The 72089-nt window shown below is 41.7% G+C and overlaps 3 protein-coding genes across 3 annotated transcripts in view; 1 reads left to right on the top strand and 2 right to left on the bottom strand.

The window, feature by feature from the left end:
* Nucleotides 1–23668: 23668 nt before the first annotated feature.
* si:dkey-8e10.3 (serine/threonine-protein kinase SBK1) lies at nucleotides 23669–25703 on the top strand. Its single transcript, XM_034537423.1, has 3 exons — nucleotides 23669–23831; nucleotides 24531–24733; nucleotides 25038–25703. The coding sequence occupies exons 1-3, from the start codon at nucleotides 23669–23671 to the stop codon at nucleotides 25701–25703; spliced, it is 1032 nt and encodes a 343-aa protein (XP_034393314.1).
* A 6620-nt stretch (nucleotides 25704–32323) lies between these two features.
* LOC117733642 (scavenger receptor cysteine-rich type 1 protein M130) lies at nucleotides 32324–55175 on the bottom strand. The gene is made up of 19 exons (XM_034537428.1): nucleotides 54728–55175; nucleotides 45623–45934; nucleotides 45394–45498; nucleotides 42537–42752; nucleotides 42240–42443; nucleotides 41925–42082; nucleotides 40644–40797; nucleotides 40154–40459; nucleotides 39391–39702; nucleotides 38983–39282; nucleotides 37718–38020; nucleotides 36584–36886; nucleotides 35880–36155; nucleotides 35135–35316; nucleotides 34834–34942; nucleotides 34463–34621; nucleotides 33946–34038; nucleotides 32869–33024; nucleotides 32324–32769 (listed from the first exon to the last, which is right to left on the bottom strand). The coding sequence occupies exons 1-19, from the start codon at nucleotides 55173–55175 to the stop codon at nucleotides 32666–32668; spliced, it is 4200 nt and encodes a 1399-aa protein (XP_034393319.1). The 3' UTR covers nucleotides 32324–32665.
* Nucleotides 55176–69467: 14292 nt separating this feature from the next.
* Nucleotides 69468–72089, bottom strand: part of LOC117733746 (kelch domain-containing protein 8B-like) — a 96877-nt gene continuing 94255 nt past the window's right edge. Inside the window, exon 5 of the mRNA XM_034537604.1 lies at nucleotides 69468–69664. Within this exon, the coding sequence (XP_034393495.1) occupies nucleotides 69468–69664 (197 nt within the window). The remainder of the gene's footprint in view (nucleotides 69665–72089) is intronic.

Consider the following 72089-nt stretch of genomic DNA (forward strand, 5'->3'; position numbering starts at 1 on the left):
GGACTAAGTGGTTCACTACCTTGGTTGTCTCAGAAGGGTGTAAGACTACAACTCTGCTTCTGCTTCCTGATCTCAGGACAGCTACGAGATCCAAAGTGAAATGATGGTGTCTGTCTTGAAGCAGGTGGGAACTCTCTCCTGTGACAGAGATATGTTGAACATATCAGTGATGACAGTCGGGCAGTGTGATCTAGAGACCTTAGCAGTGAAAAGTTATCAAAGGATTTTAAAAATATAAAACTATGTGCGTAGGCCGCAACGGCAAATAACACCATTCAAAAATGGAAGTTTTTTTAACTCGGCCATACATTATGAAATCTGCTCCATATTTCTCATATGTCATGACATACTGACCCTGAAGACAGCCATATGATAATTTTGCATTCTAGTCATAGCGCCACCTAGTGGCAACAGTAGGTTACATGTTTTCTACTTTTATACCCTTCTCCTCACAGATTAATCAGATCCCTCTCAGAATGTGTCAGAATAGACTTAAGACCTTGATAATGCTTCGCTGTGAAGATTGTATGGACTCGTTCACGGGCGGCGAGTTGGAGCATCGGCGAAGTTTGATCGTCGACGTTTGATCCTTCGCCGTGACCGAATAAACCAATGTAACATGCTCGAAACGTAACTAAACTTAGCACACACATTTAAAGTCAAAGATGTAGTTACCTGATACGATTTTAATGCTTCAGAATGGCAATATGGCTCGATAGCGCCCCCTACAAATATTAATTTACGCAGCCCCAGCGCTACGTTTCACCTACATTTATAAAACTTGGTAGGCATATGTAAAAGATGTAAACTGAAAAGAAAGTCTCTTGGGACCATGCTCTAAATGGTCCCGGAAGTTTCGGGTGATTTTTTTCCGTTCATTTCTTCGGCCTTAGTCTATCGAACTCCTCCTAGGTAAATCATCGGACAGACTTTAAAATAAATCAGTAAAATCTAAATACCTTACTAAGTTATCAAAATCTTGCAAATCAAAACATTCAAGGTTTCGACTCGTCTATTTTCACTCAGTCATAGAGTCAGTATTATGTGACAAACACCATCTGATTTACATGACATTTACATGATGTTGTCTACACTCGTTAAAGAGCAGTATGAAGCATGATTTGAGGCATGTTGTCTAGTGCCAAAGAGCGGATACAGGAAGTGGTGGACTGTTTGCAAAGCATAATTTGCAGGCTTTGCAAACACACTTTATGTATTTGAACCTTGTGACACAACTCCTTTACTAACACATTTCGGCCAGACAGTAGTTCCTGTTGTACAAGAAAATAAAAGCCCAAATAGAGAATCAAATATCCAAAGCACACGCTGTTGCTACACAGAGCTACTTGACTCTAATGGCACATTACCACTGAGTTGGAGATAAAGAGCTATGTTCTTCAGACACACCTCCTTGAGTCTTCATAACATTGGATGCTTTGCCAATGTCATGAATCTAGCGTCTCAGAAAGCAACAGCAGCGCAGCTGATCTGTCGCCTCCCAGCTAAGATCAGATTGCGACCTTCTTTCACAGAAGCACAACAGCAGCCCACGTGTTAAAGAAAAAACAGGAAATGCTGCAGCTTCCTGTACACATGGGCCGACTGTGGCTCAGTGGTGAACAGGGTCGTCCTTCAATCAGAGGATCCACGGTTCCATCCGCAGATCTATAGCCCATGTCGATGTATCCTTGCGCAAGACACTTAACCCCAAAATTGCTCCCGTAGCTATGCCAACGGTGTATGAAATGTGTGTGATTAGATAGTCCTGATGTGCAGGTGGAACCGTAGCTCCTCCCATCAGGGTATGAATGTGTGAATGATGTCATGTCGTGTTAAAGCGCTTAATAAATACAAATATATTTAAAATCAAGGATATTTTTTATTTGAATTTGATTTGAAAACGTATCAAAACGATGTACCCCTGCGTGTATTGAACTGAACTGTGGACTTTGTGAACCATACAACTACTTCTAGACTGGATTACTGCAACTCCTTAATATCAGGCTGCTCTAATAAGTCTCTTAAGTCCCTCCAGTTGATCCAGAATGCTGCAGCTCGTGTACTCACAAAAACTAAGAAAAGAGATCACATTACTCCTGTATTAGCTGCTCTGCACTGGCTCCCTGTAAAATCAAGAATCACATTTAAAATTCTTCTCCTCACCTACAAAGCCTTGATTGGTGATGCACCATCATATCTTAAGGATCTTGTAGTACCATATTGCCCCACTAGAGAGCTGCGCTCACTAAATGTGTGGCTACTTGTGGTTCCTAGAGTCCTAAAAAGTAGGATGGGAGCCAGAGCCTTCAGTTATCAAGCTCCTCTTTTATGGAACCAGCTTCCACTTTCAGTCCGGGAGGCAGACACAGTCACCTCATTTAAGAATAGACTTAAGACTTTCCTGTTTGATAGTGCTTATAGTTAGGGCTGAATCAGGTTTGCCCTGGTCCAGCCCCTTGATATGCTGCTATAGGCTTATAGGCTGCTGGGGGATGTTTTAGGATACACTGAGCACCTATCTCCTCTTCTCTCTCTCCTTATGAATGAATTTACATCTCTCCATTGCACCTTATTAACTCTGCTTCCTCCCCGGAGTCGTTGTGACTTCACGTCTCATAGGGTCCATTGGACCTGGAGGTGTCTGATGCTGGTGAGCCGGCCTCCCACCTTGGCCCTGCTGATGCGCCCGCCCCCCCTCCTCTCTACCTCCTTCTGTTTCATGGATTGGAGTTTCATTCATACATTGTCATATTCATGTCAATGTGTTTATGTAACTTTGCAACTCTGTTCATTCTGTACACATGACATCTATTGCTTCTGTCCATCTGGGGAGAGGGATCCTCCTCTGTTGCTCTCCTGAAGGTTTCTTCACTTTTTTCCCTGTGAAAGGTTATTTTTGGGGAGTTTTTCCTGATTCGATGTGAGGTCAAAGGTCAGGGATGTCGTATGTGTACAGATTGTAAAGCCCTCTGAGGCTAAATTTGTAATTTGTGATATTGGGCTATACAAATATACTGAATTGAATTGAATTGAAAATACAAGCATTATATAATTCAATATATTTGTGATTTACTGTGCTAGAGTGTTGACCATATCAATGATAAAATTGATGAGGCAAGTGTTGCACACTTGGACACACAGGACATCCAGGCGTGCATGGGTTTAACACACATGCCAGGTGAATAAAGGAAACAATTAACAATCAATAAAAATAATAAATAAATGAGAATATTAAAGGGGTCAATGTCCAGTTCCTGTTATTGTGTCCATTGTTAATAAGGGCCCCACACAAGGCCTAAACACATATGCAAGCCAATATTTACTCACAAACTTCAAATAACTCTCTGAAGCATACTTTTAAAGTTATATTCAACATTTCACCCGTTCTAGGATCATTTGTCATTATGCAACAAGGAAAGCAGATTGTTGCGCATTTGCAACGATAAAAACATGACAAACACACAGTGCAATTGTGTATTTATTTTGATTTGCATCAAAAGGAATGTAAACTGCAGCAACAAAAACAGTTCTCTGGGCAGATAATAATTTATTTCAATTCAATTCAGTTTATTTTATATAGCCCAATATCACATCTTTCATGTCAATGCCAATACAGTTGCAGGACACTGCAGGGATTCGAACCCCATCCCAGTAAACCAGGAGTACCATTACCAGTGCCTTTTGCTTTTTGAGGGTAAAGCAAAAAACTGAGTGGGAGCTTTCTCAATGAGGGCATAATAATAGATTTTCTTTAAAAATTTGATGACTATTTAATCAGTGTCGTATTTATTAAGTGCTAAATATATATATATATATATACATTGACAGTACACGTTTTGCTATAATGCTGTTGTGATGCAGGGAACGAAACCCGATGTTTGTTGGATTCTATTCACCGACTTCTCGTTTTTTAGACAGAACACGATACTCTGATGCAAATGTTGCCATGCACATGTCATTAAAAGTATCATCTTTGGGCCTACTTTCATATCTCTCAACAGAACTAGTCATCCACATTTCTTCTGTGGTGAGATCATGTGATGCTCCCTTTTGTTTTAACACACTTAAAGGCAAACTCACTTTAACAACATTATCCCCGACCGGCACATAAACTACTTTTCTTGAACATTCCTTCAGATGTTGGTTGACCTATACACACCCTCTTGAGCGCACACAATCTCTGTTGTGTAAATACACACTCCAAAATTGAATCCTCTTTTTCTAACCCCAAAAAGCTCTTCTTTATTTTTTCCAACCTCCTTGACCCCCCCCCCCCCCCCCCCCCACCCTTCCCCCCCTCCACCCCCCCCACCTCCCTCCACCCTTCTACCAAGCCACTTTGGTGACTACTTTACAAAAAAGATAGATGACATACGCTCCTTCTTTAGTAATCCACCTCCATTAACTTCATCTTCTTCCCCTTCGCTTCCCTCTTTCACCCCCCTGTCTCCCAATCAAGTTCTTACCTTGGTAACCTCGGCCCGCCCGACCACCTGCCCCCTTGACCCCATCCCGTCTCACATTCTCCAGTCTATTGCTCCTGACCTTCTTCCCTTTCTCACTCATCTTATTAACACCTCCATCTCAACTGGCTGTTTCCATAACTCTCTGAAGGAGGCAAGAGTCAACCCTCTCCTGAAGAAGCCCACTCTCGACCCATCTGAAGTCAACAACTACAGACCTGTCTCTCTCCTCCCCTTCCTCTCCAAAACTCTAGAGCGAGCTGTAAGAATCTTTGATAGCCTCTCTTTTTTCTCACTCTCAGTTTTTTCCCACCCCTCTTTCTGGCATTCACAATGTGCCGTAGTAAACGTTTCATCTACTTTACACCTGCAAAAACAAATCTGAGTTAGGTGACAAACGGTTAAAACGTTCCCGACCGCCTGGGCCTGCGTTCTCAGCCGAGCGAACCGGCGTCTCGCCGGCGCCCCCGACTGGCTCAGATGATAATTTGTGGCCGGTCTCAGCTTCAGTGACCGTTTTTAATGCTAGTTGTGCATTAGCCTTCTTCTCTTCCTGCTTGTTGGCCTCCTCTATAACGTTGGGCCCGAGCTGCTGAAGCCCTACCTGCCGTTCAGCTGTCTGCTCTCTTATTTGTTGTAGAGTGCAGTAGCGTGGCAGTATTTTCCACGGTGAAGTTGTAGGCAAAAGAGCATCTTTAGGTTTTCGCCACGTACTGTCAAAAATAAATCAGCGTTAGGTGACAAACGGTAAAACGTCCGACCGCCTGGGCCTGCGTTCTCAGCCGAGCGAACCGGCATCTCGCCGGCGCCTCCGACTGGCTCAGATGAGCAAGAACCCGTTCATCGCTGCTCGCAGCTTTAATTTGATCTGATTTTGATTTTACATTTTTAAATTTAAATTATGTTGGGAGAACCGGATCACCCGGAGAAAAAACCCAACTGAAGCATGGAATATGCAAACTCCACACCTCACAGGAAAGCTATAGAGAAAGGTCGTGGCCGGGACTTTTCTCTAGCGTGTTTATTGTCTAGCTCGCCTGAAGAATTGAAGGAATCTTTTCCTAAAAGACAGTCTTTCAGGCCTTTGGACCACTCTTATCTCGTCCAGGGTGCGTTTAATTTCGCTCATGGCCTGGAGGAGATGGCTCTTTTCTTCTTGCCACTGGAGCCGTTGACTGTTGGATTCAGTCAGTGTCTCGGTCAGTGCAGCCTGTAGTTGATTGCTCAACTCTCTTTGGTGAACCAGGTTACTTTCTGTGTCTTCCTGGCTCTTCTTTAGCAATTGAAGGCTCTGGGCCAGGTTCATTTCGACCTCCCTCTGGCCCTCCTTTTGCACCTGAAGGGCCTCCTCCAACTGCTTTAATTTGTGGCCGGTCACAGCTTCAGTGACTTTTTCTGATGATAGTTGAAGCTCTAGGTCACTGATCTCTTTAATGTTCTGGAGACGAGACTCCTCCTGGAGAGTCTCATTTAGTTTGGCCTTCTTTTCTAAAACCTCCATTTCACTTCTTAGAGTTGCATTATCTTGTTCGAAGACGAGCTGGCTGGTGTCCTCGTCTACCTTCTCTTCAAGGTCCTTTATCGGTTCTGGGTCCTTCAATTGAACCTGCTCAGGTGCAGCAGCCTCTTCCTCTTCCTCTTCCTGAATGTTGGTGTGCATTCCTGTCCAATGGCGAGGTTCTTGGGCCTTCAATTGAACCTTCTCAGGTGCAGCTGTCTCCTTCTCTTCCTGCTTGTTGACCTCCTCTATAACGTTGGGCCCGAGCTGCTGCCGTTCTCTCTGCTCTCTTAGTTGTTGTAGGGTGCAGTAGCGTGGCAGTATTTTCCACTGTGATGTTACCTGCAAAGGAGCATCTTTTGGTTTACTGGGCTCAATTCTCTGCTGGTTAGCCCGTCTACTTACTTGTTCACCCCCAGAAGCTCTCTGAGCCACTTGTTGGGGGTGCACTCCATGTGCCGGGCACTGTTTCCTCAGATAGGTGTTGTTATTTTCTGTCTGGGGAGATACCTTCTCCTTAAGGTCCTTTATGGGTTCTTGGGCCTTCAATTGAACCTTCTCAGGTGCAGCTGCCTCCTTCTCTTCCTGCTTGTTGACCTCCTCTATAACGTTGGGCCCGAGCTGCTGCCGTTCTCTCTGCTCTCTTAGTTGTTGTAGGGTGCAGTAGCGTGGCAGTATTTTCCACTGTGATGTTACCTGCAAAGGAGCATCTTTTGGTTTACTGGGCTCAATTCTCTGCTGGTTAGCCCGTCTACTTACTTGTTCACCCCCAGAAGCTCTCTGAGCCACTTGTTGGGGGTGCACTCCATGTACCGGGCACTGTTTCCTCAGATAGGTGTTGTTATTTTCTGTCTGGGGAGATACCTTCTCCTTAAGGTCCTTTATGGGTTCTTGGGCCTTCAATTGAACCTTCTCAGGTGCAGCTGCCTCCTTCTCTTCCTGCTTGTTGACCTCCTCTATAACGTTGGGCCCGAGCTGCTGCCGTTCTCTCTGCTCTCTTAGTTGTTGTAGGGTGCAGTAGCGTGGCAGTATTTTCCACTGTGATGTTACCTGCAAAGGAGCATCTTTTGGTTTACTGGGCTCAATTCTCTGCTGGGTAGCCCGTCTACTAGCTTGTTCACCCCCAGAAGCTCTCTGAGCCACTTGTTGGGGGCGCACTCCATGTGCCGGGCACTGTTTCCTCAGATAGGTGTTGTTATTTTCTGTCTGGGGAGAATTGACCTCTGCAGGCTGATAAATCCACGTCTTCCTGCGAAGATGGAAATCCTGTTGTCCCAGGCAGTGAAAGGGATCGGTAACTCCTTTGTCTTCTTCACCTTATTCCTGCCTTTCTTGCTGTGGTCGTTATTTACTTTCTCCATTTGAAAACGTATAACTTTCTGTGTTCTCTGTGTTTTCCACGTGTCTTTTGTAAGGACAGTGTTCTCTGTGATGCAGGAAAGTATTCTGGAAAGTAGTTGTAAGGTTTAAAAAATGATACCTCCTGTTATAGTTTCAGTAAAGAGGAATGAGATGTCACATAGAAGCCACAGAATGTGACGTCACATCGAAGCCACAGAATGTGACGTCACATCGAAGCCACAGAATGTGACGTCACATACTTGAATCAAAGCATTCTATTAGCTTGCTCTCTCCCGCGGTCTCTCTCGCTCTCTCTCTCTCTCTCTCGCGCGCGCGCTCTCGTGCTCGCGCTCTCTTACACTTTGCACATAAAAAACAAGCATTTTGAAACTGTCTTCATGAGATCGTAAAACAACTGGCAGTGATAAAATCATTACATCTACAGGAGTTCAGTCATAATTCCAGAGGCGGTCACGCACCACGTCTCCCTCTCTACTGCGCATGCTCTAAGAGGCCACCGCTCACGCAGGTGTTTGGTGAGAGGCAGGTTGCTGGGTTAACCCACCGTAATGTTTTGGAGCACCATTTGTTCAGCGTTCAAAACAGGTGCAATAATAATTAAAAATCAAATGAACTGAATTTTAGATTTTCTAATATTACTTTCAGTGTGAATACAAACCCTCAAATATAAATTATATTATACTAATAAAGCAATAATGCACATTGACTACTTTAGCCGCCGTTTATCACCATGTCGACCTTGCTGCTGCAGAAATAGTTCATCACTCGAGCTGTTAAAAAGTACACACTTTTGGAAAAGAACACACAGGAAGTCCTCTCTGACGCGGAGCCGTTTGGGCACCCTGCGGCGCTGCCGTGCTTAAAGGTGCACTCAGCCTCCAGGTAGACAGGAGGTGGGTGAAAGGTTTTCCTCGGACTGATTCATCTATGATTGATTTGATAAGTGTCCGCTGGAAATGACTTTGAGCCTATGAATTGATTTAATGTGTTGGTTTTTCATCGTAAATAACAAACACTTGGAGGATGCGTCGGGGCGACAGGTGGTCGTTGCTGACCCTGCAGACCTGCATCCCTCCCCGGCTGCTGGTGGTGCCTCGCATACAGTCTCCGCGCTGAGGTAAGATGAATACTGCTTTGAGTGCTTATGGCATCAACAAAAAGTTCACACGTACTACTATTCTTTGTGTTGTGTGTTCATGCCAGGAGAACGCGATATATTTGCCGTGCCATGAAAACGTTTTTGTTTGACTGCATTTGTATTACTCTCCTCAGTTAGACCTGTCAATCCCTTCGTCTAGACTCCCGAGGAGACTTCCGGCTTTCTAACGACGTGTTGCATATGCAAATTGAGTTTTGAAGAATGCTTCAGAATTCCCAAATACTTGGTCGTGCGCACAGCAAGTCTTCTTCTCCTTACAGAATAAATATATATATATATATATATATATATATATATATATATATATATATATATATATCTCAATAAATCTATATTATTTATCACCTTTAAGCATCTGTTCAAATATTGCGAAATTATCAACATCATATTTTCTTATAAGATGATTTTGTCTTTAATCTAGAAAAAAAACTGTTCAGCAAATACTCATGAGAACAATCATGGACATAGCAGAGGTCAATCCAGTAGAAATAGAATTTAAAGACAAAATCATCTTATAAGAAAATATGATATTGATAATTTTAACATTTTTTTCAAGCAGATGCTTAAAAGTGTATATACAAATGACACTGGCATATTGTTTTTAACTGCCATAAATACTATTTATGTCATTATTTAATAGGCTTGTTTACATAATATTTGTACAACTTGTTTCTTGAATATTGATTCTGTTTGTATTTACACTTGATAGGAACTATTTGTATGTCCTATGTTGTGCCGGGAGGCATTTAGTTGCGACAACCTCCTGAAGACACGTGCAGCGGTAGAAGTTAAAGTTAAAGATTTAAGTTAAAGTGACAACGAAGTGGAACCATTCCCCTCTCGGTTGTGTGCAGCCAGAGGTCCGTTCTTTATGTTCATGTTTCGTTACGCATGTTCACGTGCAAACTGTTTTTGTGTAATGTGAACGCCAATGTATGTTGACGGGTATTTATACAGATGACGGTGGTGTTGACTGAGGTGCACGTGAGACGAATACATATTTAATAATAAATCCATCAGGAACCGAAGAACTAAGGTGTTGTGTGTTTCCTGGAGGGAGTGGTATTGTTCATGAGGACGCCTGCTATCTCCATGTCTATTTACATGATATTTTACTGTACAGTCTGAGAAAACTAAAGACAAAGTCAGCTAAAAAGAGAAATGATATCATCATTTCCCAATATTTAAAACATTTTTTAAGCGGATCCTTAAAGGTGTATATACAAATGCCACTGGTATGTTGTTCATGAGGACCTCTGTTATGTCCATGGTTATTTCCATGAGATTTTACTGTTCAGTTGTTGAGAAAATCTAAGGCAAAGTCAGCTAATATTTCCTAATATTCAAACTTTTTATGAAACCTGGCCAAATAGCGCACCACACATTGACAATTCAATGTCTTGCAATATATATAATAATAAGTCTCTTAAATCCCTCCAGTTGATCCAGAATGCTGCAGCTCGTGTACTTACAAAAACTAAGAAAAGAGATCACATGACTCCTGTATTAGCTGCTCTGCACTGGCTCCCTGTAAAATCAAGAATCACATTTCAAATTCTTCTCCTCACCTACAAAGCCTTGATTGGTGATGCACCATCTTATCTTAAGGAGCTTGTCCCATATTGCCCCACTTGCTACTTGTGTGTGGGGCTACTCATTTGTAATGTGTGATTTTTGGGGAATACAAAATAAATTGAATTGAATTAAATAAAGGCTAATAAGCTTTTCTAAACAATTCAAATCCATGCATAATGATTTTGAGGACTGTAAACCACTCGCAAAATGCGACCGCTTCTCTATTCTGATGTATTTAGATTTTATTCAGAAGCGCATTAAGAAAAAAATCATTATTTAAATCAGTATGTTTTTGTGAGCAAGAAAAAAATGTTTACATCAAAAGTTATGTTATGTACAATTGTGGGTATTTATTTCATATTTTTTACTCCTTGATTTGAACGTCTCCCAGGCTCAAGAGTTATTTGTCAAATAATCTATTTACTCAGCTTCAATGACAAAATGAAAAACAAAATTGTTTGATGAATAAAGTTATGTGATAAAATGTAGTTCATGCGTTTTCGTGTCCCATCTTTAATCCCAAAGGTCTTTGTGTAATTGGCCAGGCTCTACGTCCATGTGCTGTCTTCTTTGTTTACCTTTTTTTCTTTTCTTTTCCACTGGTTACCACATGTTTGATTGCTATGAATTGGAGCAATTCCTCCGGCAAAAGTCTACAAAGGGCTCAAAATGTCTGCGACTGAGCCCTCAACCATGATCGATGATTTGACCACGGGACAGAATTAAACCCTCACGGACAAAGTCTGAGAGTTCGTGAGTGAGAAGATTGGGACCGGGCCTTGAATCGACAGCAGTCTAATCATATTTGACTCCTGAAGTCTTCACAGCGATGGAAGTCAGTGTCTCCTCCATGTCTCTTGTCCTCTGCTTCTTGGCTGACAGACAGATCCACAGGAAAATAAGAAACCTTGGACAACGAGACGCATTAACACCATGAGTAGAGGTACAAGAGAAGATATCTGGCAAAGACACACCTGTCAACACGGTATCAGGTGGAAGAACCTTTGAACAGAGGAGCAGAACGGGCAGCAGACCTTGTGTGGAGTTGAGGATGCAGAAGAGGATGGTGTAGTTGACGTATCCTGAGCCCAGGAATGCCAGGCCCCAGGTGATCCCCATCAGGCAGGTGAGACCCATCACGGTGAGGCTGCTCCTGCAGGTCTCACCGAACCTCATGGGGTCCCCCACCGGGTCGCTCCCTCCCATGGCTGCTCCTGAACACCTGCTTCATCTTGCAGATGTTCGAGGCCACCGCTGTCAGTATGTCAGTGTTGAAGATGAATATGAGGATGAAATACACCAGGTACTTTATTCATATTATTAATATTGTTTCGCTTACTGTAAACAAGAAACTACAACCTACCATTGTCATCAAAATAGTGACACCGTAACCAGGAGCCATTCTGTGAAAATACAAAAGAATACAGAGCTCTTGAAATACAAAAGTATGACAACATGGCTTCCCACGTGCAATCATCAAAATAGCACCAAACCAATATTATAGACGTCCAGCCCAACGTTTGTCCACTCCTTATATCCGTACAATCTGAGCAGCGTCCAGCACTGACTATCAATGGAAACAGATCGATGCTAAAAACATGGAAGCAGGCGCCGACAGACTTACATCCAAATCTGTGGGTCGAACTTCTCGGAAAGTCATCTTGATGGTCCTCAGATCATGAAAGGATCGTTTGTCCAGTAGCTCTATCCTGAGAACCAATGATGTCATTTCCTCCTGTCTAAACTAAATGACAATTTAAATAACAATAATAATTAAAATAGTGTATATATATATATATATATATATAAAATGTGTGTGGACAATGCAGGAGTAAATAGGAAGAAGGACATACTTGGAACTGATTGTGTGTGTGTAGCTGACCAAACCAACAACCCTTCTCTCCTGAGGGATGCTCTTCAGGGCATCGACAGGCAGCCAAACATCAGGGATGAACGGCTCCTGCTCAGGCAGCAGCTGCCCGTGGAGAGAAGGAGGTGAGGTAACAGAGGGCGGCTCGTGGTCATCAAGGTTAATCTTGGTCGACAAGGTGAGTTCTAGCTGGGCTCTGCCCAAACTCCTGACATAACCAAGTATGTAACGCCAGTGCTAGTGCATGGCCAGCAGGTGTCAGTGTTGCTACATGAATGTGTACCTAAAGTCCCATTTTGGTATTTTGCAGAACACGTTGGATAAATGTGGAGCTGGAGCACCATTCTGTGCACCGCGACACCACCGCGCCTCGCGTACCTGCGGGGCTTTCATCGGGATCCTGGGGCCGGCGGAGGCGTTTTGAGATCAGAGTTATGGTTTTCTGTGGCATTCCACATTTTGACAGGTTCTTTTTCATGAAGTATACCCAGCTTAGTCAGGGACACACAGCTGCTTCAAATTAGCTAATTAGGGCAGCTTTACCAACACATGCCCTCTCACCATGGCAACCAGCGATACACATAGAGGCAGTGTGTGTCATACACACACACACACACACACACACACAGGCAGGTAGGAGCAAACTGAACGAAGGAAGCCAGTCAAGGAGACAAGGAAGGAAGGAAGGCAGATATCCCATTGCTATTAAGCAAAACGTCACTGAAAATAACAGGTTATGTTTTAGATATTGGAAATGACAAAGCCAACATCTTCAGGACATTGTAAAAAACTGTGAGACGTGCATCAGATATAGCAAACCAAAGCCAATGGGTTTGCCCATGGCCTCAACCTACAATGAAACTGTAGCTGCAGATTTGCATGAGCTCGAGCCGGGAGTGTGGTATCTGCATGCAATGGACCACTTCACACAGTGCAGGGAGCATCGTCACCACCATGGAACCCAGGGAGGTTGTGAAGCACTTGATACATTGCTGGATACGTGTTCATGGTCCTCCACACGCAGACTGTTCGGGGACAATGGGGGTGAATTCAACAACGAAGATATGAGGGGCATTTCGTTTGTGAAAACTGCAATAGGCTTTTGGAAAGGCATAATCAAACCTTCACTGAAATCCCTGAAAATAAAGAGGGACAGTGGATGTGACTGGAGGATGGCCCTAGACTGGGTCCTGATGCCAAAGAACTTAATGCACAACATGCATGCTACAGTCCCTACCGGCTGGTAATTGGACAAAACCCAAATCTGCCTTCAGTTCTCACTAATGAGCCACCAGCTCTGGAAGGTACTAATATGAGTACTTGGATCGCATAGCATATCACAACATTACACGCTGCAAGGAGAGCATTTACAGAAGATGAGTGCTACGAAGGGATCCAAAGAGCCCTTCGTAAACAACTGCGGCCCATTGATGATGCAACAAACGGGTGGATTGTACAGAATGGAACGGTCCTGGTGTGGTCATCAGCCAAGGTGGTGCGTAATATTTGTGAGGCACGGAGGCACTTAGGTTCACTTACATCACTCCAGGCTTCGAAAAGTAGATCGCCCACAAGCTGTGCTGTCAGAAAGGACAGCTGGAAGGGACTGAACAGCATACAACATTACCAGAACCTGCTTTAATGAGAATAACTGACACTGAAAATGAAAATGAATAAGAGACGCCTGCACATGGTGAGGATAACAGTGAACCCCCTCACACACCAAGACAGCCAGAAGGAGGTAGCCACTGGAACATATAAACATATAAATATTGGTATAATTTGGAGCAAATTGAGCCTGAGGACATTTCTGGCACTAATGGTTCTGTTGACCTAGGACGAGTACACAATCTGTGTGACAATATGTCGAGTTATGTGCCAGCTGTGGTGGAAATTAATGTTCCGTTACCTTGTGAGAAATCAAAAGTACTTTTAAACACGTTTGCCTTTGAATACTGTATTACAGGATAAAATGGAGAAAGATTATAACGAGTTGGTCAAAAGCTCAATTTGAAATTGTTTTGTTCATTCTTTTTTTTTTTCATGACCCAAAACATTGACTGACCCACATCAGTAAGACAAATACATTTGGGTGAACTTTTTACTGCATCACATATTTGATCCAAAATCATTCAGCCATTCACCAGTGATTCACTACGTGGTACGCAGTGATGCAGCGTATCCTGTATGTCTAGGGCTTTTATTGTGAAAGGTAAGAGCGGAAAGAGTTACGCTGTGTGCATTGCTTTGATGTGGCGGTAATAAGCGCTTACTCTCAAATGAATAAATACAATGTATTTTGTGTTGTGCTGCTCTGCTCTCATTAAGTATATTATACACTGTATATAGTACAGTAAGTAGTACATAGTAAATTAAGTGAGTTTGCCATTTTGTAGGGCTGTTCTAATGATATAAATATATATATATATATATATATATATATATTATATATATAAATATATATATAGGCATGTTAGTTAGTCGTGAATGTTTCTTTTAATGGGACACTATAAACAAAGATTCAGTGACTGAGACCTTTCTCTGATATTGCCACCTCCCTCTGAGTATTGCCACACTCCCACCAGCCAAGTTCACAGAATATCAGCTACCATCGATCTATTCTTGGAGCTTCACCCCACCACACACAGCTCCACTATAACAGTAGTTGTTGATACAACACAACACCCCGTATCCAGCAGCTTGGAAGACCTCCGGGGGGTTTTGCGGCGTACGTGCTGTGCCGGGATAAATTTCCAATTCCTCGCTCGCTGTAAAAATCTCTACGGAATCCGCGTGCCAGCATGTTAACCCGTGATAGGAATAACTGGACTGGCATAGCGATGGCTCAGCCTCATGCCACACAATTATCTCAATTAGCGCCGCTGTAGGCTTGAGGGAAACAGCATTGTGTGATGCTGTTTTGGATCAGATGGGGGAGGGGGGGGGGGGGGGTTGTTATGGGGTCGGATCAGTCTCAATAATTGCAAATGCACACGGAGAGACTTACAAATGCAAACACAAAGATTTACAAATGCAAACACAAAGATTTACAAATGCGCACAGAACAATTTACAAATATGTTCGATTTACAAATGCACACAGAAGGATTTACAAATAAATTAGACTCACAAAGCCACGGCAGGGGAGTCTCATAAATCCACACACACATGTGAAGAATCCACAAACAAATGCAGTGCGATTGACAAATAAATAAACACAGACACGTCGTTCTGCGTGCATTTGTGAGTCTAATTTATTATTAAATCCTTCTGTGTGCATTTGTGAGTCTAATTTATTATTAAATCCTTCTGTGTGCATTTGTAAATCAAACATATTTGTAAATTGTTCTGTGCGCATTTGTAAATCTTTGTGTTTGCATTTGTAAGTCTGTCTGTGTGCATTTGCAATTATTGAGACTGATCTGTCCCCATAATATATAGGGAGAGGAGAAAAAAGAGAAGAGAGTTCATGTTGTAACTTGACCGCCCTGGTCGATGTTTCTCATTCCATAGTTTGATATTTTCCTTGGCAGAACCCAGGAGGCATCAAACATGCATCCTGAACATAACTTCTGTAAACCAACCAGGACGTAGGCCACCAGCCATCGTGTATCTTTCTCCCTCCAGCCACCTGTGCTGCTATCACAGCTCAATTTGTCACTCGTCCCAGTCAGGTGTTTGGAGCGGTTTGGCTCCAGAAATACTCAGATAAGAAGGGTCATACAGCACCATAGAGCCATTAAGTAGCAGACATCATCGACATTTAACGAGAGTGAGGCTGGAGTTGTACTCCTGAATGAATACATACAGCGGCTACATGTGTAGGCTCTCCAGGTACGCCATAAGCAACCGTAGCCGACCCGTTTTTCATACAAATGCGACCAACCATAGCCTGTACATAAGAAGTGGACGTGGTGACATCACCCATTTGTTTGTGTACTGATGAAGCCTCAAGTCCGGCGATTTTGTTGTTTTTGCAACCAATGAACACCATATTTGGAATGATGAGTGACGTAGAGACGCCGTATATGGCTCTGGAGGCGGCAGCAAACTGTCAATCAAAGTAAGCCCGCCCTAAAGCATCCCCTGCTTTATGGTCTATTTGACTCTAAATGGACCATCATTTACTAAATGAACATCATGCTGTATTGAAGAAGAATTGAAACTATAGATTGAGACCATAAACTAATGTTTACAATGTTTATGAGGGAATAAATCAAGAGAGAAGTAGTCATTTTCTCATAGACTTCTATACAACCAGAGGAGTCGCCCCCTGCTGGTCAGTAGAGAGAATGCACATTTAAAGACACTACTGCATTGGCTACACTTGGCAGAACTGGAGGTTGATACCTGGCTGTGAACTATGAACTTCATTATTAAGAGGAGCTAATCATCTTTTCTCTGTTTATTTTAAGCCTCTTCACCGCTGCATTCATCCCCCCCCTCCAGCCATCGCTCTCGCCCCGACCCCCCAACCAGTGCACAAAGACACACGCAGAAACGTAATGAGCTGAGACCTATTAAAAATCAATTTTATCGCTGCTCTCTCTGCGCTCTTTATGTTACACTCTAACAGCAAAGCCATTGCCAAAGATTGCCCCACAGCGTGAGCAGGGAACAAAACAATATCCGGTCAACACTTGAACCCACATGCATAACCATCCAAATGATTTGTGTCCACGAGCAAGTGACTTGCTGCCTCTCTGCACATCATCAAAGAGAACACAGGTCCCAAAGGTCCCGAGGAGAGTGAGGCCCGCATCACGAGGAGCCCTTTATGTAAAGGGTGGCAACCACACAAGGGTCTACAAGGTTTTATTATTCCATCATTCATTGTTAAGATACAATGGAATGTGCCACTAGGGCTAACCGTTTAGTCTTAAATAATAGCTTAACAAATTGTCCTGAAAAATATATTTTTTAATCCCATTGCCAGTTGCCAGAGCAACACATAGTAATACATTTTTAATGACATGAGAAAGCATAACACGTCACATATGTTTGGTACTTATAGTCAACGACGAATAAGTGCACATCTACCTGCATCTGAGGAATATGATTGTAAAAACTATACATTTGTTGTCACATTCAGGTCCAGAAAGCTCAACCCGTGTAGTCTGTAACCGTATCTGAGCAGCCTGTCTTCTCCCCCTCCATCAACACCAGCACTGTTGTAAACCCCATCCCTTCACTCCATCCACTCACTAGCCTTTCTATATTAAGGCCCACTGACCGCCTCCCCTTGTTTGACCATCAGACTGTATCTACACATTGTATCGGAGGGATTCTGTAGTACATTACACATGCACCTCTTTAGTTGGTATGTATTAAATAAACATTTGTTAGGATTTGTTCTTCATGTTTATATAATTTGTATGCATATTTATTGTCAAATAAGATCGCTGGTATTCACCAGTGACGAATACGTTACGGGAGAAGTAAATGAATGGTGCACAGATGAATAGATTAATAACCTTTTGAAATGTCCAAACAGCTGCATACGGTAACTTTATACTGTGTCACCAACCGCATTCTAAGTGTCTATAAACTGCTTATGAAGGCTAATCATTTTGGAATCATGGATACTAAATCAACCGTCAGGGATCACCGCGACATGAGGACAACGATACAAACAACGGTTATACGGATAATCCTTCTGGAGGGTGCAATAATCAGGAACCTTCAGATCTTAAAAGCAGCAGCTGAAGAATGTAATTATGTAATGTTGAAGCTGTGTACAAATGTGTGTGTGTGTGTGTGTGTGTGTGTGATTGATGTAGAAGATAAAGCATCTGTCAGCACGGGTTGGACGGCGAAGATGCAGTTACTCACGCCCAAGAACCCAACACCCCGAATCATTACTAGTGATTAATGAATCTTTTCTCCCACAGCAGAGTGCGGCCCCGACTACAGTTCCCTGTGTCGGGGTCCAGCTTCACTCCCTCAAGATGCACCGACACACACATGCCACATGAAAAGAAAGTGCCCGTGAACGAGCCGAGTGACTTAAACGTTGTGTTCTGTGTTTGTGCGCGTACAAAAGAGTGAAGTCACGGGTTCCCATTAAAGGCCTGGGCAGCTGTCAGATATGGGGCGGGTCGGCCCTTTTGGAAATGATGACATCTTAATGGGATTTCACGCAGGGCTACATTTCTCCGTCTTAACGTTCAAGCCTTGAACTCCTGTTGATTTGGCTCTTGTTCGGAACAGCTGTGTGAGATGTGCCGTTTGTGAGGGATTCCCCGTTCTGCTCACAGTTGGGGATAAATGGTTCAGATCCTCAAGTAAAAGTAAATCGCTTTTGAGGGAAATGTCCATAATTTAAAGTATTTTTTAAGATGAACTATATTCTGTACCAGTCGCAATGTTAAATATTTGATGCATTTAACCTGCTTCATCAATATTTCATAAGAATGGATGAATTGTGAATGATTTGATAGTGACAAAGATAACTACCACCCGACAAACCCGTTCCAACGACCCCGAGATTATCATAGACCTTTATAGACCTTAGGGCCCAAGGTCTATCAAGGTCTATAAAGGTCTATAAAGGTCTATAAAGGTCTTTGATAATCAACCATCAACGTTGGAGCTTCTCATTATATACCCTAAGGCTTATCTGCTGTTTTTTTTGCAGTTTTCATGTCATTTATTATCATGCTTCATTTGTATTTCAGTCAGCATTGTGATGTCAGGAGTATTATTCATTTTCATTAACATGTTTGTTTTGTTTCTCAGATATAATAAAGTTTATAGAGTGACGTTGTGGCGTAAACATTAGTACTGTTTTACACCAAGTCTGCTGGATTTGTAGCCTAAACAGGTAACTGCTGTATCATCTTCATAAGGTGATTGGTGTGTCAATGTTGTGCTAACAGTTTGTTTTCCCCATGACTACAACTTCACTTAATGTATTGTAGTGACACCACAGCTTAAAACACAACGCCTCATTTATTTCTTTATTGTGTATTTATCATGGAAATAATTGATTACTGAACTATTATTAGTAACTACTGCCATTCAATGCATTAGAGTGCCAAGGGCCAAAGTGTCCCTCTCCAATTCAAGGACTTTAGTCAGTCTGAACTTGTTGCATCATCATGACAAGGTCTCCAAAAGTATGTCAGCTGAAAAGACATCATCTTTAAAAAAGATTGGCCCTGTTTCTCCTGATGGAGCAATCATAAGTTGGCTTTGATATTTCCTCCCGCTAGTTTTGGAATTGATAGTAGTGTCTTCATTTTCCCTGCACGTCAAAAACAAGAACATATTGAATGCCTCCCCAATATTAATGGTGGAAAATAGCAAAGCTCTTCTGCACTGACAGCTGAAACTACACTCCATCTTTTTAAAATGTAAGATGTTAGCCAAAGGAACTGCAAGAACTCCTGGTTTGTCACATCTCTGTGATTCCATTCCTGTGAAGCTCTGAGGACAGCAGTGGTACAATGATGGGATGGGAAGTTGGGATATGCACCGAGATATGGACGTCTGGCGCCTCGAAGACTCTGCACCATCCTGGGATGTAAAAGATCCCAAATATGACATGGCCCGATGCGGTGACAGCGTAACATGATAATCACAAACTTCTAAACACGCTCCACGACATACCTTTAATCACGGCGGCCCCACACGGCCTGGCCGAGCACTGGAGAGGGTTGATGTTGGTGCACCGCCACAGAGCCAAAGCTTTCAGAATCCATGTCGGAGAAAAAAAACATACATAAAGGTGCATCTAAACTTTGTCTCAGACTATACTGAGCCCATTTGAAAATTAAGAACGAGCAATCTGTGTTAATGTCCGACTACTTTCCTTGAATGGGTCACCCAAAGGAACCTACGTTTTATACCAGTTTTTTCCAACAAAATGACCAGAGGAAGCCAACATCCCTAGACTGCAGTGACTGACCCCTCATTAACCAAAAGATCCGATTCTTAGTATCGTTAGTCCTGCTCCCGTGGGCGCTTGGTGCCCCCCGGAAATAACTCGCAAGAGGTCACATTGTTGCAAGTCCAACACACACGCACTCCCAGACAACGACACACTCACAGGTGCAGACAACACCCCATTAGGCCTGCCCGGGTTGCGGGCGACACCTTGGGGGATTTGTCCGTGTGAGTGCCGCAGCTTGAGTGCATTCATGGCTTCCAGTCCAGTGCCATGTGTTGAAGTGGAACGTTCTAATCAACAAGCATTCGATGTTACTCTCACGTCCACATTCATCCGACACTGTAAACACATTGTGAGAGAATCGGCGTTACATTTTACCGACGTGTCATTTTCGGCCACAGTGTAGATGAGCAACATTAAGAATAGGTTGGCATACAATTTTAAAAAACTTTGAAAGAAATCTGGGTCACTCTCAAAAACCAGCCTGAGCTTTTGATTCCGTCTCACAGTCCTTCTTTATTTGAATTTGTTTGCCGATGAGACAAAAAAACAAGACAGGAAGTCTCATCCGTGCAAACAGCTGTGTGATGCTCACTTCACACTTCACAACTTTAGCCTGGATTTTTCCCTTGCCGAGACCGTTATTTGAGCTCCATTACAAAAGCCAGAGGTCACAGGCAAATAGGCATTGGCTCGGTACATGGACATTGGTACACAAGTGCTATTTATGTAAAATTATTCCCAGACACATCCCAGTTATCTAGCAGGTTACAATATTTGGGGTTGACTGTAATATTAGTAACTTTACTGTATGTGTTGCATTTGCAACAACGACCAAAGACGTGTGGAAACCATGGGTGTAGTTTGTGAACATATGTGCCAACGACAACATCAATAAGCATAATTACAAAGAGAGTTACACAGATTGCTTGATGAAAGATCTTGTATTGTGTGACCCTGTTACGCCCCCTTTTTTAGTCTCGGTTGGAAGTTGCAGGAGGAGCAACCATGTTCAACCATGTCAACCGTTTCCCCCGGAGGTGGGCAGGTGCAACCTTTTCCTCTGGAGCAGAGTAAGATCCTGGTCAGGAATATTGTTAACCTCAGCAGCCTTAGATTGGGCAGAATTAACAGGGACCACAAGGACCTTTAGCGATTAGGTTTTCCATCACCTTATTTTTGATTTCTGATTCGACACCATAGTTTTGTACCGAAATGTCAAAGTGGGCTGCATTATACAATAAATCATCACTGCGTCATTAATCAACCTTTTGCTAGGATTGCTCATAAAGTCCTGCCAGTCAAAACTCATTGTTACCCACTATGCTACAACTACAATGACTCAGCACTTTTGACTGTCTTTCTGCTCAGGGAATATCCCGGATGAGTCCCCTATTGTGTCCCGTGACCCCTTTTTAGTCAAGGGGAAAAGTTGAGACCATAACACACAACAACCAAAGAATGTGAAAGAGTCAAGAGTAGAAGTAACAAGTAATGTGATTTATTTTAAACTCAATATAACAGAACTGGGCCTGGCTACCTCTGAAAACAAAGAAAACTAAATGGCTTAACATGCTTATTGAAAAAGAGCTTATGCAGGGGTAATAATCCTAAAGTATTTAGACAGTAAACTACATGTGTGTACACATGTAAACAGTACCCCAGCTCCTCTACTGGATAGGATGTTTCATTTCAATTCAATTCAGTTTATTTTATACAGCCCAATATCACAAATTACAAATTTGCCTCAGAGGGCTTTACAATCTGTACACATACGACATCCCTGACCTTTGACCTCACATCGGATTTCCTTCTCCAGCAACTTGTATTTGCTGTTCTTCGGGAACTGTAAAAGTGTAGTGCTCTACAGAAATGCTCATATTCCATTATCTCCTACACAAGATCAGAAAATCATAAAGCCACAGCGTACACAACTGTAGGACATGATTCAACCAATTAAGGGATGGCACCAGTGTCAGTGTTTAAGATTCATTATGGTGAATTATACGAATACTGATCACTCACAAGTGTTTCCTAATACTGACTATACCACAGAGTGGCAGGAGCCTTGCAAGATGTCCATGTTGATCTGTTAACCCAAAATTGCAAGAATTCCCAGCAAAGGTGGAAAGATTGAGGAAAATTGAGATCATTTACTGAAGTAAAAGTAGCATTATCACACTGTGAACAGATCAACAATAATAATAATAATAAAAAGTACTGTATTGAAGATGTTAATTAGTAAAAGAACTATCAGAAGCCGTTAGGCGCTAAAGGATCCCGTCGTCACGCAAGAGAGCCAATTGAAAAGAAATGGACCTGTCAAAGTTGTCATATTGAAGTTGAGTTGATTGATTCACAACGTCAACTCACGCACTGAGTAACGTGCACAACATATTTCACTTTAAAAGTTGCCGGCAGCCTTTGAACAATGCCGCAGCATAATATTGTCAATATGATGAAAGTGGAATATGTTCTCGTTGACTGATGTATGTCCACTGGCCACTAGAGGAACAGCTGGTACATGACCAACAAATAACACCCCTGATTGTACTGCTTTATTTCTGGATCAATGTGGAGCTAATTTTGACATATTTAAACAACTTTTAGCTAGCTTCTTCTTCAACAATTCATGAGATCATATGTTGTTCATAGTCTGTAAAGTATCGTGTATAACTGTCAAAGTGCATGCGATGATACATTTGAGTGAAGTACAAGCACCTAAAGTTTGTACCCAGCATTCGATCACATTGTGTGCACGTGAGCTTATTACATCACGGTGGCAGTTAAGTGACAGTTGTTATCAAAGGTTATGCCAATGTTTTTCATATGCATTACTTACATCTGCATTTGTGCAGCTGATTATACTGTATGTAGGCCAGTGTGTGTGTGTGTGTGTGTGTGTAGGTTTGTGTGTGTGTGTGTGTGTGTCTGCCCTATACAGAGGCAGTTTGTAATCAGCTGTCAAAGTGGGCTATGTGCCTATCTGAGAGCAGAGCTGTGTGTTGGCCAGGGAAACGCTACCGGGTCCACACTGACCCATGAAGCAGCAGCAGCACGAGGACCGACAGGACAGACATTCAACCCACACTTCTGCTTCATATTGATAAACTGATTTTTGACACCTGTTAGCATGGTGGTGTGAGTCATCGTGTGCGTTTGTGTGTTTAGTTTTGTCTGGTTTCAGACTCCAGTGACTTAATTGGGAACCAATTGAAAAGAGGTAAGAAGTGGCACTGATCAATATCTAATCATGGTGACGTATTGTCCAATATTTCTACTAGTGAATGCTATTAATAGTTGGTTTTATTAACAGGATAACACAATATGTATGTCGTAATATATAATACAAAATGTAATACATTATACTGTTTTTCTTTAATTAATTATGGACAAATTACCACTGGCTAAATGTGTACTAAAAATCAAACTCAATGTCTTTATACATCTTAAGGACACTTTGCTGTTAATATTATTCAATAATTTAAGGATTCAATGTTATATTTGCCATGTGCACTTGTGATATGTGTAGTTGTGATATACTCATTAAGTCTTCACTAAAAGACTAGTGCTACAATTAAGCATTTGGGGTAAAAGAGAAAGATTGGATGTTAAGAATCCCCCACATTTTTTTTATCAAAACTGTAGGAGAAGTCAATTATTGACCAGGATATACAGAGATCATCATCTTAATGCTCTGAGGAAAGAAGACGTAGATTATGAAATCAAAAATCATTGACCGGAGCTCGCACTGGCCAACATTCTGTATTTGCAGTCTAAAATATGTGTGCGTTCATAGCCCTAAGATGTGTGTAAAAGTGTTGGTTTGTCCTGTCCGTGTACGGGTGGAGATGATCGAGCTGGGCCTCGCTGACGGCAGCCTGATTGACGAGCTGATAGAGCTGACGGCACAGAGCCTCGGTCAGCTGGAGATCCAGGAGCACTTCAACATCATCAAGGAGATCGGCCGAGGGAAATACGGCAAAGTGCTCCTGGTCACACATCGCTTCAGGGGTACGATTTCTAATGTCTTCCAGGAGAGAATAACCTTGTAGTGATGCATTTATTTCCATCACCAATTACAGTGATATAATCATTTGAACACAATATTTTATTATTTGCTCACCCGAAGTCCTCTTTTTCCCCGGAAGAAAACAAGGATTTGATGTGTTTTATGACTCAAGCATATAGTAACGTAAAAAAAATAAAAAAGTCGAACCGATCTAAAAGAAAACAGTGAGCGACCACATGTTTTAACCATTTGTTTTTTAGACGACAAACGTCAGAAACCAAACAAATCTTTGTTTACAATGTTGCGTAAATGTACTGAAAATCCCCAAAATGATCGAGCACTCCAATCTACAAATTCATAAAACATAAAGTTGAACTGGAGAGAGAGCTAAGGAGAGAGAAAGATGGACATGTAGGGAGCAATCACACTGAGGTGTAGACAAAGCCGGTGTAGACAAAGGAGAGAGCAGAATGCGGAGCGCGGGCTGGCAGGAGGCCGGCTGGCTTTGGATTTGAAAAGCATTTAAATGGGGGATTCTGGGGGGGGGTGGGGGGGGGGGACCTGGTTTGAGTTTAAGGTTGTAGAAGAGATATCCAATGATACACTAGATAATCGTTAGGGCATGGATAAGGTCACATTACTGACTCTGTATGAAGATAAAAAAGATGTGCATGGACAGTGATGATAAGTCTGATCTGCAGGGACTCCCATGGCCTTGAAGGTGATGCCCAAGGCCTCGACGAAGCTGCAGGGCTTTCTGCGCGAGTACTGCATCTCCTTACACCTGTCCTGCCACCCCTGCATCGTGGGCCTCTTTGGCATCGCCTTCCAGTCAAACGAGCACTACTGCTTCGCCCAGGAGCTCGTCATCGGGAGGGACCTGTTCGCTGTCATCCAGCCCAAGGTGAGTCAAACATTGGCAAAAACAAGACTGAGAGACGACCGGGGGAAATCACAAAGAATGGGTTGTGGCAGCTGATCGCGGCATGAAATGTGCATCACTTGCAATCGCTATCCCCCCCGTCTGAAGGTCTGATTCTGAAATGTTGTGTCACTAATGATATTACGGCCCAAACCCGCCCATACAGTCCGGAGGCTGAACATTTGGATCCTTTCTTTCTTTCTTTAAGATGTGCTTTGTGATGAGCGCTCACTTTTTCATTCTGGCTCCTTTAACTAAATGAGCCTCCTTTGTCTGATTGTTCTAGGTGGGTATCCCAGAATCTTCTGTAAAACGCTGTGTCCTCCAGATCGCTAGCGCTCTGGAGTTCATCCACAGCCACGGCCTGGTCCATCGCGACATCAAGCCTGAAAACATCCTCCTGTTGGACAATCGCTGCTGCCAGGTCAAGCTGGCGGACTTCGGACTGGCTCAGAAGAGAGGCACTCTGATACGCTTCATCACGGGAACCCTGCCCTACATGTCTCCGGAGCTCTGTACCGTGGCCCTGACGGAGGGCCAGAAAGAAGTGACCGCTCCTCCAATCAGCGTGGAGCCCAGCCTGGACACCTGGGCCTTCGGGGTGGTTATCTTCTGCATCCTCACGGGTTACTTCCCCTGGGAGCGCTGCCTGGACTCAGACGACTTCTACCAGGAGTTTGCGGACTGGTGCCGAATGGAGGAGAGACCCAACACTGAGGAGGACGTTCCTCCCTTGTGGAGAAGGTTCACTCCGGAGGCCATGGAGATGTTCGGAAAGCTCCTGGCCCTGGATGTAGAGCAGAGGTGTACAGTGGGGGAAGTGAGAGCGTATGTGGAGAAGGACTGGCTTAAGAAGGTAAATGGAATCGGGCAGCAGCCATCAGCAGAAGAAGTCAGTGCCTCTGGGGATAATCCCGGGTCTGGTGAAGGGGAGGTAACGACTAATGCTTAGTGACGGATTGCATCTCCTACAAGCTATAGCTTCTATACGCCGAGACAGCATGTCACATACACAATCAGCCGTGTCTGGTATCAGGCGTGTGATTTGCAGCGATGCAACATATGGTGTTTACATTGTGGAGACACATTGTTCTGGATCTTGTGTCAATTTAAAAGACACATTTGACAAGAGTAGTCAGACAGCAACAGGAAGTCCACAGAAGTTGGAGTTCCTGTAGGATAAATATTCAGATCCATCATTTATGTCAAAGACCTGCATTCAAACGTCAAGTAGTATGAGCAAAATGCTTACTTACTGAACCAACATAACCTCATATTATGGTTTGTATGGAATCAATATCCACTCTTAACATGCATACAGTGTCTTCAAAATAATCTTCTGTGTTCACGGGATATTTAGGTATAGATTGTCGTTTGGGTTAGAATCTTTGTGGAAGTGCCGGCACTGAAGTACGCGAATTACGTGACGAATAAAACCAGGTTGACGTCTGGTTTCTAACGCAGAGGAAACAGCGGACTGCTGGGTGAGAGGTCCATGTGTGTCCCCTCACTCTGTGTGGCTATTGGATTTCCAAGATTACATGGATAACATGCACACATTATTTAGTGGGATACCTACTAATAATATTATTTGTAGGCTACGAATGCTGGATGAGACCAGCCTGACTTCACATATTAAGTCAAAATACCTATATGTTGTATATTTAGATTGTTATTACTGATGCATTAAAGGAAAGTAGACAGAGATGATTTGAACAACTTCATACTTACTGTACATACCACAAAAGTACATTAGTGCATTGTGACCCAATCTTTGTCTTGTAGAGGGACCTTCTGTCAAAATCTAGTTTCAAGACATAATTATAGTTTACGCCCTCGGATGAGACCAAGTGGTGCTCCTGTGTGGGAGTACCTGTGTGGGAGTACTGGTTGGTCTCTGGGTCCAATGGAGGAGTCATGCTGCTTGACCCATGAGAATGTTATAGATCATATGTTTTGATTGTAAGATTTTGATCTGAGATGTAACTGGAACTGTCAGATATATGTGACATGTGCAATATTGCTTTCTGAAGAGTATCGTGTAAAATGTCATCAATACTCAAGTCGTGCGTCTCGAAACTCGGAAGTACAGTGGTACACTTCACTGGTCACATGGAATACTACTCAGCATGTGGAGACAGTAGTCTGTTGCTCTGGAGGGAGCTTTTCAAAAGAAAAAATAAATAAATAAAATCAGTGATTTGATTGTGATTATCTTTCAATCAGCTTTCAAAAGTTACTTTTACAACTTTACATTTTGTGAATGTAGGATCTAGTGTTTGACCCCTAATGGAGACCAGAGGTCATCTCTGCTACTACATTCTTGTAGTCCCCCAACTTTGTTGAAATACAATACAAAAATACCCCTTTAAGTAGGACCAATAAATGTATTTTCCAACACTGTTGATACATTACTGGGTATAGAATGACTGAAACATTTACAAACATTTTAATTTAATCTTTTAAATTACATTTTAATTTAATCTTTGTGTATTAACATTTATATTTCCACATTCTTTTGTATTTTCATCTTTTTGGCTTTATTTGTTTTTCTTTATTCATCCCTTTTTTTCGATTTTTATTTCAATTTGTTTTAATTTACTCATATGTTCTTTTATTCATTCTTCTTTATAATTCCAGATGTATTCTTTATTATAGCACATGTGAAAGTAAAACAAAGGGTTTTCCAGATATCACTGTGGCCGGCAGCCATTCACTGTCAGACTCCATTTTGTCGTTACATATTCAGAACGTTTGAGCTGTTTAGTCAAATTATCACTTTGAGCTTTAAAGAAAAACAGCCCGGTTCTTTCTCGCTTTCCTCAATGTAGCTGCGCAAACTAATACATAATGTTGAGAGATTTAACAGTGGATGAAGCAGTATTATAGCTTATTTAAATTGAAGTATTTGTGTAACTTTTAGTTCTATTCTATTTTTTTTAGATAGATTTTGAAACAAAATATTTCATTTGCGAAAGTCAGAAATTGGTGGGTATGCTAATAAATCATGAACAAATTATGAAAAGTATGTCAATAGTATAGAAAAAAAGCATTGTGCAAAGGCGAGGACGTATTTCTTTACGTAAATAGTTCTTATACCCCCGCCCCTCAGTTGCCATAGGTTGACAGCATGAATAAAAGCCCACGCATCCATTCTCTTAGGCAGATATCATCACCTCTGTGTGTATGCCCCCCCCCCCCCCCTACTTCACTGACCTTCTTCAGCCCCTTCACATTCAACCATCTCCCGGGTGCTTTCAGGACAGCGTCGGTCTCCACGGGCTGGCAGACCCCCCCCCCCCATCGTGCTTTACAGCATATTTCGGGCGTTATGCTAACCAGGGTCATCTTTCAACTGACATGCAAACACTTCTACAGCCGAGTCAAATGTGACCACAAAGCCCTCTGTGCTGGACGATGTTGTGCACACCTGTTCAGTCTAACGCAGCATTGCAACCAGCGTATATTCATCTTATGGACTTGTGAAAAATGTCCCCTCTAAATATATGTAAGTGTTTCAATGCCAATTTTAGTTTTTATTTGTGCGTATGATGGAGAGATTGTGCTTTCCTGCTGAACTTAACGGCACAAACTCTTCATGGTAGACGAAGCAGATATGCAAAGCTTGATTTCCTGGGAACTTGTCTTATCGCCGCATGGTTTCCTTTGCCCGCCAGATTAAAGATAGTTACACCCTGTTCCTAAAGGCCGCTGTGGTCGTGGACTTCCCCCTTTTATCTTATCTACAAGGCTGTTTCTGATACTCGAGTCCTTAAACGACATGTCGGCAAATCATCATGCATTGTGACACCTAGTCAGACACATAGGGGCCTATTCTGGCCCTTCTGGTGCCAGAATAGGCATGAAATGTATGTTCACATACATTATCTGTTGGGTCGACGGTTGATCAAGGGCCACTTTTTGTTCCCAGGTTAATAAAACTATCGAATGACCCTTTATTTATGATTTGGTTCCATTGAGTCAACGGCAGTCAGTCTCATATTTTAAAAGGAGAGAGCCATCAGCCTATATTAAAAGCCATATCTAAATGGAACAGGATAGACTGGTTACATTTTACTCGCAGCAATAAGTGCTTATTACAGCTGTGTTTTACTTTATTCTCACTGTGTTGTACATCAACCTCTACAGGTGACCACAGAGGGAGTTACAGTCGTTGATAAATGCATTAATGAACACTTACACATGCCTACAATGTGTTATGAACTATTTGTTAAATGTTAACTTCAAATTAAACTGTCAATAAAGTCAGTAGTTACAGCTCAGTCTTAACCATACAATATATTTTATCATATAATATAATATTAAAATTCAAATGTTACATCCCCAAAATGACCATTTGTACATCAACTACTCGCCCGATCTTAAATAAAATTGTTTTGATAGTTTCAATGTACATTAGTTTCAGTTATGAGTCGTATTCGTATGCCTGCATTCATGATTTCAGCGACTTTCCTGGTATTCCTGTACTGATTGATGTATTACCACAATCAGACGTTCACTCCAGTTTTTTTTATTTTAATTATCCAATATTAAAATAATATTTTTCTACATAATACAGCTCAGAGTGCCCACTTGCCTTATAGTATTCTCTATAATTCAAAGTTACAAAATGAATTTTCCTTCTCTTTGATTTGCTACCGTTACAGTAGGTGGAGAGCACACGTTGAATCAAAATGATATTTAGAAGTCATGTATGTCCAGTTTGGATTAAATCAGACAGCCGGCCCCTTACCCTCTCTCACACAGACACACACACACGCACACACACACACACACACACACACACACACACACACACACACACACACACACACACACACACACACACACACACACACACACATCCAGGCATTCTGAATGACAGCATATGGGGAGCACTATTAATAATATGATATTGTTTGTTATGGAAAATCACCACCACCGGGGGCCTTTCTCTCAGCCGATGGCTCGTCTGTCTGTTAGCTCCTTTGAAAGACACCGTGAGGTGTCCGAGGAGACCTTTGTCAACACCGATTGGTCCAATTGAGGACCACGAGAGACGCGAGCCAGCAGAGGAGACACATCACAGTGCCCCGGATGCATAACCGAAACATGAGGTTATGGGAACATTTGGTCAAAGGCGTCTGACGGCTCCTTTCAAGACAAGCGGTTCTTTGTTCTTCCAGAACATGAAAGGATACATTTAAAGGATGTCACAGTGATGCAAAAAAAACCTCTGAAGACAGTCTGAAAATATGATAAAAGAGATAAAAGATGTAAAATGTCAAAGGTCTTCTACATTGTTTCAGTCTGGACCAAAGTAGTGGGCCAGCTAACATTGTCATTCTTAAGAACAATGGTGTTTTTTGGGAAATGACACATTTAACATGATATTAAGGGCTGGTTTTACACCAGTGTGACGCCAGATGGAAACGGGGTCAGAGGATCACAGAGACCGGAGTCTGCTCACGACGGCTTTGTTGCCGAGGCGTTCTGTTGTGAACAAAGCGGATGACTTCATAAAATCGTACTAATTTGACTGAATGCTTACTGAGACCGAATGAAAACGCCCCCGCCTTCGCTCACGGACCACTTTGTCTCCTCCGTATCTATTTCAGCTCGAGCCGCACAGCAGACCTCATCCCACATCTTGATCCTTCAGCAAGGCCCCTGACATGGAGGCTAGATGTGATGTTTACATATCACACAGAGCCTGCTGCTTTCAAATTAGTCCCTTTGGGTGTATCGCTGGCTCTGCGACCTCACTGGCCCTTGGCTAACTCCTGACTAAACACGTGGGCTCTAGCGGGGTCTGTCAGTATCTTGAAAGCAGCACCAGTGGGCCTGCCGGTCCCTGACGGATGGCCCTACTCATGTTAACATTGGTAGTGAGCAGCTGCCCTCTCTCTATGTCTCCACTACTAGGGTGATTATAGAGTATGTTAAAGTGCACAGGGATGAAACTGTATTCAAATGTTTTGAGCAGAGCCAGATAGTTTGGATTTTGTTGTTGTTGTTGTTGTTGTTGTTGTTGTCCGAGGGGTATGCATAGCAAAATAACAAATAAATCAATAACATAAAAAATGTAATTGCAGCGGTGAACTTCTAGCAATCTTGAGTCGCTCTGCGAAAAAGGCTTATTGTGCTGTGTATCAAACTATATACGACATGCAAAACATAAAGTTTGATACACAACATCTGAGCCATTTCCAAAACCTCTCGGAGTCTGCGGGGCATCGCCAGACGCGAGCGGAGGATGAAAACCTAAAAGTGGCACCGCAACACACACGCAGAGTCTCGGCAGAGGATGTAACGTTGTGCTGCACAGAGCTGCCGTTAGCACGATGCTAACACAACGGAGCGGCGGCAACAAGCTACACGGATCGCTTCGCAGCCGATGGCGTGATGCGCCGTCTGAACTGTGAACTTTGTGACGCTGCAGTTTTACAAGAATGCAACGCACACAACACACTGTGAAAGAGATCTTTTTTTACAACAGTTGGAAGTAACTCAACAACAGAAATTCATTGCCCAACTGAACGTTATGTTGATGTTTTATAAGACATGTTCAGGAACACTTTGACATTTTTGGAAGTACGTCAATTAGCTTACTTTCCGGGCGTTAGATGAGAAGATCGATACCACTAACATGTATGTAAGCTATAGAGCCAGGAGGTGCTTAGCTTAGCTTAGCACAAAGACCAGAAGCAAAGGGATGCTTCCGGTCTTTGTTGCTGGCCAGACTTTGTCCAAAGGTAGCAAAACCCGGCTAACAGCATCTCTTTGTTCTATAGTAAAGACAATATATTTGACCATGTTAATATGGTGGACATTTCGGGTTGCCAGTTAGGTAGTAAATTACGTACGAAAAGTACAATTCTAATTCAAATGTATTTATATTGTATCTATTCATCATTAACTTGTGAATGCAACATTTTATTTAAATGTCTCCTATCTTGTCTCTTTACATCTGGGCCATTGTTCTTGTTTTCCCTTTTAACTCAGTGAGCGTTGCTCAAATAATTCCAATGTACCCTTTACGGTGCAAATGGCAAATAAATACCTTGAAACTTGAAATGAAATAAATTCAGACTTGAGGACAGCCCAACTGACGTTTGATACCTGCAGACAGACCCTGGTTAGCTGTTTTCTCTGGTTTCCAGTCTTTATGCTAAGCTAAGCTAACCAGCTGCTCGCTGTCACTTCGTATTCTCCGTACAGACTTTGTCATCGAACTATTCCTTTAAAAAAAAAAAATGAATGTGACTCAATGTTATACATTCTTGCAACTTACAACTGTCATCTTCCATAGATATATACACTGTAACGGTAATATGAATTTACTATATCAGCGGTTTTATACCATGTTATACACATTTTTTCAACTTTTTATAGCAATCAAACTATTGCAAAACTAATTTCTCGTAAAATATTGTTTAAATCATAAAATTTGTACAACAGCAACGCCTGTTAACAAACAAATCACAAAATCATAAATGATTCAAAACCATCCTTTATTCTAAACTATTTATTACAAAACGTAAAATCAACAACAGAGAGTAGATTATAGATCGAAAAATTTAAAAAAAGTTGTTATTGCAACTACGCTTATGACTCTAAGTTTGCATCATATTCATCTTGAACATTTGAAGAGATTATTCATTATCTACACAATATTGCCTTATCTGAAATGATTGGTATTCCCGAGTATGGCATACTCACTTCATCGAGAGATGCATTTCTGCAGCATACAAAAATCATGTACTATAATATTGTTTACCCGTCTGTAATTTTGACTTCTTTGGTTTTTGGGGAGATCTGCTTTGCTTAGCCAAACTCAGTTTTGGCTCACCGGTTGTCCTCGTCCCCCTCCCCCGATCCGAGAGGTGCCACCGCGTCGCTCTCAGGTGGTGTTCAGGTGCTGTTGTGGACTTCAGCTTCAGTCTGAAGGATTTCAGGGCTGACCTCGATGTCGTCGTAACTCTCCTGCTGGTCGTCCACCTCGTAGGTCGCCCCTTCTGTGAAAAGTTGCCCGTTAAAATTGATGATCGCTGACAAATGCGAGACTTTTGTCATCGTGCTGGTCTTCCAGCGATCGAGCATGGACCGAAACTTTCCTGCGCTTTGCCCCGGGGCGCCGTCGTTCCCCGGGGCGGCGGCGGCCCGAGAGGTCAGCGGCTGAGCCACAGCCGGGCCCTCGATGTCATCGTAAGGAAGCGAGAAAGTGCTCTGTGCGTCGTTCTCTGTGACCACTTCAGACTCGGATCTGAATCCTGCATGAACAGCAGCGACGAAGCGCTTTTTATGAATACGTTCGCATCGAAATCACGATTCATTTATGAAAACAGGAAACCTTCTAAGTGAAAGGTCAAGTGTAAATATTGAAGTGAGACATTATTCATCCCCCAAGGAAGCAACAAAGAGACTTACAACAGCAAAATAACTATTTGAATGAAATTAATAGAAACTAAAATAAGAGATAAAAACAAATTAGAGGTGTCATTAAAAGTGTTAATAATTAATGTCAATTAGTGTTATGATGTTAAATATACCTTACGTAGTATAGTATAATTATAATATACACACTATAAAGTAATGATATGTTAATTTGAAGAAAATATTATAATATAACATATATAATATAATAATAATAATATAAAAGCACAATGATAGCAATATGCTGACATAATGCAACATAAAAGGAAATACTGCCATATAAACAATTGTATCCATATCCTGTGAAATATTGCTTTTCCAACATCGTGCAATTATTACCTGTTATCATGTTCAATAATATTCAAATTCAATACTTTTAAGCGTGCGCAATGGTACTTTTCTATTGTATTGTTATTCTATCAGACACTGGTGTCAGCATTACTTCTTGTTCACAGTTATATTCTTATATTGTTGTATTTTACATTTCTAGTTTAGTAAAAAGTATTCTACTCTTGTTGCTATTTTATTTTAACTTTTGTTTTGTATTATTTCTTTTATTTATATCTATATTTGCAAGTCTTCGAGCAATCTCGTTTGGGATTCTATATGCTCTTATCTTTTTGTATCTTATGTTCCCACATTTACATTACTGCACACGTTTAAATACTGGTGATATAAAACCGAGGAGCAGCCTGTGGTTAAGATTCACTATTCTTCAAAATTGTAAAACAAATGAATGAACATGTCTTGAGACTCACTGCCACGATTCAGTTCCTCCATTTCATTTGATTGGCTCATCACGTCGTCATAAGCGCCACTTTCAAACTCCACTTCTTTTCTTGACAGCATTCCTGCGACACCAAAAAAAAGGGCATTAGACGTTTACTGGTCAGGACAGCACAAAACACATTTAGTACACATTTAGTACACAATACATCCGTATATTAAACTCTTTTAAAAGTCACAATGTTGCTCCAGTGCTGTACTTTAATTTGCTTTCAAGTAGGCATTAATGGGTAATGGTGACGTGCTGTAATTTAAATTTCTACATTTTACGAGCTGATATACATATATATATATATTTTAATGGTCTTATACAGCAGCACACAGCAGCCAGCATGCATAAAGACTGGCCTCTTGTGGCAAAAGGCTCTAGTACAATCTGTTAGAATGGTATACTTTTTCAAGACATTAAAAGTGAAACAAATGACCAATACTCCATTGTAACTGAAGCAATAACGACTAAGAAGACATGTGATAGAATAATATACTCACGTGAGACATTCTGGCCTTTATTGGCGCTCTTGACCAAGCAGATGACGATGAACGTGACAATCAATGTCACCAGAAGCAGAGTGAATCCTACACCCACCATCGTAGTCCACATGGGGGTCGCGCTCTCTTTGGGTGAATTGGTTGGACGGACATCGTACTCTGAAATCAAACACCGCCACCTTATATTTTCTGCTTTCTACTCACAGAGCGGAGATGCAGCTGGATTCTTCTAGACATTCTGTGCCACGTTAATCGAATCAGAAATTGTTTTTTAAGTTGAATAATTTCAGATTTTACAGATTGCCAAAAGCAGATTCCGATGCTAAACAACTGAATTTGGGGAACAAGCTTGTCTTTGTGGTTTTGGTTACCGTCACAGTAGATCTCAGCAGGTATGACCTTCTCACAAGGCTGGTTGCTGAGGCAGTACTTCATCTCCTGGTTAGAATCTTTGCAATTCAGCATTGTTTCCAAGCTGGCCTTGAAATTCAAATGTGTCTGTCTTTAGAGTGATACCTTTAAATGCAGCCGTACAAAACAATGGAAAGTCGGACAGCTACAAGTGAGGGCTGAATTAACAGCATATAGTGAAACAGAAGATCCAGCGATGTCACAATACTCATGAGACTAATGAGTGGAAACAAACAAAAGAGTGGAAATTCAAAGCTGTACCGGTTTGCCTGTGTTCTGGCTCTGTATGCTAGCATTGGTGCCATTACACCTGAGCTCTTCACACAGCATTTTTAAACGTTCCGCGGGAAATGACTTCAGGGGACACACTTTTTCCCACGTGCCTTGATAGTTGACAACAATCTGACCTCCACATCTTTCTGTGGTTTTGAATTGGACATTGCCTGTAAAAATGATGAGAATAATAATAAAATGTTTTTTTAAAGAACATGTTGAAAGGAATAGTTTGACATTTTGGCTTATTTACTTTTCTTGCCGTGAGTTTAATAGATAGAACCATAATGCTCTCTTATATATACATATATATATATATATAACGTGGGAAAGCAAGGTGTAAGAGCCCTAGAAACTAAATTTGGCTTATCCATATAATATTTTCTCGCTCTAAAATAATAACATTGCTTCAGACTCCATGACAAGGAGATCTTATTTCCCCACTAGAGTCAGTCACCTCATTTAAGAATAGACTTAAGACTTTCCTGTTTGATAGTGCTTATAGTTAGGGCTGAATCAGGTTTGCCCTGGTCCAGCCCCTTGATATGCTGCTGAATCTTTTCATCATTATTCTGATTACTACTCTCATTATATGAATAATTGATGTCAGATGCATTGAATGTTGTTCATTCTGTAGACATGACATGAATTGCACTTCTTTCTATCCCCCCTCTGTTGTTCTCCCCCTGTGTGTGTGCTAATTTGAGTATTTATTCAATTCAATCATACTTACCAACACAGTAAACGGACACTAAACGCCCGGAACACTTTCTCATGGATCTCTTGCACTGGCCAAGTGTATAATGGTTGTCCTCACAACTGACATGGTGGTACTCCTTATTTGGAATAGGCTTGTTACCATGGCGGGAGACGGCAATGGCGTTGCTACAATTCTGCTCTTCGCAAACCATTTGTGAGTCGCTCTCCTTCCAGTGACTGTCGCACACCTCGATGCCGTTTATCTTCACTTCACCGAAACATCCCTCTGAAAGGGTGACCTCGGGTTCATCTAGGAAGGAAAGCAGTATAGTAACAAGATCAAATATCAAAGGAGCAATGACAAATTGAGGTTATCTGGGGGACTATGTGTTCGCTAGAAATAGTTGAACTCACTCCAATTATTATTAGTAAGTTAGTGAGCTTTCGTTTTATTTATTTTTTTAACCCTTTGAATATAACCAGGCTGGCTGTTTTCTCCTGCTTCCTCTGTGTCTTTATGCTAAGATACACTAAGCTAGCCGTCTGCTTGCTGCAGCTTCGTATTTAGCGTACCGACCTGAGAGTGGTGTGTCAATGTTCTCATCAAACTCTTAGCAGCACGTGATCATATTTCCTAAAATTTAATTTCTACAACATTAATGGCCAATCACGATGATTGTGAAGTTGCATCTTTCTATGATCATCTGCAAAGGCAATCCTGCAGAAAATTAATTTTACCTTGACATTCAATAAAGAGCTGCTTCTTTGATTGGCTTTCGTGGGAGAGATAGACTTTCTTTTCACAGTCCCAGATGTTTTTTGGAATCTCGCCATCTGCACAGCTGAAGTTTGTGGTCCAGAGACAATCTGACGTAGTTGTGTTTACGGACTTGAAATTGCCGCATTCCAAATCCTGGCAAAGTCTCTCCCCCTCAGTTTTTGTCCAGCCCTCAAAGGAAATGGCACTTATTTTCCCTTCCGAGTAAACAACCGGAACTCCGCTACAGGCCTTGTTGACAGTCAGTGCCATCTTCCTCCAGCCTAAAAAAATGAAATGCACAAACGTTAACAGGAACTCAAAGACGCAGATTACATGCGTTAATTAGCTAACTCTGTGATCCTCTACCACTTTGCCGATAGATCTACCACATGTTGGAAATGTCTACAGATTAGCTAATGTGTTTTAACTGTTGGGCAAACAATATATCCTTGAATAAAGATGGGAATGAATGAATGGTTCAATGTTTTTGGGAAGTATCTGCTTATTTGCTTTCTTGCTGAGATTTAAGATAAGAAAATCTATACCACTCTCATATCTTTATGTCAAATAGGACGCTGCAGCCAAGCAGCCAGTTAATTTAGCATAGCACAAAGACTGTGACAGTGACAGTGACTTCAAGACTTCAAAAACGGCGAAGACATCTATCTAACCCATAAATGAACATACGGATTAAAGAAACAATACTTAATGTTATAGTCTTATTTTTCAGAGGTGCTCGGTTGTTGTTGTTTTTAACATTGGATGGAGCTAAAAGAGCTTTTCCACTAGTCTTTATGCTAACTTAAGCTAACAGTCACCTGTTGTTACCTTTCTATTTGTTTTAGAAACATGAGTAGTATCCATTATTTCATCTAAATCTGTGCAAGAAAGTGACTTAGGATACATCCCCGCTCCAAAACAAACAACAACTATCCCTTTCAAGGACGGTCGCAGAAAAAAGTCCCAAAAAAAGAATTGGCCATCCACTTTTCCAGGTTTTCCAACATTATGAGTTAAGCCCATACAGACAAAATAGGACAAGACACAAGCCGTAGTTTGACCAAGGTAGGATTAAGGAAGTGATCAATTTGAGACAAAATCATTTGACATACCGGAGCATTGGAGGCCACCAGGAGAGCAGGTGCTGTCCTTAAAATTGATTGTACATGCTGCTAAAGAATTGTTATTTGCAGAACACTGGATTTGTGAAATGGCAAGACTCCCTGTTGCCTTAGATCCGAAGTAGCCGATCCGATTGATGGCATGACCACAATTCAGCTCCCCACAGATGGTGTTTTGTGTTGCTTTCTCTGTGAGAGCATTAATGCAAATCGGGAGCAATTGGCCTTCATATTGCACCTCCACATTTCCAGAACATTTATCTCTTGATGAATTCATTTTGGCCTTGACGCTACCTGCAACTCAACAATTCAAGGTAATAGTTAGAACCCTTATGTTATTTATGACATTTGTTCAAAGACAGAGAAATAAACAATTGGTTGTGTTTTTTTCCAACGCTGTTTTAAATCTCAAGTCGTCAAACAGAGAGCTCTCGCATCTGTTAGCGACACAGGGAGACACACTTTAGCGTATGTATGAGACGCACCAGACTTTTAACTAACTCCAATGTGAACTCATCGGCGTCATTATTAGATGGTGAGACCACTTAGGTAGTATAAGGAGTGAGGAAGTCCACTTGGGGGGCTGTGGTCCAGTCAGACAAACATAGACGTTCACTCAGGAGACCAAAAGTCAACACCATTTATTTTATCGTACTATTGTTACGTAATTAATGTACTTCAGTAACGTACACAGCGATTATTTCAACCTGAACCATGATCTTTTCCTATGCCCAACCAAGAAGTTTGGTTTCCTAAACCTAACTAAGTAACCTAGAATCTAAGGGAAATTATGTTTGAAGTTTATTTTGAAAAGGCATGTGACAACCATGTAACATCTCTAGCTATAGAGTGATCAAGCTTCAGTTTTTGACGAGTTGGGAGTGAGGATGTATTTTTCACGTGTTTTGATGTAAAAGGATTTGGCCGATAACAAATAAGTTGTTCTTCAGTCTAACTCACTGGAATCTGTGAGATGTTCAGGTAACTGCAAACAAACAGAGTAACTGAAGGATAACATTGAAAATATCACCTATAGGGGCAAGAATCAACTGCAGTTTGAGGTGGTAGGAATCCATGAGGGATTCAAGATGATAAACTGTCCACCTGTCCAGGGTGAACCCTGCTTTCGCCCTATGTCCACTGGGATCGGCTCCAACCTCCCTGCTACACTGAATAGGATAAACGGCTCGGATAATGGATAAACGGCTCGGATAATGGAATATATATATATATATATATATATTAAAATAAATTACCTGAGCAGACAACATAGGCTGGGTTATGGTCACACGTCTTGTCATTTTCATCACTTATGACGAAGTTGCACTGGAACAGGTGGGTCGTCTCCTCTGTGGAGTGCATACTTTTGAACATCACCTGGCTTTCGTTGGGCTTGGCGGTGGCCTCCAGGACTCTGTTCCCGCAGCCCAGGTTTTCACACAGCATCGCCGACTTTTGCTTTGTCCAGCTATCGGCACACACGCCTCCGCACTTCCCGTCCAGACAAACGTTGACATTGCCCCAACACTCATTGGTCAGGTCCACTGTAATGTTTCCTGTCGTGGCAACCAAACAGCAAAAGGATGTTGTTCGCAGACTTGCATCAGCAGATTTATTTCTGAACAAAATGAAGTTTTCAATTAAAAATGGTAATTTCACATTACCTGAGCATATCACAGTGGCAATAGTGTCTGGGTGGTCAGATGGCAGTGTATTGTTGCTTTCGCAGTGAAACAGGGATTCGGAGTTGGATGAGCAGCGGTAAGATTCATTCCAAAGGGGTTTCATCGTATCACCACGAGAGATGAAGGAATGTTGTAAGGCTTTCCCACAGTGCATCTGCCGACACACAGTGTTTGCAGACTCTTTGTTCCATGTCCCGTTATAGCCGGAGAGCCAGTAGGTTTTGCTGCCCTGCTCTATGCCCACCATGCCCAAACAGGACAGATTTCCCTTCAGAAAAACCACCTTGTGCTCTGACAGGGACAGAAGCACAAGGTGTATTAGTCTTAGACTGGAAACGTGTCCAGGGTGTCTGCCCTCACAAGAAAGGGTTAGCGAGTACAAAGAGTTACTTTACATTATGAATTATGAAAATGGTGAGATGTTTTACAAGTTAAACAATTAATTCAACTGTGGAGCTTGTGGATTTGAGGGACCACAAATGTTGTTTTCAGCCCTGAAAATTGAAATATACACATGCGCATATGGAAAACTGTATTCAAAATGATCCTCCGTAAGCTTTTAATGGTCTGGTAATTGATTGAGTACATTTTTGTAGACTCTTTCAAACTTGCAATGGCTGTACTAGAATCGAGTTCACTTGAGTGGCGACAACTCTCTGCTGTACGTGACACGTTGGATTTAGTGAATGACAGTCAGGTGCAACAACAAAAGGTCAAAGAGAAAAACTGACAAAACACTCACCTTCACAGGTTATTCCCATCACCTGCTTACGTGGGTTGTTGTAGCTACTTGTGATACACTCAGATATGTGTTTGGCGTTCTTCTTGCATTGTACAGCCTTTAGCAGAAATTCACCTGAACCCTGGCTGAATTTGTCCAGATTGATGGCATTTCCTTTTTTCCCACAGTTTAATAGTTCACAGACAGTATCTAAGTTGGTGTCGGTCCATCTTTGTTGGTAGACCCTTAGCGATTTGCCCTCATGTTCGATCTCCACTCTCCCGGCACATTTTCCAGGACCGTCCATCAATCTCACTTTCATACTATCTGCTCCATGACAGCAAGAGAATTGTCAAACATGTAACACATGCTGCTATGCAGAAATGAATCAAATTGGAGATATACTTTGTATCACAACATGCCATCACACAAATATTTTGCTTCCACCATCATGTCAAAGTTAAAAATAACAGGAAGAGACTATCACCATATTACTTCTGCCATATCTCACCTGCACAGACTACATAGGCGGCGGTAGACTTAGTACATGGAAAAGGGCTGTGGTCACGCTTGGCTCTACAGTGCCACAGTGAGGATTCCTGGCCTGAGCACTGCACGTTGTCCATTATACCCCATTCTTTAGGCCTCGTACTTTTACTAAACACCTAGAAGAAAGCCGTTATGATAGTCTGAATATCATGTCATTCATTTGTACCATACATATGATGTTGATCGTAAAAGATACTGGGATGAGATATTTTGGGTAATAGGCTTATTAGCTTTTTTGTCAAATCTACATAGGAACACCTAGTACCACTCTCATACCTGTCGGTTAAACATGAAGCTACAGCCAGAAGATGCTTAGCAGGAAGACTTGAAATGTGGGGAAACAGCTGGCCTAGAAAGCCCTCCCCGTTAGTCTTAGCGCTAAGCTACGCTAATCGTCTCCTGGTTTCATGTTTAAGGAAAAGATATGCAAGTGGTATTGAATGAGCGTATTTCCAAAAATGTCAAACTGTTTCTTTAAACATTTAAAGCGAGACGAAAAAATAAATAAACAAAAAAAACGCCATGAAGCACACTCATGCTTACTTAAATACACTCGGGAGGGTTTGCTGCTGCAGTTTGAATAGGTCTGGCAGTAGCTTTTGTTGCTTATGTTTTCTAATATTATAACACGTTAAGATATTATTGTCATTTTGCTGTCTACTTAAGCAACTAATATACTATACTATACATTTGCCATTATCCTGTAATTGTCACTTGTGGCCACAGTGGCCGCTATTGATCAAAACTACATGGGCTAGTATTAAATAAAACATTTATTTTAGAAGTGCCACTAGTCGTGTTGCCATTTAATCATTACGCGTATATTAAGCAAACTTTTTAAAATGTCACATAAAAGAAATGCTAGTTAGTTAGTTTCCATCAACTGGTTTAGAGCGAATAAATTGGGCCATAGCGTAGTTTGGTCAGGAGTTAGCGCTGTAGGCTACATGGCTGTAATCCACCAGTAAACAGTAGAAGAAGAAGTAGCGGTTGTAAACCCTAACAAGAGAAACATGGAGCGAGGTCCTCTTAGAATTTGTTTCTATCGGGCAAGATTTAATAGTTCTTTCATGTATGTTTTAAGTATGTTTCAAACTGTCATGCGTGGAACGTGATGCGAATAACCGGGAAGACGACGACAGCAGAAACAGCTGTTCAGTCATGTGAGTTTGGGGAGTATTTGTATCTAATGTGCATAAATGTACGTGAATGTAACATAGCAACACGGCTACTGAAAACTCACGCTCCCACAGCCTAGCTCCGAGCAAACCACTTTAGCATCCTCGTTGGTCCAGGTGGAGGAGCACACGGGCCACCTTGTACCATTCACCGCCACATGAACTGCACCGTAGCACCTGCTGGGATTATTATTGTTGTCCATCAGAACCACTTTAACATCGTCTGTGAAGGAAACAAAACAACACATAGGAAAGTGCTTTTGATAATATGATTAATAACTTCCGAGTGGCTCGAATAATATATAAGACAAAACAAAAGAAAATCATGGTGAAAAAAGTTGTTGCTTGTGGGAAAGATGGCTATGAATTAGTTGAAATACCTGAACATGTCAGATTTGTGCCATCGCCATGCTTCTTGTGATCAACGCTGGTGCCACACTGCATTTTCTGGCACCACGCATCGAGATTGGTGTTGTTGTTGTGGACGGTCCAGGTGACTGACTTCCAGCCGCCGCTTTCCTCTTTTAGCAGCCGCCCGGAACAGACATTGGATGGGTTTCCTTGGAGCTGCACTCTTTCGTGACCTGTTTGTGAACTCTTTTCTTAATTCTCTGCAACACTCGAGTAAACTTAATGATGTGTGTGTGTGTGTGTGTGTGTGTGTGTGTGTGTGTTACCTGTGCATAAGACCAAAGCAGGGTTTCGACATAACGGTGTTATCTGCACCGCACACTGCCACAGATGAGTGAAATGCTTAATGCCCGAACACTTGATCGTCATCGTCTTCGACTTCTTTTCTTTGAATCCCTTCCAGCCCATCCATGGGTGCTCAACAATCTCCTTGGACGTGCCGCAATTGAGGTTTTTGCACAAAAGGTCGGCTTCATCCTTTCCTTTTATGTGGGAGGAGTCACATGTACAGTGGAATTATCATCGTCATATTACTAAACATGGCACAACGCCTGATACTTAACCCAAACCAATCCATTTAAATGCATTACAAAGTCAAAAGGAAACACTAAAACTACATTGAGCTTTGAAATAAAGAAGGAGAGAACAGTTCATTACGTTTAGTTAAATGCTGTCTCCACACTCCTGGTTTCATTTAAAGCTGCTATGAGGAACTTTTATTTTGTTTTGAATTTGGCAGCCCCCTGTGGAGGAGAGCGGTAGTGTTTCCCTTTTAGAAGACCTCTCATGTTACATGCAGGGTCTCTAAGTCAGTCCTGGTTGCCTCCCCTCCCTCCAGAGAGAGCAATACGGCCTCCAGCATTAAGAACTAGAACATTTCGCAAGAAATTTAGATGGTGTGGCTTCTACCGAGAGGTGTTTAGATACATGTATATTATATACATGTATATATCTAGTGAGGTGAGGGGGGAAAGGAGGGTGAGGGGGGAAAGGAGAGGGAGGGGCGGGGAGGTGAGGGAGAGAAGGAGAGGTGAGGAAGGTGAGGGGAAGGAGAGAGAGAGGGAGGGGCGGAGAGGTGAGGGGGGAAGGAGAGAGGGCGGAGAGGTGAGGGGGGAAGGAGAGGGGGCGGGAGGCAGGGAGGGGGAGAAGGAGAGGAGAGGGAGGGGGGGGGAAGGAGAGAGAGAGAGAGAGAGGGGGGGGCGAGAGAGGGCGGGGAGAGAAAGAGAGGGGGGAGGATAGAGAGAGAGGGGGGAGAGAGAGGGGGGGAGAGAAAGAGAGGGGGGAGGATAGAGAGAGAGGGGGGAGAGAGAGGGGGGGAGAGAAAGAGAGGGGGGAGGATAGAGAGAGAGGGGGGAGAGAGCCACACACTGCCTGTGTAGAAAAAGCAATTCTGGATTTTCTACCAAACAATTTAAAACCCTGTAAAGAAAAACATGATCAAATCACAAAAAATCAATAGAGAGGAAAGACTGAGCCGAACGCGCTGATATATTTGTTATCTTGGTGGAGTAAATATAACCGGAGTTACTCTGAAGCTCTTTCTCCTCTGATCTCTCTATAAAGACACACACACACACACACGTGACTTTGACGCGCGCACGTAGACATGACAGGAAGAACGCCTCCTTGACTGGCTGGCTTGTGTGTGTGTGTGTGTGTGTGTGGATCAGTGGACACAGAGACACACCCACATTTCCCTATCTCTCCTCCGTGTCTCTCACGTGTGTTGCACGTGTTGTTTGAGCTGCTAATTAGCTCATGTGACACAGCTGTGTGTGTGTTACTGGACACAGAGACACACCCATATCTCTCCTCCTCAGCGAGGACCCCACTACTTATTATAAATGAGAATCTGTGTATGTGTGTGTGTCTGTCAAACTGCACTAATTAGAACACCTGTTTGCTGCCAACATCTAAGGTTGCTATAGCGATAACTTCAGTTGCCAGATTTAACATGGAGGGATTACCTATCAAACTATCTCAAAAAGTCCGTTAACCGTAGCTCTATTGTTTTAGCCAATATTCTTTTGAGAGGAAGGATGACTTGATAAACAAATACTGTGTCGTGTATGAAATGTGCCTGTAGTCGCGATTTAGAAATCAGGTCCGACTGTCTGTGAGAAGACATTTTGAAGCGAAAGATATAATGGGGCTCTATGGGGCAGGAAGATGGACTCGCTCACTCGTTAAGGGTTCTCCTGACATTGTGGATTCTATCGACACGTGAGGACCGGCTTAGTAATGAAATAGCACACGATTCCCGATCAGGCCGCACGTTTTAATGTATTTTGATGCATCTGCGAGCTACGCTTTGGGATCCTTAGTGGTCCAAAGTTTTTTTCCCATAGGCTTTGCGATTTTTTTGCTGTTTTTCGCGTTTTTCCGAGAAACGGCCGGGCGGATCTTTTAGCCACTTAAATGCACACGATTCCCGATCAGGCCGCACGTTTTGATGTATTTTTTATGCAGATGCGTCCAACGCTGCGAGCTATACCCTCCACCAAATTTCTGGCGGAAGAGGGAGAATTGGAAGATTAATACGTATTAAGCCCGCAGGATAACATGCAGTGTGGCTCTATGAGCCTGCTGCTTCGCAAAGCCACACCGAATAACTACATAGAAATAGCCAATCCTCTCGCTGATGCGCTTCTTTACTGATGTGGCTCATATAGAGGCATCGACATTAAATTGAGACCGTTTCATAACCTTCAAAGTTCCTCATTGTCACTTTAAATAATGTGTTTTATGTGTAAATAATTTAAATACCTGTGGCCCAAAAGAAAAGAAAAAAAGAAGCAAAGGCAGGAGGAAAAGACAAAGGAAACACATTTTTGAAGCAGCACTTTTTATCTCACAACCGATTTATCTTGTGATCCTTTTTGGGGGGGGGGGGGGGGGTGACCACAGGAGGGAACTACCTGACTTTGTACAAAGTAAAGATAAAACTACTGCCCCTCCACCTCGACCAGCAGTAAAAATACACATTGATGCATAGCAGGCCCACTGTTCAGCTGTTAAATATAATAAATAACAAACCTATACATTTACTGAAGTCTTCCACCAGTGAGTACAGACTGAATGCTGTTGAAGTTCATTTTTGGTATGCATGACGCAAACTCTTACCCCAGTTGTCAGCACAAAGGTAACCCAAATTCGTTTCCCCCCCATCTACGGAGTACTGGACAGCACCTGCACATGTAAACCCATCCAAGCGTATGGCGATTTTATCTAGAGGAGCAAAGACAGGTAATCCAATTACATCATCATTATCATCATGTCATTTTTTTCTATATTTAGGAATGCTTTTAGCAGCAAATTATGTGTCTTAATAAGTGTAAAAGCTCAGCCTTACGTGAACATTTAATCTTTTGCAGAGCGTCCTTTCGGCCGAGGCTGACTCCCCATCCTGGATACGTACACTTCCACAGGTGCGGCTCGTCTCCAGTGCATTTCACCTCGTTGAGCCAGACTCTGTCGACGGGCCAGGGCGCGGTCATCACCCGGCTGCTCACGGGCTCCCCACACTGAGTGCTACTGCACACCACTTTTTCGGTATTGTTGCTCCTGTATTTCTGCCCAACGAAGCCCAACTTGCCATTGTGGTAGATCCCGATGTAGCCTTCGCATGGGCTGCTCCCATTCTTCAGAAAGATCCTGTTCTCACCTGGTCACATGACAGGAGGTTTATGGAAGGGTGTAAATATACGCAGTGGCGGTACAAGTGACCATTTTGTGAACATTATGTATTCCTTTTCTTTTCTTTTCTTTTTTCTTTTTTACACACGTATTTTTTTATTAAGTCAGTTTTTCAACTTTGCAAAAATGTGTGAGCTGAAACCTGAAACTTTTCACGACAATTTTTCACATTTTGAATACCCTATCATGTGTTACTATTAGTTCAAAATCTTTAACGCAACTTTACCTTGCAAATAAATAAATGATGTAACAGACAAATACAAATCTGAAATTTCTGAATTATTTCCAGGAATATCTTTTTAGGTCTATCCATGTAAAATTCATTTTCCTATTTAATGTGTTGGTGTGATACTAAATAACAAATGAATAAAAATCTTTCATTGCAACCTGTTTATGCGAGATTACCTTAGAATGTATTTAAATATCACCCACATTGCTTTACACTGACTTTACAAATTTTTAGACAAAAGTGTTATGATGTAACCTCTATATCAAGAGACTTACATTAGCACGTACACAATATGAATTAAATGATCATACAGAGGACACGTCCTATGACTTTTGGTCATCCTCATATATTTTCTTAAATGAAAGATCATGAAATTGGCAAACATTTTTCAATGTACACGACGCATGAGATTTCTTTCAACACATCAAGACGTGTCAAATGAAGTTGTCAAATCACACATACAATATTTATTGTTCTATTATTATTCAGCTTCTAACCGTACGTCAACATGGGCAAGTCAGCATCTCTAAATTGAGGCTGACAGAACATTTCAGAATATTTCTCATCTGAAACTGATTTACATTTTGAAAATCAGAATAAAAAAGTGTTTAGACTTGAACTGAAAAGCGAGTCGCCACGTTGCTGCGAACAGGTGCACTTTTAATAACAGGTGCACTTTTAATAACTACTGTTCACACGCTTTCTCTTTTCATTGGAGCTTTTCAAGAAATGGTGAAAACATATCTTTTTGTTTTTTCTTTTAATTCTGCGAGACATTTCCTGCAGCACCTGCATGTGTTTCTCCTCCAAAATGTCCGTGCTTGACTTCTATATACGTTTCAGATACGGAGAGTGGAATCCAAAGAGAATAGTGGTAACTTGCCTTGAGCGACCAGCGGGTGGAGGAGGAGGAGGTGGAGGAGGAGGAGGAGGAGGAGGAGGAGGAGGAGGAGGAAGCACATCGTCGCCACAGCTCATGTCGAGAGTGAGGCAGGCGAGCGCTCGGCTGCGCTTTATATGAGCCCACCGACATGAGCTGTGACACAAATATTATGCAATAGCTCATTTATACATGTTAATATAACAAAAATATTTTTAAAAAACGAACATAGTATTCTTTCATTATTTGCGATCAAATGATCCTGATTCAGTGGAGGCTACAAAGATAGATAACTCTTAAAATATTTGTGATACTTCTATTTGTGTAAAATTAATATGTGAACACTAAAATTCCCTACGAACAATTAATATTTAAAAATGTATGAAATTAAAGCATTTTAATTATGCGACATGACTGCTCAGCCAAAAGGCACTACACTGTAATAAAAATCAATGTGGTTCAACTTAAAAACATAAGTTCAATTGCTGCCTTAAACTTTAAAGTAGAGTCAAATTGGATTTACAATTTGCTACAACTTATGATTTCTTGTTTACTTTAGCTTTGGATTGCTCTCTGTAAGTTCACATGACTGTATAGTACATGTTTATGGAAGTTCAACAGATATATAACTTATTAACATGCTTTCTGTTCCCTTGTCCAACTAATGATTTCAACTCTCTTATTTAAGTTAGAAGTAAGTTTTGACATTACTTAGTTAATATGACCTAAAAGTGTGCATCGTTTCAAATGACAATTTATAGTTATAAGAAACACCATGTCTTGTGGCAACAATTGTATTTGTTTTTTTTGCATCAAAACAATTTTTTGACATTAAAACAACTTCCACACTGTGGTTAAACAGAATATTCACAAAGAACATTAAGTACAATTTTAACAGGAACGCCTGACAGGATTATAATCTTGAGTCCTTTTTTTTTTTTTTACAATTAGTACCTGAGAAGTTTGTTTCTCAGTCCATTTACTCTGCAGAGGCTTGGTCTGGTTTGATCTTCATCACCACTCGCTGGAGAAACTCAAAGGAATACTTCATGGCTTGAGGATACTCAAGATTCACACAGTATATTATTCCCATAAGCATGGCAAAGCCGCATGGCACATCTTTCAAGTCACGGAGCACAATTGTCTCCTCGACCACAACTGCGTGAGTGGAAATGCATCTTGTCCACACTTTCACAGCCTATCAGAAGGCCAACTTGCATCCCCTTCATGGCTGCATCCAGAGTCTCACCATGAGCCTAAAAGCAGAAATAGTCTTTAAGTACATATGCTCTACAAGCAGTGAGGGAAAGTAACTAATGTATTTACTCAAGTAGTCTAAGTATAATGTTGAGGTACTTATACTGTACAAACAATGTAATTGTAAATCCTAAACAATCCTAAAACAGACAATATTCTGTGAGTAAGAAATAGAATTGCATAAAACGTTTATTGAATTATTAAAAAACACAACGTGTGACATTTGAACTGAGATCTCAGTCACTGTCATTACACATAGCAGACAACATGTTGTATTGTTGTCTTAAAGTCTATGACGGCATCGTTAATATATGGAAACTGTTTAGAGCATCTGCCTTTAATAAATGTCAAATGTATGAACCTCTTTAAATAATTCCAACATGTGAGAATAAACCCTTAAATACAAAGAGTGAACTTTGAGGGGAAACACACTTAGTCATCAAGGGAGCCAAATGCCAACTTAAATAGTGAAATGTCAAGCTATTAATAATCTTAGAAACTAATTATTATTTTACTGATGAAGAAAAGTGACTAACCTCCTGCTGCCTATTATCAAAAAGCACCTAGGAACTATTAATAAGCTCAGAAGGTGATGCAAATAAATAATAAGACTTTGAATAACATGACGGAAATGGGTCATTTGATTTATTTGGACATTTCTTGAGCTAGATTGACAAAGAAAATAAATGTAACAATTACTCAGATTTAACTCCCATTTACATTTGATGGAATCATTCAACCTGGACACAGTACATCAGGACATATCAGTTCCATGTTGTTATATACATTTTATATATATATATATATACATATAATAGATGAGAAAAAATAGATGGGGAAAAAAAATAAAAATAACATGAGAAACAAACTGTTAATATGTCAGTTCTGATGACCAAAATTAATATTTAGCCGACTGCCACCCAGTGTCACACCAGGGTCATATGTCCACAACATACTAATGCAGGTTTGTCTCCCACTATCACATTGCCAAAAAAAAAAAAAAAAAAGAGAACGGTGCATTTTGTTCCCCTGCATCAGACGGAAAGTTGGCGAGCTAACAGGCTAACGGAACACGTGCTACTCTGGCGTAGTGTCGTGATTGACGTGGTGGTTTTCACATAACTGGTCATTGAAATTGTGCTTTGTTTGAATTACTTTTTTCTTTTGCTCACGTGAATTCTTGAGTACATTGAGATATAAAGAAAACTTGCTTTCTAAATATATATATGACCTTTTTTTATTTATTTAAGCTAGCCATTTCGGCCTACTAGGGGGTCCAGTTAAAAACAACTAACTCGAGGTACAACCAGCAGGCCTAGTTCAGAGGACCTAAGGGAGCTACCGGAGGTACGCGGCATTCAAGTTATACCAACGCACACTGGAGTGAGATCATGAGGGAGTCTGAATGTTCCTACTGTCGTCTACTGAAAGCATTGAATCGAAAATACAAGTGGAAGAAACATTCTGTTGGTTGAACTCTTAGAAAGCATTTAACATGTACATGTTTTCACTCGCGTATGCATAAAACAATCAATCTATTCAAGATCATCGAGAAATTCTGTTTGAAATCATTGATGGTTTGTCATTTTAATAAAAAGCGTTTGGGAAACATGGGTTTATGTCTCTCACAAAACATTCTCTGAGATGATTTGCTGTCTTTTTAAATTCATTTTAAATTCCAGTTGAATGTTACGGCAGGTGGTTCTGAATGTTTGATATCGCGTATGACTCGTGCAGAGGAGTTTTGACCACGTTGCATTTATCGGCGCTGCGATCGGAGATCAGAAATGACTCAACCGCGAGCTAGCTTAGCAGAAATGCAGCCACAGATCTCGGGGGGGGGGGGGGGGGGGGGGGGGGGGGGGGGCGTGGGCAAGTCCTCTATCTCGGCAGGAAACTCCATCTCACACTCGCTGCTGCATCAGATGTATTCTCAGAAAAATCCACTATCCACTCCGAACTGCGTTTATTAGAAGAAAAATGGAAACGTGGTGCTTTCACAATTGATCAATGGAGTTCCAACAGGAGCCGGTCGTCACTGAGTTTATTCATTCATGGTGTAAAAACCATCCATAAACAAAAATAAACTGAAAATGGACTAAAAGAAGCTACATTTAGTCTTTAAGTGGGGGATTTCTATTGTACATGTTAAATAAATGAATAAATATATGATATGTATTTATTTACTCAACATGTACTATATACAGTATATATATATATATATATATATATATATATATATATATATATATATATATATATATATATATATATATTTCTTTCTGTCAAAAGGCCTGGATACCATGAAAAGACCAAAACCAACAAGCTCTCTCACACACTCTCACACGCACACACACACACACACACAAACACACACACAGCCAAAACGACAGGCTGTGTTTTGAAGATGTATCTGGATGTACTTCCAGCGTTATGGTGAGCTGCCAAATGGGAAGGTTTTTTTTCTTTTTTTCTTTCAGGAATTTGGCACAGAGTTCCACCAACAGAGTTGACCTGATTTAGATATATGAAGGTCAAAGGTCACTGCCACTTTCACGTCCATCCCGTTCTCGTGACATCTCAGGGCAAACTGCAGCAAGGGCGGTGATGTCTAGTTTGGCATTTCTGCTTAATTCTGAGAGAGAGAGAGAGAGAGAGAGAGAGAGAGAGAGACAGAGAGACAGAGAGAGAGAGAGAGAGAGGGAGGTCACACCTGTAGAGTTGTCGGTCAAGACGAATTCAGACGACACCATTGTGTGCTGCACAGTGATCTTAAACATTGTCTCAAGGCTGGAGGTATTCTATATCGTGGCTGTTTTCAATAAATCACATGAAAAGGCTCAGAATCCATTCCTAATGAACCTTTATGGCCACGCTCACACTGTAGTTTATATTAAGTCACATCCCCTGTCCTGCTGCCTTGAAATATTCACTAATACTAGAGCGCCGAATCTGTAGCAAAAAATAGTCCCCAAATTTAAAATGCATTTCCTCCTCTTCGAGTAATATTATTATTATTATTATTATATTATTATTATACTAGTATTATTCTTTAAAGAAAAGAAGACTAAAAAGGTGTAAAATTATGGAACAATCTTGAGATTGAAAAGAAATGTATATACTGTATTTTACCCGTTTTTGAAGATGGACGCCTTCGGTGTGAACCAGTGTGTATGGAGCAGAGAGCCACAGGCAGAGTGGGCCTTTCACTGTGTGGAGACTGACTAACACATCGTTTATTTATGGATTTTAACCAGGAATATTGCCCAAAAGAGAATGAATACTAGCATTCGGTCTAGAGAGTCTCTGGGGGACTAATGGAGGATAACGTTCTCCACTGAACAACACTCATTCTTTAGCCCAATTATTATGAATAAAAGTTGCAACGGTTCCTCTCTTAGTTTAATTACATTTTTGTTTATATATAATTTATAAATTGTTGATTTAGGTCTTTATTTTATGTCTTCAAACTACATTCCACGTTTCTGAAAGAGTACGAGACTCGCTTTGTGTTATCTCTACAGATCGTAGAGGAAATGCCTTATCACACCAGCGTGTGGTGAAAGAGATGAGGGGGAGGGCTTATGGGTTATTGCAAAGGGGGGTTACTTTAGGACGAGATACGACAAATAAAAACAGATGTTGGTCTATTTTGCTCCGATATCAGGTCTTGTTTCAGACTAGTGGAAAGAAAACATCCAAAATACACATTCAGCTGTATTTTACTACTTTGTCTATTTGCGTCTGTATTTCGTCCTAAATTCACCAAATGTTACCATTAGATAATGCCTCATTTTGCATTTGTACAGTAACATTTCAGTAAACTTGTCTTTGTGTAAGTAATGAACTGGGGAAGTTAGTTTCACGGTGATATCCAATATTCAAAGTCAAAATGTGTGGAATTTACCAATACATATCTTCAAATCGGTGAGTTTTCTCCCAGATTCTGAGCAACTCCACTTCAGCAGCACTTAAAGCAGCAAACTTTCCACTTTCATTTCCATGTATTCTGATGATTTTTACAGAGAGGTTTGGCGAAAGAGATTTGCTACGGCTGTTGACAACAATTTTTGATTCATGGAGTGATATAAAGAGATAAAGACTTTAATATACAAAATAAAAAAATTTTTTTTATCCTGGCTTCATCAAATGTGTCAATCCAAGACTTCTGGTCTTGAAAAGTATGCATAGCACATATTTTATAAGATATGGCCTTATTTGGAAATGAACTGGAACTCACAAGCACGACTCCGAGGCAGATGGACAAGCAAAACACCTTAACTTGAAAACCGGGAGGTCGGCGTGAGGACCAGGTGAAGGGAATGAGGGATGATCAGGTGACACAGGGAACACACATACACAGGAAGCACACAGGGAAGGTGCAGGTGATTGGACACAGGAGGAAACAATCAGGGACAGGGAAGACAATCACAGGGACAGGAAGTGCCGGGAAACAGAGGACACGAGAGACAAGGACTTCAAAATAAAACAAGAAACAAGAGACAAAAAAGCCAGACCGTGACAGGAAGTGTCATAGTGTCTTCTTTTTTTTAATTACTCTATATATATATATATATATATATATATATATATATATATATATATATATATGGTATAAGGTATAATAAATTCGTCAAATATGTGTCCCCATTTAAATTTTTCTCCATTTTAACATTTACATTTATGTCCATTCTGATATGAAAAAAAGGTAGAAAAGGTTACCAGTTGTCGTCGGCGAGGGCAAAAGTAAAGACATTTTAATGTCATAAAAAGTATTAAAAAGTATAGTATGTCGTAAAAAAGTAATGTTAGGCTTTAATCGTAAAAGTCCCATGCCATAAACAATGTAATACAAGGTCATATGTCATAAAATGTCATAGTTTAGTCATGGAATAACAACATTGTATATCATAAAAACAGTTAGTATGCTATATTATGTATTACAAAGTCCTAATATAGTATGCCATAAACAATGTCAACCTGCCAAAGACCATGATGGTGCACTTCTACACCTCCATCATTGAGTCCTCTGCTCCTCATCAGTATCATCCGCTCTGTTGTTCACCTCCAGGACCCTGAAGCGGGTCAGATTGTAGCCGACCGCTCTCACCCTGGACACAACGTGTTGGAGTCCCTTCCCTCTGGCAGGAGGCTGCGGTCCATCAGGACCAAGACCTCACGCCTCTAGAACAGCTTCTTTCCAGCTGCAGTCGGGTTTATCAACAAAGACCAGGACCCCACTGACTCTGAGACTTACATCCACACATCCCGGCACAACCCCTAACACTTTAAATATACACGTGACACTTTAATAACTTTGTTTGTTTGTTTATTCTATTGTAAAGTGTATTTAATGATGTCTTATTCTATTGCACTTTAGTTTATTGTTGTGCATTAATCACCAAGCCAAATTCCTTGTATGAGCAAACGTACTTGGCAATAAATGGATTGTGAAGAGGACGACGTCTTCACAATCCTTCAGTTGAATGTTGTACTTTAGTTTCCAGCCACTGAACAATAGCACTCCTCCTACTCCGATTGGCAATATTAATAATGAACAAAAGTGGTGGCCTTCCACAACCCGTCAAACAACCAGCGCTGACTAAAATCAACCAAAAGAAACCAAACATTGTGACACATTTGAGTTTGAGGAGCAGTTGCAGGACTTCCTGCACTGAGTCATTGCTTTACATAATTTCTGTATATATCTTGCATAAATTTATTACACACAAAAGGCACCTTTCAAGACTATATGTGGAAAGTCTTCTTTCTGCAGGTTGGGTCAAGTTTGCATTCGTGCCACTCATACACTGCGTTGTCTCAATATCATGATCCTTTTTTAAAAGACTATTTGTACTCGTATCAGGAGGAGATAATGCCCTACATTTATCTCACATAGTATTTAATCACTTTTTGCAGATAACGCTTTTACATAGCAACTTGTGAAATATGGTGTATTGTTCAGGATTTAACTGCCCACAAAGTATACAATAATTCAAAATCAAACCCACCACCACCAGCTGCATAATTGAAACACTGCTCGAAAAATTATGCATTAATATTAACAATAAGATTACATCCCATGCTACTCTGAAAGGAGCATTTTTACAATCAGTACATGTCATTTATTTATTTAATTAGCTGATAATGCTTGTATACTTTTATTCAGTAAATATTTGAATGCAGAACATACACACACACACACACACACACACACACACACATAAAAAAGACTTCCGGGTTGCACCACTAGGTGTCAGAAACAGACAACGCTTAGAATTGCATCAACTGACAGTAACAGAGGAAGCACTGTTATTTTGTACAGTTCCTTTCACGACACCTGCAGGGTTGAAGATGATTTAGCCTGTACGGTCCAGATGTGGTGCTGGTCGTACGGTCCAGATGTGGTGCTGGTTGTACGGTCCAGATGTGGTGCTGGTCGTACGGTCCAGATGTGGTGCTGGTCGCACGGTCCAGATGTGGTGCTGGTCGTACGGTCCAGATGTGGTGCTGGTCGCACGGTCCAGATGTGGTGCTGGTCGCACGGTCCAGATGTGGTGCTGGTCGTACGGTCCAGATGTGGTGCTGGTCGTACGGTCCAGATGTGGTGCTGGTCGCACGGTCCAGATGTGGTGCTGGTCGTACGGTCCAGATGTGGTGCTGGTCGTACGGTCCAGATGTGGTGCTGGTCGCACGGTCCAGATGTGGTGCTGGTCGTACGGTCCAGATGTGGTGCTGGTCGTACGGTCCAGATGTGGTGCTGGTCGTACGGTCCAGATGTGGTGCTGGTCGTACGGTCCAGATGTGGTGCTGTTTGGGGAGGCTGTTCATGCTGCTCATCATCGTACCTGAAGGGCTGTGGATCCTCAAATAAAAGACTTGAGACTTTAGCAATTTAGCATTTCTCATGTCCTTTGGGCACTAATGACAATGAACACGATTTCTTTATTACATTTTTTTATTTATTGGGGGGGGGAGTGAGATTTCCCTATAAATTCAATATAAACATGATAATGAGATTTCCCTATAAATTCAATATAAACATGATAATGACATTTCCATATAAATTCAATATAAACATGATAATCAGTAATTCAAGATGAATGATCAAACCTATCACCTCCTAGTCTCCGGAGTCATAACTGGCATCATTGTAATCATGTCCTGTAATGGCGATGATGAAGCTGCTGTGGAAGATGCTTATTTAGATCTCCTGAAGGTTGTTCCTGATCCGATATGAGGTCCTGGGACAGGATGTTGTATGTGTACAGATTGTAAGGCCCTCTGAGGCAAATTTGTAATTTATGATATTGGGCTATACAAAATAAACTGAATTGAATTGAATCTCAATAGGGCAGATGAAAGATGGGGAACGCAGAAAAATAAGATGAAGCGCAAGCCAAACTTTGGCCCAAAGACAACAGTGTAAACAGCGCTCTAATGTTTGGTCCAATTCTTAATGGCCGGTCTGAAACAGATAAACAGCAGAAAATCGTGACACATTGTTATTACTTCCCTGCAACGCACAGCATCGTGAAAATATATTGTAATATGTGGCATAATGTGGTATAATGTGGTATAATGTGGTATAACGTGGTATAACGTGGTATAATGTGGTATAACGTGGTATAATGTGGTACAATGTATATAATGTGGTATAACGTGGTATAACGTGGTATAATGTGGTACAATGTATATAATGTGGTATAAGGTGGTATAATGTGGTACAATGTATATATTGTGGTATAACGTGGTATAACGTGGTATAACGTGGTATAATGTGGTATAATGTTGTACAACATATATAATGTGGTATAACGTGGTATAATGTGGTATAACGTGGTATAATGTGGTATAACGTGGTATAACGTGGTATAATGTGGTACAACGTATATATAATGTGGTATAACGTGCTATAATGTGGTATAACGTGGTATAACGTGGTATAATGTGGTACAACGTATATATAATGTGGTATAACGTGGTATAATGTGGTACAACGTATAATGTGGTATAACGTGGTATAATGTGGTACAACGTATATATAATGTGGTATAATGTGGTATAATGTGGTATAATGTGGTATAACGTGGTATAATGTGGTACAACGTATAATGTGGTATAACGTGGTATAATGTGGTATAATGTGGTACAACGTATATATAATGTGGTATAACGTGGTATAATGTGGTATAACGTGGTATAATGTGGTATAATGTGGTACAACGTATATATAATGTGGTATAACGTGGTATAATGTGGTATAATGTGGTACAACGTATATATAATGTGGTATAACGTGGTATAATGTGGTATAACGTGGTATAATGTGGTATAATGTGGTACAACGTATATATAATGTGGTATAACGTGGTATAATGTGGTATAACGTGGTATAACGTGGTATAACGTGGTATAATGTGGTACAACGTATAATGTGGTATAACGTGGTATAATGTGGTATAATGTGGTACAACGTATATATAATGTGGTATAACGTGGTATAACGTGGTATAATGTGGTACAACGTATAACATAAAAAGGAGCTTTATGAGGCATCTTTTCTATTGAAAGAGAAATTTGAGATTTATGAGGCATCTTCTATATAAAAAAAAACTAATTAGACACTGATAAGGTTGGAGAGGGAGTGAGAGAGAAAAGCAACAACAAAAAAGAAAGGAAAACAAAAAGCAGACAACCATAAGAGAGAGATGGCTCTGGCAAAGTCCCAACTTCCTCTGGGACTGCAGTGTGGCATGTCAACTGTCCCGAAGAGCCGGAGAGACCCAAAGACTGCAGAGGAGACATTGTGCATCCTCCGGACAGCAATGGCCGGCGAGCTCACACACAAACCATAATAGCAGCCATCTCGCAGTCACGGACCCCACAGAAAACCGCATCGTACAGGAATTGGCTTTGAAGCCGCGCTAACTAATGAAATGACTTTGTGAAGTTCCCCTCAGCTCTTTGCTATTGGGTTCCAGTCACAGCTGGACAAAGTTATCTGGTGAACACGGGGGATCAGGAGCCAGATGTTTCAACATGTTCTCATGGCCCTGCGCTTCAAACAAGGACGCTCCAGGGTCCGTTCGGGGTCAGTGGCGGTCTTCGTTCAAAATAAATTCCAACGTAGGGTTACTTAGTTTTTAAGTTTACTTCAGCGACAGGAGTACTTGGTTAGGTGAAATAACTAGGCTTGTAGCTCGACTGGCGTTCCTAAAATACGGAGGTCACGTGACTTCTGCAACTACAATAAAATAATGTCGACTTGGTTTCACACGGGACGGGTTCTCAATGAAGTTTGTTGAGTGTCTCATGCAGACACTAGAGGGTTTGTATCACAGGGCAATAACCAACACGGTGGTACTTGACAGATTGCGTGAGAACACGTCGGATATTTCCCCCCAGGAGCTGCTGAGTGAATATTAGAAAACACAAATCCAAACAAAAGTGTCTGCTGAATGTGATCAGCAGCTGTTTGCTAACAACTTTGTTCTGTCAACTTGAGGCGAGAACAGATTCATGTCGAGCCTCCAGCTTGTGCTGCTGCCCCCGAGTGGCCAACAAGAAATCTGCCAATGGAGCTTTAAGATGGAGTTCAGCCGGGTTGCCATTTCTTTCCGAAGAGGCATCTATAAAACACCACAAGTCTCACAAGGCCATTAATGCTCATTCGCTGGGGCATGTCCTGCATGAGCAAGTGACATGCAAATAAAGTCGCCATTTTGAAATATATAATGTATATAATGTGGTATAACGTCGTATAACGTGGTATAATGTGGTATAATGTGGTCCAACATATATTGTGGTATAACGTGGTATAATGTGGTATAACATAAGGTGGTATAACGTGGTATAATGTGGTATAACATAAGGTGGTATAACGTGGTATAACATGCTATAATGTGGTATAACGTGGTATAATGTGGTATAACGTATAACGTGGTATAATGTGGTATAACGTATAATGTGGTATAAGGTGGTATAATGTGGTATAACGTATAATGTGGTATAACGTATAATGTGGTATAAGGTGGTATAAGGTATAATGTGGTATAAGGTATAATGTGGTATAAGGTGGTATAATGTGGTATAATGTGGTATAAGGTGGTATAAGGTGGTATAATGTGGTATAACGTATAATGTGGTATAAGGTGGTATAACGTGGTATAATGTGGTATAAGGTGGTATAAGGTGGTAAAATGTGGTATAAGGTATAATGTGGTATAAGGTATAAGGTGGTATAACGTGGTATAATGTGGTATAAGGTATAATGTGGTATAAGGTGGTATAATGTGGTATAAGGTATAATGTGGTATAAGGTGGTATAATGTGGTATAACGTATAATGTGATATAACGTATAATGTGTTATAACGTGGTATAATTTGGTATAACATAAGGTGGTATAACGTGGTATAACATGCTATAATGTGGTATAACGTGGTATAATGTGGTATAACGTATAAGGTGGTATAATGTGGTATAACGTATAATGTGGTATAAGGTGGTATAATGTGGTATAACATGCTATAATGTGGTATAACGTGGTATAATGTGGTATAACGTATAACGTGGTATAATGTGGTATAACGTATAACGTGGTATAATGTGGTATAACGTATAACGTGGTATAATGTGGTATAACGTATAATGTGGTATAAGGTGGTATAATGTGGTATAACGTATAATGTGGTATAACGTATAATGTGGTATAACGTGGTATAATGTGGTATAAGGTATAATGTGGTATAACGTGGTATAATGTGGTATAACGTATAACGTGGTATAATGTGGTATAACGTGGTATAATGTGGTATAAGGTATAAGGTGGTATAAGGTGGTATAATGTGGTATAAGGTGGTATAAGGTGGTAAAATGTGGTATAAGGTATAATGTGGTATAAGGTATAATGTGGTATAACGTGGTATAATGTGGTATAAGGTATAATGTGGTATAACGTGGTATAATGTGGTATAACGTATAATGTGGTATAATGTGGTATAACGTATAATGTGGTATAAGGTGGTATAACGTGGTATAATGTGGTATAAGGTGGTATAAGGTGGTAAAATGTGGTATAAGGTATAATGTGGTATAATGTGGTATAAGGTATAATGTGGTATAACGTGGTATAATGTGGTATAAGGTATAATGTGGTATAAGGTATAATGTGGTATAAGGTGGTATAATGTGGTATAAGGTATAATGTGGTATAACGTGGTATAATGTGGTTTAAGGTATAATGTGGTATAATGTGGTATAAGGTGGTATAAGGTGGTAAAATGTGGTATAAGGTATAATGTGGTATAACGTGGTATAATGTGGTATAAGGTATAATGTGGTATAACGTGGTATAATGTGGTATAAGGTATAATGTGGTATAATGTGGTATAAGGTATAATGTGGTATAACGTGGTATAATGTGGTATAAGGTATAATGTGGTATAACGTGGTATAATGTGGTATAAGGTATAATGTGGTATAAGGTGGTATAATGTGGAATAAGGTATAATGTGGTATAACGTGGTATAATGTGGTTTAAGGTATAATGTGGTATAATGTGGTATAAGGTGGTAAAATGTGGTATAAGGTATAATGTGGTATAAGGTATAATGTGGTATAACGTGGTATAATGTGGTATAAGGTATAATGTGGTATAACGTGGTATAATGTGGTATAAGGTATAATGTGGTATAATGTGGTATAATGTGGTATAAGGTATAATGTGGTATAACGTGGTATAATGTGGTTTAACGTGGTATAATGTGGTATAAGGTATAATGTGGTATAACGTGGTATAATGTGGTATAACGTATAATGTGGTATAATGTGGTAGAACGTATAATGTGGTATAAGGTGGTATAACGTATAATGTGGTATAATGTGGTAGAACGTATAATGTGGTATAATGTGGTAGAACGTATAATGTGGTATAATGTGGTAGAACGTATAATGTGGTATAATGTGGTAGAACGTATAATGTGGTATAATGTGGTATAACGTATAACGTGGTATAATGTGGTATAACGTATAATGTGGTATAATGTGGTAGAACGTATAATGTGGTATAATGTGGTAGAACGTATAATGTGGTATAAGGTGGTAGAACGTATAATGTGGTATAAGGTATAATGTGGTATAACGTGGTATAATGTGGTATAACGTATAATGTGGTATAATGTGGTAGAACGTATAATGTGGTATAATGTGGTAAAACGTATAATGTGGTATAAGGTAATATAACGTGTTAAAATGTGTGCAGTCAACTCATGGAGTTATGGGGACTGCATTACAGCTCGACAGGCGGTGACGGGGCTCAGTGGACGGTCATTTAACGCCTCGTGGCGTCCTCTTTCAATCCTACTCCAAACAATATGTTTTTGCTTCAAGAAGCCTCCATGTGATGACCCGGTTGTTCCAGCTTCAATGAGAACAACCAAGTGACGCTCGCCGGAGCATCAAGTTCCTTTGCAACCAATTCCTCGCTGCACGGCATGCTGCATTGCTCTGTGATCAATCTAAAAGGTGCACGGAACACTCACAGCATCACAACATGGTGCTAACAGCTGCCTCCTGAAGACTGTGGCTTTTATTAATTATTTAGAAGAAAGAATATTCTGTGTGACAAAGGAAGAAGAGAGGTGCTTCATTAGGGCGAAGACGCTGACCATTGAGTCATAAATCCAGTTATTACCACAGTGGGAACAGAAATGCTCACTCCAATTCTTTTCTTTTTTTTCTCACTCTATAGGAGCACTCCATTCAAGCGCTGCGTTTGAAGTGGGTTTTGATGTTGTCAGCTTCATCTATTATGGATCGGGTGACATATTCTTGTGACAGCCCCCGATACACCTCTTAAGAGGCTGGCATGGAGATGGGCTCATGGAAACATGGGAATATGGAAGCAGACGACCAGGATGCTCTGTCATTATCGCTGCTGCTTTTTTTGCTCTTCACTTTTTCCACAAACGACGGTGAAATAATAATAATTTACAAAGTGTACACAGGACATATGGAATCAGACAGCAAGTCAAAATAGTTTATTGTAGAACAGGACTCATAGTCGAGGCACTACCTCACATTTAGTTTAGGCACTGAACTACTGCACTGGACTCGGTCTGCAAAGCGAAGCCTGTCCGCCACGTTGACGCCGGCTCCGTGGTGTGTGTCCACGCCCCGGCTGCAAAAGATTACATAAATGCTAACTCAAGTGATCTGATGTGGATCTATATGCACCAAAGCATGACATTTGATAGATGCTGCGAAGACGGTTTGAGGCTTTCTGTTTAGATAAACATTTTGTACCTTTTCTGAGTACTTTAAAAACACTTTCTGCAACTATTAGTATTTAAATCAAACACGCCCACGTGTTGCGTGACCAACAGGGGCATACGAGGTCTGGCATAACCCCAAAACATTTTTGGATCTTCAAACAGTGACTTCTACACTCACTTTGAAACCTTCAGTAAGGAAAGCACACACTTTCTAAAGTTCACGGTTGTAACTGCTCAACCGAATTCAGCTCAAGATGTCCGACAACACCTTTCAGTGGGCTGGAACCGATGGAACCCAGCGCACGGCGGAGGAAGGTAAATGTAAATGTCTAACTTTTGTCCTATTTTCTGGTTAATTCCAGTAAAGCGATACAGAGGAGGGAGGACGTTGATGGCAGTCAGCCTCGTTCTGTTGCTAGTTATCGCACAACATTATCATCATCTCATACCTGCCCTCGATGAAACTCTGACCACACGTGAACCCGTCTCATCCTCTCACTGGCGTGACAACGTGGCCGGCAGGCTTCGGCGAGGGGAGGCGACCTTTCAAAGTGTACATTACATCACCCAAAAACACATCCCGACACTAACGCAGCCTCGGCTTCTCAGCTGTCGTCTGCGTGTCTCCCCTCAACCCCAACAGTTTGAGAACAAGAACAGTTTGTTACAACAACAACCACAACATCATATTATTGTGATTCCAATTGTTATTATCACAAGAGGTATAATCACAAAAGTCCCCGTCTTGTTTCGCTCTCGCTTCGTCTGCGTGAGCGGGTTATGAATAAGTAGCTCACATTCACGCAGCCGGCAGCCCAAGGAGCCACTTCTTCAGTTTAATTAGCGATGCCTCACCGTTAAGTGGCCAGCTGGGCTCAGATCTGACCACACAAGTCATTTTTTACCTCCCTACTGGTGCTAGTATGATAGTGTACCCTTGTTCCTAGTTGGTTTCTCATTCGCCCACCTGCAGAATGTATGACCCCAGTCAAAGTCAGCAAATTAGACTAAGAATGAGAAGAATACCACTCTCATGTCTGTGTGTATGAAGCTGGAGTCGGGAGGCAGTTAGCTTAGCATTTGCCTACCACGCCCCACAAATTAAACAAATTAATAGTGCAACTCGTTCATCCATACCGGACCAGATATGGACACAAATGAGTTTGTGGTTGAAGGGGGAGGATTACTCAACAGGTCAGTGACTTCCTGGAACCAGGCACAAAGTGTTGTCAAAAAGATAGTTACAGCAGGTAAAACAAATTGTGCTTTTTACACTCTCCAGGCGTTATGCTAAGCTAAGCTAGGCTAATGCCCAGACATGATGGTGGTATGGATCTCATATAACACACAACAAAGAGAACAAACATTATTCCCAAAAAGTCAAACTACCCAGTGAAAGGTTAATTACGTATCATTTGTCAGGGAAAAATTGATTCGCAAATAATGTGTAAAATTGACACTTTAAAGTTGGAAATAGTCTCTCCAGGCCTCATTTTAATATCAAATAAGTTATATATGTTCTAGGTAGGCTACTGTTAAACTGGGGTCACGTGAGTATGGGTTTGATTTACTGGAAGTGCATAGTCTAAAGTAGCAGGAGTTACTATGTGTGGGTCTACAACCGAATGTGTACAGTCATATGGCTAAAAATACAAAGAGTAAAGCATCATAACACAACAGAGGATATATTTAACTTTGTTTGTATTTCTCTCACACAGACGCTCAGTTTTTCTGTCTTCCTTCTGACCTTCAGTGACATTTTAGTACATTTCATCAAAGTTCAGTAAAACCTCCTAAAATCACGTTTGCACGTACAGCACAGAGCACATGGCGATACCGATCCACTGAGACCACAAAGCAGTTTACCAGGTTTCTACCATGTCAATCACCGTTGGGGAAACAGCACAGCGAGAGGGGTCAGGGGGGGCTCATTTGCAGCATCAATCGCAAAATTTGAAATGTAATCATTCCGTGTTGAAATTAATTTGCATTTTTCTTGTTTTGCTGATGACCATTTCGGTGTGAAAGCCCAGAAGGTTATAAATCACTCGACAGATATAAATACAAATAAAACATCTAAATACATCTCTGTATTGGTTGTCACACTGAAGATAACCTCATGTATGCATTTCTACTCAATAAAACATACATTAGATAACTGTCACCCAAACATCATACAAACTGTGCTCCGACCAACATGGTGAAAGCAGACAGATGTTCGTCTTTCTGTTCAAAATGTATTCGCAGCCTCGTCCGCCTCAGCGAAGCTTTGCAAGAACGCACGACTGGTGACAAACAGTTTGGGGGAACCGGCTCTGATCCGGACCACACCGGGGCACATCTGTCCCCCCCACACCCTCAATCCACCATACACAAACAGCTGGAGGGCAAAGATAATAAACAAACATGAACAATTATTACAAAAGAAGCATACAACTGTACCCAATCCCAGTAACCTCATCAATAAGAATCAGGGGGAGGGTTTGATATATATACATATATACATATATATATATATATACACATGTATGCTACCTGCAGGTGTTGGCACTGTTCCCTGTTGCCCAGGAAACTGTGCTAAGGTCGCCTGCACCGAGACCAAACAACAACAACAAAAACAAAAAACTGGAGAGGCTTTTAATTGTCAAATATAAGACAGAGCTCTGCATTGGATTCATAAAACTGAAAACAGTGTAGCTTCAGCATCTTCCACTCCCGTCTTTGCCCCGTGCTGTCTGCACCCCCCGTCAGAACCTGAGTCTGTGGGGCTTATTAATATGTATTTATTGTGAATTAAGGCACAAAGCGTGCCGCGCACAGTGTGCCTACACTAAAACAGGGCCCTGAATGGGTCTCGTCTATCTACAAATGTTTGAGAGGTAATGATGACATGAAGGCAACTTTTTGAGGCAACGTCCGTTTTTTTACTCCTGATAATAAACACGTGGCTGAACGAGAGGGCTGTCATTGGTGCCAGTCGGCATTAAAGACCTGAAATTTGTGATTTATGAGGCATCTTCTCTAAAAGTAATCAGACACTGATAGGGTTGGAGAGGGAGTGAGAGAGAAAAGCAACAACAAAAAAGAAAGGAAAACAAAAAGCAGACAACCATAAGAGAGAGATGGCTCTGGCAAAGTCCCAACTTCCTCTGGGACTGCAGTGTGGCATGTCAACTGTCCCGAAGAGCCGGAGAGACCCAAAGACTGCAGAGGAGACATTGTGCATCCTCCGGACAGCAATGGCTGGCGAGCTCACACACAAACCATAATAGCAGCCATCTCGCAGTCACGGACCCCACAGAAAACCGCATCGTACAGGAATTGGCTTTGAAGCCGCGCTAACTAATGAAATGACTTTGTGAAGTTCCCCTCAGCTCTTTGCTATTGGGTTCCAGTCACAGCTGGACAAAGTTATCTGGTGAACACGGGGGATCAGGAGCCAGATGTTTCAACATGTTCTCATGGCCCTGTGCTTCAAACAAGGACGCTCCAGGGTCCGTTCGGGGTCAGTGGCGGTCTTCGTTCAAAATAAATTCCAACGTAGGGTTACTTAGTTTTTAAGTTTACTTCAGCGACAGGAGTACTTGGTTAGGTGAAATAACTAGGCTTGTAGCTCGACTGGCGTTCCTAAAATACGGAGGTCACGTGACTTCTGCAACTACAATAAAATAATGTCGACTTGGTTTCACACGGGACGGGTTCTCAATGAAGTTTGTTGAGTGTCTCATGCAGACACTAGAGGGTTTGTATCACAGGGCAATAACCAACACGGTGGTACTTGACAGATTGCGTGAGAACACGTCGGATATTTCCCCCCAGGAGCTGCTGAGTGAATATTAGAAAACACAAATCCAAACAAAAGTGTCTGCTGAATGTGATCAGCAGCTGTTTGCTAACAACTTTGTTCTGTCAACTTGAGGCGAGAACAGATTCATGTCGAGCCTCCAGCTTGTGCTGCTGCCCCCGAGTGGCCAACAAGAAATCTGCCAATGGAGCTTTAAGATGGAGTTCAGCCGGGTTGCCAGTTCTTTCCGAAGAGGCATCTATAAAACACCACAAGTCTCACAAGGCCATTAATGCTCATTCGCTGGGGCATGTCCTGCATGAGCAAGTGACATGCAAATAAAGTCGCCATTTTGAAAGACCCAATCTACTTTTCAGAATGCGTCCATGACATAAACATGATTTTCATCTCTCTCGCACACACACACACACACACACACACTCTGAGAATGTTCTCTGCTAGCTTTTGTTAATGTTGCCAGATAGACCTGCGAGTGGTGGACTGCATTCTCCGGCGAACAGGCCTGCTCTTGGCTCTCGCAGACAAAGGGTGTGTGTGTGTGTGTGCATGTGTGTGTGTGGCTTACACCTAACGCACTCAATTAGATGCACACAACGCTGCACCAGAAATAGCCAACCCCTCAACTGGCATCTCATCAGAGCCCTAGTGGCTTCAGTGCTCCCTCACAGCAACAGAAGTCTGACTCTGTTAACGAGGTCTGACCAGATGGTGCAGACCAGAAACATGTATGAAACGGCATGACAGGTAAAAAGATACGTCTATCTGTGTGTGTGTGTGTGTGTGTGTGTGTGTGTGTGTGTGTGTGAGAAACAAAACGTATACTGGGCGTCAGAGATGGTTCCCTCTTCATGTATGTCTCTGACTGATCTATCTCTCCCCTCTCCGTATCCATGAGTGCACAACTCTTTTTAAACAGAGTTTCCTGTATTGAGAGTTTCTCATGCAAGTGAAACAATTCTTCAGTTATTAAAAATGATTTGAAGGTAGCATATGAACGCCGTCTCCAAACGATGCCCTGTGCAAAGAGGCTGCAGGCGTGAATCTGTTCAGCTTTTAGTTGACTGCTTTAGTTGCAAAAGAAATGCCTTTCATTCGCTGAAAAGATTCAAACCAGGAAGCCATCATTTTAAGGCTGCACTGCCATCTGGGACCAAGCCATATGGACTCTTGTCTTACAGTATATTCTCAATGTTCTGATTGCAAAACTGCGAACAGAATGTCTAGATGAGAAAGGCCGACAGAGGCTGCTTGCCACACGGTAAGAACATGCACTGGTGATTCCTTTGTTTTCTACAACCTGCTGTCCATAAGTCCCTGAATCTATCACAAAACGTTCTGTCATCCTTCACCCCCCAAAGCCTGACCTCTGCCACAACAAACTAAATCTCCACCAAAAGTCTTTTGAGTATAAGTTTTACAGTCTCAACATGTAGGGTTCTTCGGCTTGTCCCTCGGGGAACCCTTATTGGTTCCTTGTAGAACCTTTAGAAAGGTCTTTCAGAGGGTTCTACCTAAAACCTCGACATAAGGGTTTATATGTGTACCCGTGAAAGGTTCCACCCAGAACCCAAATTAAATGCAAATGGTTTTTGGTACAACATCAATTCAATTATGATCCAGTACATCATTCAAAGAGTGTAACCACAGCTTTGGATTCATTGATACTTCTTTACATACAGTTATCTGTATCTGTAGGCTTGTTAGACCACAGTTACTTGTTCTCTGTGGTTTCCAGAGGTAATAAATACAGAATATGTGATGTGTCAACCTGTTCCTACTTAAGTCAAATACCAACGCCTGGGCAGCGCGCCTCGGCATCTGATACCCAGGAACACCTGCGTCCGTTGAGCCCAGCAACTAACGGAGTACAATAGTAGTCGTAGGAATACACAGTGTGAATTTGGATGGGTCAAACTAATACAGGACTTTCACCTGCGAGACCTTTATTGGTGTACCGTGTGAAACCAAGACAACGTTGACCTACTTTACCGTCGTTTTGTCTTCTGTACTTAGGTAACGCCAGTAAGGTAACAGACATAGGTCTACTCATTTTACATAACAAACGTTTTGCTTTTACCAAAATCACAATAATTTCCAAAGCTTAAGTACTTGTGTTGCCCTAATCTAACCAAATAGCTTAGTAAAAAAACTAACTTAACCTATGTTGGAAAAGAGACTGTATGCATGCAACGAGCGTAAAGTGACAAGTCCAAAGCTAAAGCTAGATGGAGGGTCATAGTTTGAAGCGTAGGGCGACTGTTGGGAGGGAGACGTGTGGGTGCGGAGGATTTGGAGATGTTCAAAGGCACCTTTGACAGAGCAGGGCTGATTAAGGTAATTCTGTGGTTGCCTCTATTGTTAAGTAATAAAATAACCTTCCAAAGAGTAAAATGTAATCTATAATTAACAAGATTACTTTTCATCTAACTTGCCCAATATTGAGAGATACACTCTTACTGTGTCGCGTTGGGAGCGGCATAACGAGCAATTTATATTTGACAAGTGGCAATTATTTGGAGCACACAAATGGTGGAAGAGTTGAATGTACTGCAGGATTGAATAACACGTTTCCATGAGCATCTTGGTGTGTTTAGCTTAACCACAGCCCCCTTCCTAAGCAGACTACACACATATCCAAATAGCTATTGACCTTTTTATACTCAAAAGATTTTTAAGACTGATTATGTACAAATGCAGCAACTATGATCATGATCACAGGGGTTAGACCAACATGTGCTATTTCAGGCCCTTGCACTACCCAAAACAATACACTGCATCATAATCAAGGAATGCAATCCATACATAGTGTATATTATTGTAAATCCTCCCGTCTTAAACCTAGAGTTTATTAGAGTAAAATTGTTGCCCAGGTATCAGCACCTTAAAATCCTCTTCTCATTGTCTCCATCATCTGGCTTTAAGAAATCAAGTCGAAGTAAATAATACAATGTAACTCTATCTCTCAAAATAACTCAAGGGGAATATAACATGTCAGGGGGCTGTTGTTCAGATTGTTATCTATCTGTATGGGTGCTTCAGTGCAGCAGCTGTGAGTAACTCTGCATTCGCTCCACGACTACTGCCTCCTTGTGCTACTGGGCGACGGACCGTTTGAGCCTTGGTGGTTGATTGGGATTGATCGCTGCAGCGCTAGTAGAGGCGGACAGATGGGCAGCAGAGCGAGCTGCCGCCAAGTTCGACCACAGTCAGCTTTTCTGCAACTAGGAACAAAGGAAACACAGTGACTGTGGTCAACGGAGGCCGAGCTCGCCACTCGTTGTAGAAGAATGGCCGATCCTCTGCGAGCGGTGTTGAGGGAAACTGTTGTTGACGCTAGCAGTGCTCGCTAGCAGTGCTCTCTAGCAGTGCTCGCTAGCAGTGCTCTCTAGCAGTGCTCGCTAGCAGTTCTCTTTAGCAGTGCTCTTTAGCAGTGCTCGCTAGCAGTGCTCGCTAGCAGTGCTCTCTAGCAGTGCTCTCTAGCAGTGCTCGCTAGCAGTGCTCTCTAGCAGTGCTCGCAAGCAGTGCTCTCTAGAAGTGCTCGCTAGCAGTGCTAACTTCCACACATGCAACAAAAATAACAGAAACAGACTTCCACATACCTAGAACGTCACAGTCTAAAACTCAGCCGTTGTTTTTTAAGGTCGTAGAAAAGTGTCCGAGCTCACTCTCGCAGCATCAGCAGCGGAGCGGGACGCTGCCGCCAAAAAGAAAAGGAGTTACAGATATGGCCCTATCTTCCTTTAAATATCCAGAAAAGTACCCTGCTTTTATTCTGAAAAATGCTCAACAGGTCGAAGGCGTGTTGTTTTCTCCAGACACCACGTGTGGGCCCGTTTGTCCGTCCTTGCAGGTCGCGGCAGCCGGCTCGTAAGTCCTTCCGTCTCATGTTCGTCCGGTTGAGCGTCAAAAGTGTTTTTTTCCTAAATCTCAGGGAGGAATCCAGCAGTTAGATCCCGCAGATCCATTTCCTAAAGCACGCATATGAATATTGATTCCGGTGTGGGCTCCTGTGTGTGCGTGTGTGTGTGTGTGAGTGTGTCCGTGTTTTGCGCGTGTCACACCGTTTCCGGTAAGCAGAGGGCTTCCACGGCATTACTGGGTCCCTGGGCGACTCCGCCGATGACAAAGAGCATGTTGGCCGCCTGCAGGAGGGCGGAGGAGCAGCGTGCGGTGAGCATGGGCGCCACGTACTCCCAGCGCCGCTTCACCGGGTTGTAGCTCTCCACCGTGCCCAGCGGCGTCGGTTCGTTACCTGCGAAGAGGAACAAGGAACACGTGAGGAAGGCGGCCATTATGTCACAAATGCAGCATCAGCCAGTTTGGAACAGTTGGAAACAAACAAATAGTCACAGCTTGATTTTAAAGTCTGAACTAGACACAGTAAACAAACAGATGATCACAATTGAGCTCGTTAAATTTGAATACATTTCAACAGCTCAAACATTAAGATAAATAAGTCAGAGCGATGCATTCGTTGGCTTTAAAACGTTCAATATTAATTTGGTTCCAGTTGCCTCAGAAAATACAACGGAAGATTTATGGTAAATTGCTTTCATAGTGGTCACACACACACACAGACACACACTCACACACACACACACACACACACACACACACACACACACACACACCATTAAAAGGTGTCACTTCAAGATCATTCATGACGTGTCTCATCAGCGTCTTTAATCGAACAGCATGTCCCCACATACGAGCAGGTGTGACACACACTCGGACTGCAGGGAGAGCCAATGCAAACACACGTGCGCACACACAAATGTGCACACATTAAATTCAAGTTAACACCTCGTACAGCAAAATGATGGAGAATCCCCACGACTCCATCACCCCCCGGAGACGTAAACGCACGGAAATAGTCTCAGAGTAATAACACAATCAAGGTTTCCTAAAAGAGCTTTTTGCCTTAGAGAAGCTGGTGTGAATAAGGGACAAGAACCATGTTGCCAACAACGTTTATAGTCTGATAATATATCAATGTGCTTGATTAATGCAGGTTTAAATATGAACTAGAATCATCCTGTTGGACATTTGTGTGACATTGTCATAATTAGCATACGACTGATGGAGTTACGGCTTAAAAAACACGCTTTGTGCGATCGTCCTTGGGCTGCCAAATTCTGATGAGCTCATCTTTGAGTCCAGGTGGACGTCTGTGCCACGTTTGAAGGGATTTCCTCCCGGCGTTCCTGTGACATCTCGTTGGAATGGCCGGGCGGAAAACATAACTGCTCCTGCAGCGACTTAAAACTACAGTCTGTATCCATTTCATTTAAAGTAGGGCTTCAACAGAATGAGACTTTCACAGAAAGTATCTCAGTATCAGGGTGTCTGATATGACACTATAATAATACTTATAAAGGAATATATATAAGAATATCAGCTGCGAGTATTTTACAATTGTAACAAGTGTGAGTTCCGGCAAAGGATAAAAGAGGGAAACACACGGTATTTCACAAGTAACCGGATTTATTATTTCACGCTTCCGGTTCCGTCCTGATTCCGAACGCTCGGTCAGCGTTCTCCCCTCCTGTTCTCCAGCCACTACCTACTCTTATACTGAAGAGACAAACATTTAATTGACCTTAAATGTTTACACATCACGGCACTGTTCCCTGAACCACACCCCCGCTCCACCCACTCTGCAGCCGAGCCTAACCACACCCCGCTGCCACAACAATGAAGTCCTATGATATTTAATAATTAACATACTGCAGGTGCATGACAGCGCAGCCAGACTTCTTTTATCTGTACACTTTTACTCTCTCTCACACACACACACACACACATTTTGATAACCACTAAATGCAGTAGACCGTGATGGTACAATGGTGTATCAGCTTTGCAGCACTAATCATCTTCCATATTGCCATAGTCAGGACTTTTTGAGTTACCTTACTTGGAATTCTTGTCTGTGACTTATTATCAACTATAACCACCTGAAGCCAAATCGTCCGTTTCAAGTAGAAAAAACAATATTTTTCTTGAAATGCTCCAGGTTATTTAGAAAATGTGTAAAAATCAATGCTCTCGGGCTGAAGAGAAGTTCAACAACAGCAGCGGCAATATTATCTACGACACGTTGAGCCTGCCCCACCCCCCCCCCCCCCCCCCCCCCCCCCCCCCCCCCCCCCCCCCCACCTCACCTCAGGTGCAAACGCTCATTGTCATTATACGTCAGCCCCGCGCTAAGTTGTTGCCGTCACCATGGAGACCCTCATCACAGCGAGTCCCCCCATAATGGCATGGACTGGTGAGTGTGTGGCGTTTGCGTGCGTCCACGGAAAACCATTATCATCATTTTGTTGGAAGAACAGAGGGCAGCGCCGAGTCGGCCTCTTCAAAGCAGTCTGGGCCGACACACACACACACACACACTCACACACACACACTCACACACACACACACACACACACACACTCACACACACACACTCACACACACACACACTCACACACTCACACACACACACTCACACACACACACTCACACACACGCACACACTCACACACGCACGCACACACTCACACACGCACACACACTCACACACACGCACACACTCACACACACACACACACTCACACACGCACACGCACACGCACACACACACACACACACTCACACACACTCGCACACGCACACGCACACACACACACACACTC

Source organism: Cyclopterus lumpus, chromosome 7, assembly GCF_009769545.1.
Source record: "Cyclopterus lumpus isolate fCycLum1 chromosome 7, fCycLum1.pri, whole genome shotgun sequence".
Lineage (NCBI taxonomy): Eukaryota > Metazoa > Chordata > Actinopteri > Perciformes > Cyclopteridae > Cyclopterus > Cyclopterus lumpus.

What these genes read in the sequence shown, in the direction of transcription:
- si:dkey-8e10.3 (XM_034537423.1), top strand. Translation starts at nt 23,669, where the DNA reads ATGATCGAGCTGGGCCTCGCTGACGGCAGCCTGATTGACGAGCTGATA. An exon ending in GGTCACACATCGCTTCAGGG is followed by an intron (nt 23,832 to 24,530) that starts GTACGATTTCTA and finishes TCTGATCTGCAG; the next exon opens with GGACTCCCATGGCCTTGAAG. An exon ending in TCGCTGTCATCCAGCCCAAG is followed by an intron (nt 24,734 to 25,037) that starts GTGAGTCAAACA and finishes TGATTGTTCTAG; the next exon opens with GTGGGTATCCCAGAATCTTC.
- LOC117733642 (XM_034537428.1), bottom strand. Translation starts at nt 55,175, where the DNA reads ATGATGAGCAGCATGAACAGCCTCCCCAAACAGCACCACATCTGGACC. An exon ending in GCCAGAACACAGGCAAACCG is followed by an intron (nt 34,943 to 35,134) that starts GTACAGCTTTGA and finishes TTGAATTTCAAG; the next exon opens with GCCAGCTTGGAAACAATGCT. An exon ending in TGCTGAGATCTACTGTGACG is followed by an intron (nt 34,622 to 34,833) that starts GTAACCAAAACC and finishes GTTTGATTTCAG; the next exon opens with AGTACGATGTCCGTCCAACC.